General features: G+C 37.4%; 2 protein-coding genes across 4 annotated transcripts; one reads left to right on the forward strand and one right to left on the reverse strand.

The window, feature by feature from the left end:
* Positions 1-29,281: 29,281 nt before the first annotated feature.
* LOC122054511 lies at positions 29,282-50,938 on the forward strand. 2 transcript variants are annotated; one of them, XM_042616078.1, is made up of 3 exons: positions 29,282-29,787; positions 29,863-30,609; positions 48,626-50,938. In XM_042616078.1, exons 1-3 carry the CDS (start codon positions 29,514-29,516, stop codon positions 50,782-50,784), a joined length of 3,180 nt encoding a protein of 1,059 aa, XP_042472012.1. In that variant the 5' UTR covers positions 29,282-29,513; the 3' UTR covers positions 50,785-50,938. The 2 variants fall into 2 exon arrangements, with proteins under 2 accessions (XP_042472012.1, XP_042472013.1); XM_042616079.1 differs by having other exon boundaries at positions 29,636-29,771.
* Positions 50,939-51,698: 760 nt separating this feature from the next.
* LOC122050708 (myb family transcription factor APL-like) lies at positions 51,699-52,995 on the reverse strand. Of its 2 annotated transcripts, none has more exons than XM_042611684.1 (6): positions 52,684-52,995; positions 52,503-52,579; positions 52,369-52,432; positions 52,260-52,299; positions 52,120-52,174; positions 51,699-52,036 (listed from the first exon to the last, which is right to left on the reverse strand). In XM_042611684.1, the coding sequence occupies exons 1-6, from the start codon at positions 52,859-52,861 to the stop codon at positions 51,812-51,814; spliced, it is 639 nt and encodes a 212-aa protein (XP_042467618.1). In that variant the 5' UTR covers positions 52,862-52,995; the 3' UTR covers positions 51,699-51,811. The 2 variants fall into 2 exon arrangements, with proteins under 2 accessions (XP_042467618.1, XP_042467555.1); XM_042611621.1 differs by having other exon boundaries at positions 52,120-52,177.
* Positions 52,996-69,985: the final 16,990 nt, after the last annotated feature.

Below are 69,985 nucleotides of genomic sequence, written 5' to 3' on the forward strand. Positions count from 1 at the left end.
GTCTGTGTGATATGTTTTATTACTGTTATTATTCCAGTCGAATGTGGCTGAGGTATGTGGATATGTAGAAAGTTTCAGATTGTCCGCCGTACAGGAGAGATGCTGCCGAAATTTCTTCGAACAGGGACTCCTCCAGGGCGTGACAATTTATTTGGTATCAGAGCACAGTTTTACGATCTTTGTTTTCGTATTTTGGGATATTTGGGATAACCTGATACCAATTTATATGGTATCAGAAAGTTGGCGATACTTGTTTGATTTCCGTGTGTTGAATTTTTGAGATTTATCTGATACCAATTTATTGGTATCAGAGCGGGTTATGTTACCTGCTTTTAGTGTTCTGGATATTTGGGTTGGCCCAAGTTTGCGAGTCAAACTGGGTAGTTATTTTGGATTGCACGGATTTTCCATTATGTATGTGTTATGGATTTCGGAGGCAGTTGGGAGGACCATCTGCCGTTAGTAGAGTTTGCTTACAACAACAGCTTCCATTCGGCTATCCAGATGGCACCGTTTGAGGCGTTGTATGGTAGATCTTGTCGGACACCCGTCCTCTGGGATGAGGTTGGAGAGGCCCAGTTGTTGGGACCTCATAGAGTTCAGCAGGATGCAGAGTTGGTCCGTACTATCAGACGGAGGATGTCAGAGGCGCAGGACCGCCAGAAGAGTTATGCTGATCGGAGACGCAGACCACTAGAGTTCTCTGTTGGCGACCATGTATTTCTGCGAGTTTCACCCACGAAAGGGGTGAAGAGATTTGGCCTCAGAGGTAAGCTAGGTCCGCGGTACATTGGCCCTTTCGAGATCTTGGAGAGGATCGGAGTGGTAGCTTACCCCTGTCAGGCGTTCACGATGTATTCCACGTATCTATGCTGCGGAGATACGTGCCTGACCCGACACATGTGCTGGCAGATATCCCAGTACCAATTCAGCCTGACATTTCTTATGAGGAGATTCCGGTACGGATTCTCGACCGGAAGGAGCGTCAGTTGCGGAACAAGACTATCCGGCTGGTTAAAGTCGGATGGCAGCATCATTCAGATGAGGAGGCTACTTGGGAGCTCGAGGATACTATCCGAGCTCGATATCCCCATCTTTTCACTTGAGGTATGTGATTTATTTACCGTTCAACATTTATACTCTATATCTGTTGTTAGTACTTGCTGATGGTAGATAACGAAATTTGGGGACCAAATTTTTATTAGTGTGGGAGAATGTAAAATATCGAAAATAGGCAAATATTGATAAGGGAATTTTTCAGAATTTTTAGAAATTTTTCTGGAATTTTTCGGAGCTCGTATGGACGAGTTTACGGGGATAAAAATAGGGTCCGGAAAAGCCTGTTTAGGCTACCCTATTTTAATGAGGAAAAGTTTTAATTTCTTTTCCCTTTTTCCTTTTTCTTTTTCTTGTTTTTCGCCGTTCCTTTTTCCCTAGCCTCTCCGCACAACGCCGAGCCCTGGATTTGATTCGCCAGACCTCCCTTCCCTCTGTGCTGCCGCCACCTTCTCCGACTGCAGACCAGTGTCGAGCTTTATGCTTGATTGATTGTGCCAAGTCGTGCTCTAGCCGGATCTTGGAGGTAAGCAATGTACCGTGTGGGTTGTTGAGATGTTGTGTGATCGATTCATATTTTTCCCTTGTTCACCAGAGGCGTGGATTGTTGAGGTAACCTGGTTATGGAGTATTCTTCCGGCAACAACCACCTATAGTTGAGAATCGAACAGAAGGGAAGAATTCCAAGAGGTGAGGTTACTGGTACTTGGGTATTCGGTTGGTGGACAGCATGTTTGATCAGGGCAGAGAGGTAAATTTCAGTAGTGTTTCTTTGCCGGCAGCACTCCAACCAGTAATCCTATCGGCTGTGAACTTGAGGTATGATGTAGGAATCTTAATACCTTTTGTAATTGATGTGGTCTATAAATTTAGAATGGAACATGTGGTTGATCATGTTTTAGATTCAGGTGTAATTGGATTTAGGTCTTGGATTGCTATCTAATGGTTTGTTTGGGGTTAAGGTAACTAACCCTAATTGACCATGGGATTTAATTAGGGTGTATTGATTTAGATTGTGCGGATTAGGGTTTTCCCTAATTTAGTCTTGTGGATTTTATTTAGCTATTTAAATTCTTATGAATGTTAGCTAAATAAAAATATATATTGATTGACACAGGACCTTGACGCGAGACGATATCTCGACGTCAGATTTGGACCGGATACGATCCTTTCTTTTTGGAGGCGGGTACTTTTGACTTATGTCATTTGATATACATAGTAGTGAATTTAACAAGTTGCATTAATTATGTTCCTTATTTGTTTCGATTAGTCACTACCCAATACCTGTTATATGATTGATTGATTTCTTGTTTTGCATCTCATGTATACTTTACCTGCTTATACATGTTTATAGGGGTAGTGATATACCATACTTTACCATGTTCAGGACCTAGGTTTTATACCTTCTGTGTACCTTTGATTTGATTTGATTTGTTGACCTATGGTGCACTTATATATATATATGGATTCAGTCAGGATATTTTGTGGTTAGTGTCATGCACCATTTGCATGATTGCATGCTGTGTGATAGTCCGCTCCATTATTGTTGAGCACATCGCCAGTTACATGGATCTGCATACACCACCACTCATGGGTTAGTGGTCGATTCAGGCAGAGTGTGTTGCAGCAGGGACTCTTTTAGGCACCGTTGGTCCGCTCATGGGTAGTGTGACACAACGTGTTATCCGGCAGGGATTCCTCCCCGTCATCGTGTACCGGGAGTTGAGAGCATTGCGCTCCCCCATTTATGATTTGGGGTAGGAGAATGAGTGTACTCTGACAGCATCCCGTCCACTCGGTCACTCATCAGGAGTAGTGACGATAGAGTGCACGGTTGTCACAGCCCTACCCACTCGGCCTCACTTTTGTGTGAGATGGTTGACTGGCGTCAAGGGTGACCAGGACGCATCATTGGCATCATATGCATGATGCATTTATTGCTTGTGTTTGTGTTTGCTGCATTTATATACTGCATATTGTTTGGATACCTATGTTTGACATGCATACAGGATTTCCCTATCACTCGGATTGTTTGTCCTTATACTCAGGTCCTGGTTAGTACAGTTCTCTCCTGTCTACTTCAGATGCATTTTTTCCATCTTTCTTATATCAGGAGATTGTACGCATGATTAGTGCTAGGTGTTATTTCCCTACTTTGTATATCAGTTGTACCTGCTGAGTGTTGGACTCACCCCGCCTCCATTGTTGTTATATTTCAGGATGATGCTGTCAGGAGAGAGTTCTAGTTGCTGGTCCCCTGAAGACCCCGAAGACTTATGGATCTTTTGGTTTTGTTTTGCTTCTTATTTGACCATGGTTACACTTGGTTTTGTTTGATACCTGGATATTGTAGGGATTGTACTTGTCGATGAATTTTTATTCGATGTGTTTTATTACATGTCTGCCTGGACGGCAGAAGAGGTGAGTTTGTCGGATTTGAGCTTTACGAGTGTAGTTGAGTTTTGTTGCTTTCGAGTCATGGTATACTGATTTGTTTATTTCTTATTAAACTGCGTGGAATGTCTGTGTGATGTGTTTTATTACTGTTATTATTCCAGCCGAATGTGACTGAGGTATGTGGATATGTAGAAAGTTTCAGATTGTCCGCCGTACAGGGGAGATGCTGCCGAAATTTCTTCGGACAGGGACTCCTCCGGAGCGTGACACCGGGACTTGAACCTTGTACGTCGAGATTTATGTAATGCTATGTTATTTTCTTTTCTCAATCTTGTACATCAAGATTTATGTAATTTTAAAATTTAAAACAAAATTTCTAAATTACTTACCTCACGATCTTTAGAGATATAATAGGGGTCTACAATTATAGTATCTAGAAATTCAAAATTTTAATTAAAGGGGTTCACTTAATTTAATTAATAATTTATGTAATTAAGTTGGCTAACGATTAGAAAATTTAGATTAATCAAATAATAAAATATAAATATATGAAATTTTTATATAAATTATTCATCTAAAAGATAATTGACATATTATAATATAAAATATATAATATAGATTATATAAGAAATGTAGATAAATTAGATATTATTATTATTATTATTATATATATATAATCTCTATAAATAATATATTATATATAATATAAAGAAAACATAATCAATATTATATATATATATATATATTATAAATACTGAGTAAAATAAATTTTATATAGCGGAATGGATAGAATTTATACAAAATTCTAACCTTTCACCTCTTTAAAATTCTACCCTCAAAAGTTCTAGGGGATTTTTTTTTGGAAGTCGGCCCTAAGAAGCTCCACCCTCCCCATCATTCTCCACCGGTCGTAGAGCTCCACGGGAAGACAAAGAAGGGAGAAATGGATGACATGTTCCCCAACTTTGTCTAATGCTCTAGATAGCTCTATAATTTAGTGTAGTTCCGGATTCTATAAGGCTTAGTTTAATCCCAGTTTAGAATCATACATATTAATATTATCCTGCAAGTTTCGGTTGTTATAAGAGGTGGATTCGAGACCTTTGTTCGATTCATACACCTTGTTTAATTTTCAGTTTTTTTAGAGGACCATCATCTTAGAGGACTCGGTCTTTGCACGCTCAAATTTAATGGTAAGATTGGCAAGGTGCGGATATTAAAGAGTGAGATTTAAATTGGTTTCTTTTTGTGCCATGCGTGCATCGTAAGTTAATCATGATATTAAAGAGTGAGGTTTAAATCGTTTATGTGCCATGCATGCAACGTAATTTAATTATGACTTGTTAAGTGTAACTTATAGCTTCCAGCTTTTTATGCCAACATCTATAACTTAAATGTAATTTTCTTTTTATTATTATTTCTATGGGCAAACGTCTTAGTTTTCTTATCACTGTTATCTAACGTCTTAGTTTTCTTATCACTGTTATCTTCCTGGGGTTAGTCACATGGACGTTGCACTATACTTGGTTTCATACTTTTAATTGTTCTTTTTTTTAAAAGGTAGAAGATCATTTTTGGTCGAATCGGATTATAAACCTTGTGAGTTCCAGACTTATTTTTTTTACTTTAATTTAATCACTGTTTATGGCTGGCTTATTCATCATGATACCCCTACAATGACTACATGTTCTTCTATCATTGATCCTTTGGAGTTGGAGAATTTTACATGCTCAAATCTCAAATTTTAGTATAGAGATTCTAAGGTTCAGACTTTTTGAGGAAGTTTATTCACTGATTTTAGAAGTCATTTATCATGACGCTATTTTACAAATTGTTTCATGTCCTTCTCACATCATGTTTATTTTCGTCCCTTAAGTTTGTGCATGCTTCGATGTTGGGACCGATGTGCCCGCTAGAGGAGGGGTTGAATAGCGTTTCGTCGCACTTGCATCGGTTTGCTTTGTCTTGTTGTTGTGCAATGGAATACTCGAAGACAAACACTCACAATGCTACCACCTAAGATTTACTTGATATCCACCTCAAGAAGAGGTGACTAATTCAAGGATCCACACACGACACGCTATCTCCACTAAGAACAACTCCTTCTCGGTCGCAGCCAGAGGAGGAGAAGCCTCGTACAAACTCACACACAACACAAATACAAATACAAGAAGAAACTCAAAGAATACAAGTGAATACACCTTTCTTCTTGCTACTTGTTGTTGCCTCTTGAAACTTGGAGATGCTCCCCAAGTGCCTTCAAGAACTGGCGTGAGTGCTGAAGAAATCGCTGTGAAGATCGTTGTAAGCTCGCAGGAGAAATCGCAAAGATCTGGCGAAGAAAACGCTCCACCCAAGCTATATACAGTGCCTCCAATCGATTGAAAACAACCCCAATCGATTGCCACGTTAGCACCGCTCCATCGTAGTCGTTCATCACCTACATCCTGCGCAACGGTCACTTCCCAATCGATCGACCGATCGATTGGGACTTCCTGAATCGATCGCTTTATCGATTCAGCGCTTTTCTGTGCTCTCGCGTCCGCGTGAGAGCTTCTGCTGCCCAATTGATCGACCGATCGATTGGCAGCTCCCAATCGATCGCTCGATCGATTGGGAAAGTCTCTGTACTCGTGATTTCACATCCCAATTGATCACCCGATCGATTGGATCTTCCCACAATCGCAACACAGTTCAAATCGATCGACCGATCGATTTAGACCTTGTTTAATCGATCGCCCGATCGATTGAACACTCTGAACTTGACTCAAACTCAAGTCCAAAGTCCTAAACCCAACTTCCAATCAACCGTAACCTATTGGGTCTCCATACCTAGCATTTGGCCACACCCGACCAACCTCGAACTAGCCTTCTAGCCTCCTCCATCAGCCTTGCGTCCCTCGGATATCTCCCCATCCTTCACGCCTTGCCTTCAAGAGCTTTCTTCGGCCTCATCCTAGTTGTCGGGTCTTCCTTGCCAAGTCATACCAGGACTTACCTTGCCAAGCCCACATGCTTGGACTTACATCCTTTGCCAAGATTACACTTGGATTTTCCAATTGCCTGGCTCCTCACCAGGGCTTTCTCCTTTGCCAAGATCACACTTGGACTTTCCAACTGCCTGACTCCTCGCCAGGACTTCCCACTTGCCTAGCTCCTTCCTAGGACTTTCCCATTGTCTGGCTCCTCACCAGGACTTTCTCCTACCTAGCTCTTCACTAGGACTTTCCAAATGTCTAACATCCAATTAGGACTTTCCCAGTCAAGTCTCCTGTCAACCTTGACCTACTTGACTTGTATTCTCATCAACCTGGTCAACCCTTTGACCATCTCCATAACCAGACGATTGCTCCAGTAATCTTCTTATATTGTCAAACATCAAAACTCAAATCCTGACTCAAGCTTGACTCAACTCAAGCTTAGTCAAACTGGTCAAACTTGACCTAGGGAAATTGCCCCAACATACCATAGATAAGTCTCAGATTTCATAGGTTCCTATACTCTTATGTTTATGTAGAGGATGATTCCATGGTAGCTCCTAGGACTTGAAATTTTAATGTGCTTACTCTTGCTTCACATCATAATAGTTCAGTAGACTATATATATGTTATGAATTTGCATGCTTACGTTAAGATTTACGATTATGTCCATGTTTAAATAGTGATGAAGTTTATGTTAAGTGTATGATTAAGCTAACGTCCATGTGTATGTAATGATCGCGGTTGAGTGTGACCAGTGTCCTTAGCCCGGGAGCTCACCAATTTTACATGGTTGAGTGTAACCGGTGTCCTTAGCCCGGGAGCTCACCAAATTTACGTGGTCAAGTGTGGTTGGTGTCCTCAGCCCGGGAGCTCGCCAATTTTACGTGGTCGAGTGTGATCGGTGTCCATAGTCCGGGAGCTCGCCAATTTTACGTGGTCGAGTGTGACCGGTGTTCTTAGCCCAGAAGCTCACCAAATCTACGTGGTCAAGTGTGACTGGTGTCCTTAGCCCGGGAGCTCACCAAAATTCTATGTGGTTGAGTGTGTCAGGTGTCCTTAGCTCGAGAACTCACCAAATTATGTAGTTGAGTGTGATCGGTGGCCTTAGCCCGGGAGCTCACTAACCCTATGTGATTATGCTGATTCTCATGCTTAGTTATTTACATGCTTATGCTTAAGTTTGTATTCATCCATAGTATATACGTTTATGTCATGCAAATATGCTTATGCCTATATTTATATACATACTCATGATTATGTCTATTTCATGCTCAATTATTTACATGTTTATGCTTAAGTTTCTGTTCATCCATAGTATATACGTTTATACCATGTAAGTATGTTCATGCCTATGTTTATATACATGCTCATGATTATGTCTATTCATGCTTATGCTTATGTTTCTGTTCATCCATAGTATATACGTTTATGCCATGTAAGTATGCTTATGCCTATGTTTATATACATGCTCATGATTATGTCTATTTCATGTTTATGCTTATGTTTCTGTTCATCCATAGTATATACGTTTATGCCATGTAAGTATGCTTATGTCTATGTTATATACATGCTCATGATTATGTCTATTACATGCTTATGCGTATGTCTGCATGCCTATGTCAACTCATGTGCTCATGCCCATAATATATTAGTAAGTAAGTCCTAAGTTACTTAGCTTAGGTATCCCGTAGTACACTAGATCATGGGCGCTACCTATTGCATAACACGGTTCGGAATATGCTGAGTCTCTCGACTCACAGATTATAACTTTTTTTTTCAGTAAATGAGATGAATGAGGCAGGAGGCAATGACTAGTGAGCCAGCTCGGGACCATGACAGTACAACCCAAAGACCTACTTTAGTTTACCTTTCCGCATAGTTTAGTAGCTGTTTGTTTGCAAATAAATTTAGGAACTCATGTTAAGAATTCAGTATTTCCTTTCATGTCGATGTTGTTGATTTAAGTTTATAGATATATATGATTTGTTTTCCAAAAAAACAAAAACTAGGGACGTCTCAAGAATTGATGTCCATTTTGGGTTCTTGGAAATGCGATTAATATATATCAAAGGGAATCTTGATTTAACACCATTTCTCCGAGGTTGGTGAATTGAGGGACGTCTCTGTAATGTGAACTCTTCAAATTTTTGTGGCTGGATGTTTGATCCGATCATCTTCTTTATTGCTTTGGTTGATGGTTATTTATTCTAAGACGGTTGGACTTTAATACCACTTGTTAGATTGGGTGGACCAATTAGAGAGGGTGAATAGCCTGCAATCAAAATTCAAAGACTTTCTCTTGCTAACTTGCTAGCAAGGATATACTAATTAATTAAATAAAAATAACATGTAAAGCGATAAGAGACTCGAATCTGTACTTGGTTATAACCTAGGTGATTATTAATTTAAGATAATTAAAAGCATTATCAATCTCCTTCAACAAGGGTCGAAGGCAGAGTAGCCTCATAGTAGCTGATTATACAAACAACTAAAATTGAATTTAGAAATGAATTCTTAGTGTGTTGTTTTAACCTAGAGGAAAGGCCTCTATTTATAGCCTAATGGTAGAAATAACTGTTTTACTAATGTGACACTTTGGAGGTGCCTCTAACCAGTTGTTCTTTATCCACTCACAATGACTGGTTTTCTGATCTGGCGGCATTGGAGGCATCTCGGTTCATTGGAGGCATCTCGGTTCATCGGAGGTGCCTCAGTTCATCATACCGCGAGCATCAATTTTTTGATCATGATTTGGGCATGAGAAATGATGTCAGGGGCTAAATATGAATGATATCGTGATAGTGATCACTCTACCATACCATATTTGAGATCCTTGATCTTATCTCTTTCTTAAGATATTAAATTTTTTTGTCTTTTTGAGTTGCTAATGTCCATTAGCCGATTTTTACCAAAATCGACTATTGTACCAAATGATATCGGATTGACATAAGACTAGGACCTATGTGCTCGGGCAGATGTCATGAATCTATACATGCCTTCAAATGTCATTATGCCACACTATATCGAGTGTTGCAATTTTTTGAACATGATTAGGGCATAAGAAATGATTTCGATAGCTTAATAAAAATGATACGACGATGATGATCACTCAAACACATCATATTTGAGATCCTTAATTTCTCCTTTTTATTAGGATATTGAACTTTCAATTTTAGACTTGCTAAGGTTCATCAGCCGATTTTGACCAAAATATACTGATGGACCAAACGACATTTGATTAACATGAGACCAGGTCCTATGCACTTTGGGTTGGTGTCCTGAATATATCCATGCCCTCGAACAACATTGCAATACACCATATCGAGAGCGACAATTTTTTGAATACTATTTTACACAACACAAAAATTTTATACAATACTTTATACAATTCAATACAAAAATAATTTAGAAGAACACAACACAACAATTTACAACAACACAACACAACAATTTTACACAATCTAATAACAATCCATTAGATTGTCTGAATGGTGAATGTTTATCATCCTTTTTTTAAATATTACATTCAAATATTCTAATTGCACATACCAATACACATAATTTATATCTCTTCATAAAAGAACATATGAATATATAAACATAACATAGACAATATTACATTGAGATATTTAAATGTAAATCAACTGTTTTAAAATTAATACTATGTTAATGAAAATACGCATATGAATATATTTAGTAAAATACACTTATATGTTCATTCATCAAAATGATAAACTTGTGTGTTAAATACATACAAAAGTTGAGCATTATCATAAAAGAACAGCAATACAAGAACACACAATACATGTATCAACTTGCTGGATGCATTCTACATAATCTTTTATTATGATTTAATTGTTTACACCTACTACACCTATTTTTAACCTTTCCCATGTGTTTGGAAGGATCCTTGTCTGCTTCCTTATCCTAGATTGCACAAGGCCACTATATGGTAAAATAATATATTCTTGTCCACCTATTGACCAATATTGTTTACTTCTACATCGATAAATACAATCCATGTAAGTACTTTTCCAAGTTTTAAATAAGAAATAATGCTCACAATACTTATACGAGGTCATGTTCCTGTATAAACACACTGCTATAGCGTGTGAGAAAGGAAGCCTTGAAATATGGAACCCACTGCAATCATATTTACAAAACTCCATGTCAACTATGTATGATGATGATGAAGTTTGTACCTCCATTTTTGTTCTGCTATGTGGATGAACTATATAATATCCACTTTTTTGTCTCCTAGTATCAATCTTCTTTATAGCTAATGACATCAATTCTCCTATAGAATTAGACACTTGCTCCCTGATGTTATAAAACTATTAAGCAACCTCTCTCCTTGTGTTGTTTATTAGAACTATAATTCAGAGTTCTAAGTCTTCTTAAACAATGCATTCATGCTTTCAGAATAATTTGTTGTCAACATTGAGTACCTTCTACCAGGGAAATATACATTTACCTATTTTGTAGATTCTATATTTTGAAATCATTTATAAGCATCTACTATATCTTGAAGTCATTTATAGGCATCTACATATGTTTCTGACATAGTCTGCATGATTAGATTAAATTATGGAATTGTATTTGTTCTAACTGCAATCCAAAACAATCATAATACATGTCTATCATGAGTATTTATAATCATATTACAAGACAGGTGATGGTAACATAATCCATGATAAGCAGTAGGATAAACTTTACTCATTGTAGATAATATTCTACGATATTTATCAGATATAATTGTCATATTTGATGGATTAACTGTAAAAAATATATTTATATGATTTAAAAATCACTCCCATATAGAGTCATGCTCAACCTTAGCAATTGCAAAGCTAATTGGAAGAAAATTTCCATTACCATCTATTACTGTGTTCATCAATAATACATCCGGATACTTGCCCCTCAGGTGTGTTGCATCAATTCCAATTAATTTATGAAAATATGCCCGAAAAACTTTTCTATATTCACAAAAAGCCCAAAAATAATGTTGAAATATATCATCATTTCTTTTCAATACAATGTATGTATTTGAGTCTCTATATTTTAGCTCACCAAATAGTATAAGGAGATCACCATAATCCTTATCGAAATCATCTACCACCTTATTTATAGCTCTCACACAATATACCTTTCGATATGATATATTCACTATAAATTGTGATTTCATCTCATTCTAAATGTTTATAGGTCTATAATCTTTTGATGCCACAAAATGACTTTCAATCTGAGAAGCTATAAATGAAGATGTGCATGTGGGATAATCAGTTGTTGCTATACTAAGACTGCACTGATGGTGCTCAAAATATTTTGTAACCATGAACTCAATATCTTCCCTTACAATTATTGTCCATGTGTAATTTTCTTCATCACATATTGCTTTAACTCTATTCTTCTTAGTGTCCTTTATTTTATATGTGAAGTGTTTGTTCATAGCATATTTAGCAAGTGCATCTTTAAAATATTTTTGTATTGCGTAAACCAACAATAAGAATTGATATATGTTTATGTTAGTACAATTGAAATTGAGTTAAGTTAACATTATGGAAATAAAAAAAATTACGTTATTTGACCAATACAAAATTCTTCAATAAAGTTATCTACTTCTTTCATTAGCAATGGAACAAGTCTTGTGTTTATTTTATATACATCTTCAGTTAATGGAAACTGCTCTTCAAGATCGTTATATTCATTAGTGTTGATTGACTCATCTAATAAATAGTATATATAATTTGCTAAGAATTTATCCTCGGAGACATCCATTTCAATTTCTGCTTCCATTCTATTGTCGTTATATTCTTGTTCAGTCCATGTTCCCTAAAAAAGTTCTTCCAATCTTGTACTCGTATGTACTAGGTCATCCTCAAAATTAGGAGCTTATTCATTTAAATTGAAACTGTAATTAATCGTCTCTCTAGTATTAACCACAATGGAGGAAGTTGAAGGTATCATATTGTCGGCACTCATATTTATAGTTGAATTAATAGATTTGTTTTGATTATCTATTTGTGAATCTATAGATTGCATCATAATTGTATGAGTGTGTTTGGTTGGGGGTTATCCTTGATAACTTTGGTTATTCATCCAAGCTTATCAACGAAAACCCTGTTTGATTAATGTAATCGATGATTCCTGAGTAATGTTTAGGGGTGTCAAAAATAAACTCGACCCGATGACCCAACCCGAGTCGACCCGAAAAAAAATCAGGTTCGGGTTGGGCATTTTTGGGTTCGGGTCGGGTTCGGGTTCGGGTTGGAGGGTTGGAGAGCAAAAAAATTTCGGGTTGGGTCGGGTCGGGTTCGGGTTGACCCTGGTTGGCTTAAATATAGGGTTTTGTGGGTTTTTTTGGGGTTAAATCAAATTTTATTTTAAAAATTTAGATGTTTTAATGTATATTAATATCATGTTTGTATGATAATGATGGAGTATTGAGATAAAAGTGAAGAATTATAGGGAAAATAGCTCAAAAAAGTCGTTTTGAATCGGATTTTCGGGTTATATGGGTCGGGTTCGGGTTGATCGGGTTGGTCGGGTTCGGGTTCGGGTTGAGGTGTTTTGGGTTGAACTCGGGTTCGGGTCGGGTTCGGGTTGGGTTAAAAAAAAAAAAAAAACTCAACCCGACCAAACCCGACCCGACCCGACCCACCCGAATTGACACCCCTAGTAATGTTTCATGCCAGACACGTCAGCAAAAGGGCATGCAACCCGGAATTGAAAAACCTCATAAAATTGAGATTTTTCTTGATTCCGGGGTTAACGGATTTTTTTACCCAAAATACCCTCGGATAAGAGAAAAATGTTAAAAAAAATAGAAAACCATAAAGAAAAAAAGGAAAATATAAAAAATAAAATAAAAAAAACTAAAAAAAAAGGAAAAAGACATAAAAATATAATAAACATAAAAAATAATAATAATACGTGTAAAAAAATAAAAAACATAAAAATAGAAAAAATGTAAAAAGAATTTAAAAAAGAATAAAAATGTAAAAAATAAAAATTAATTAAAAATAAATAAAAATAGAATAAACGTAAAAAAAATTTAAAAAATAAAAAAATAATAACAAATGTTTAAAACAAAAAAAATGGGAAAAAAATAAAAAACATTAAAAAATAAAAAATAATAAAAAATGTTTAAAACAAAAAAAATGGGAAAAAAATAAAAAACATTAAAAAATAAAAAACAAAAAAAATAGAAAAATGTAAAAAAATTAAAAAACGTAAAAAATAAAAAAAATGTAAAAAAAATAAAAAACATAAAAAAATAGAAAAATGTAAAAAAATTAAAAAATGTAAAAAAATTAAAAAACGTAAAAAATAAAAAAAAATGTAAAAAAATAAAAAAATATTAAAAAATAAAAAACATAAAAAAATAGAAAAATGTAAAAAAATTAAAAAACGTAAAAAATAAAAAAAAATGTAAAAAAAAATAACAAACGTAAAAAAATAAAAAAAGAAAAATGTAAAAAAAGAAAAAAAATAAAAAACCTAAAAAAGAAAAAATACATAAAAATGAAGAAAATGAGGAAAAAGAAAAAAGTAAAAAAATGTAGAGTTTAAATAATAATAATAATAATAATATTATTATTATTATTATTATGTATGGTTGGTTTTGTAAATGAGGGTAATACAGTAAAATATTAAAGTAGTTTATTCATTAAAACCTTCGAATAAATAAGTTTTTGTTGCATTACCTAGGTTGAACCAAATAACATTTGGTTATGTTTTATTCCCCATAATCTTGATTATATGATTACCTGATAATCACATAATCAAAATTATACACGATAATTTGAACAAAACACACCTTAAGTACTTTATAAGAAATTTGATCGTCTTTACATCGATATAATAAAAAATTAATCATATTGCGAATAAAAATTCTATTAAGATTTAAATATTTAAAAAACACAATAGTAGAGTCGGGAAGTCAATAAATCATTAAATACGTATCTTGTTAAAATTGTACTATAAACTTTTTAGGTTTTATTATTTTAAAAATAATTATCTTTTAGATAAAAATAAAATCTGCGTTTTAATTTAGAGAGTTAAAGACATTAAAATTTGAAAATGTTAATTTTCCTATAAATTGATAATGTTAATATATATAAAGGAAAAAAATAGCTAAAAACTGATAGAAGAAAATTAATTGATTACGGTGAAAAGTTAAGTCCTTATAGGATTTTAGATATTGTCGGTACTTTGGAATTTTTGTGGAATGCTTGCAATTATTGAAATAGTTGTGGGAGTTTTGGAGCTGTCAGAATAGTGATTTACACCAAATCAAACTCCGAGACTTTATTTTTAAGGACGTTTTGTAAAAGATCAGTGGCCGACTTGAAGGGAGGTTGGATAGCTAGGTCACCCCCAATTCCTTTCTTCTCTACAAGACGTTAGTGCGTAGCGGAAATACGAAAACTAAAACAATGAATATAAACAAGAATACAAACGTTAACACGATTCCTTTACGTGGTTCGGAGATTGCTTGCTCCTACTCCATGGCGTGTTCTTGAGGTGGACGAACCCTTGACCCTTCGGTGGATCAATTCTCGGCAATCTTCGGCTAGCTCTTACTCCTTCTCGGTGGAGTACAACCTCTCATAAAGCTCTCTTCCTCTTACAAGATGAAGACTTAGATTAGGAGGAAGAGAATGTCTTGAAAACTTTGGACAATTGCTAAGGAGTTATTCAATAAGCATGAGTTAACCTCCTTCAAGCCCCAAAGCTTCCTATAAATAAGAGGAGAGAGTTGATCATTATATCAACTTATCTCGACACCAGTCGACTGGCAAAACCATCAGTACTCGACTGGTGCTACCGTTGGAGGTAGCCAACGGCTACTTCGTAGCACCAACGGTTGGTCAACGGTCATTTTCTAGTCGACTGATAAAAGTTGCAACCGACTGGACAGCACCTTGTTACACACTCACACTCATCCTCTCCGGAGTCGCCCTTGAAGTCCTCTTCCTCGACCTTCGTCCCTCGGATGCACTCGAGCCCGCGACTCCTCTCCGTGCCATCCTTCATGTTGCCTTGAAGTATGCTTCCCTCGGCTCCACTCCCTTGCTCCTCGTCCGACGGTCCCTCGGATGCCTTCCACACCATCCTTCACCGACTCAAAGATCTGAGCCTTAGGACGAGCTTCCCAAGATTAGCTACACCAAGCTTCTCATGTGTGTTTCACCAAGTCCTGCAAGACCCAAACACACATATCAAACACATATGAAAGCCTAACTTAAACTCTTTGACACACACATCAAAACCATGATCATACCGATCAAGCATAGGTCGATTGCACCAACAATCTCTCCCTTTTTGATGTGTGGCAATATGTTTAAGTTAGGCATAAGTAATAACATTGAAAATTAAAAGCAATATGTAAACATGAAGGATAATACACAAGCTCCCCCTTAACACCTTAACATTTGCTCTTCAACCTTAATTTTCAAGTTTTGCACACAATTAGGCTTCTAACTTAAACCTTCCCATTTCTCCCCCTTTGACACCATCAAAAGTTGTACCAAACATAGACCCATACCAAGGTATCAATGTGGACTCAAAATGACCCCCAAACCAGCTCTTGCCAGTGCTGGAAAAGAGCTACCAGTCGACTGCTACTTGTCGCAGTCGATTGGCACAAACCAATTCAAATTTTCAGCATTCAGAAGCCAACTTCAGAAATGTATAAAAAATTTTAGAAAATTCAAAAAATAAGGAAATTTTGAAGACATATTTATTTTAAGGGGCTCTATCTAGGAAAAATATGTTTCATAAAAATTCATCATATTTTTGAAGTTTTGATAAAAACTTAAATACCTTGAAAATCACTCAAGTTTGTATCAAATTAAATCCTACTTTTGAATTCATATATTTCAAAATAACTATTTGTTAGGACCAAAAGTAGCTAGAGGGGGGGGGGGGGGGTGAATAGCTTGTCACGTTCGCTCGGTGCTCGGCGTTGCTTGTTTCTTCGAAGATGTGCAGCGGAAAATACAGAAACACTCACACAACGCTAACACGGTTGGTTTACTTGGTATCCATCTCACAAGAGGTGACTAATCCAAGGATCCACACCAACGCACACACCCTCCACTATGAATAACACTCCTTTATGGTAACTACCAAGGGTGGAGAAACCCTACAAGACTCAATACAAGAAGAAGAAAGGGTAGTAAAGAAATACAAGCTTACAAGCTTACAATGAGTGCACAAACCCTAACCCTAGGTTCTTCTTCTTGCTTTGATCCGCCTCTTGACTTGGAAGAGCCTCCAAGAACCTTCAAGAACTAGCGATCTCGAGCTTGAGAAGAGCTGTGGAGGAGCTGGTGAAGATCTGGAATGAATCGGTGAAGAGGTGCCGAAGGAATCGTGCGCCTGCGGCCTTTATCGACGCTAACGGTCGGATCCCGATCGATTCGAATGTTCCCAATCGATCGGGGAGGCTTTGGATCGATCCACGGATCGATCCAGAGCGCCTCTGTGCTCTGGAGTAACGCCTGGATCGATCCACGGATCGATCCAGCGCTTATCGCGCGAAGCAGCATCGTCCTGATCGATTCACTGATCGATTGGGACATCTGGATCGATCCACGGATCGATCCAGAGGCTCTCTGTTCGCTAGAAAAGGCCTGGATCGATCCAACACTTGGTTTTTGCCCAAAACCAAATTCTAAGCCTCTCAAACCAACATCCGGTCAACTTTGACCTGTTGGTATATCATGCCTAGCATCTGGTCACTCCTTTGACCTGTTAGGACTTCCCACCAAGTGTCTGGTCAATCCCTTTGACCCACTTGGACTTTGCCAAGTATCTGGTCACTCCCTTGACCTATCTGTATTTCCTCGTGCCAAGTATCCAGTCAATCCTTTGACCTACTTGGACTTCCCAACACCAGATGTCCGATCGTCCTTGATCCATCTGGATTTTCCCTTGCCTGGCTTCACTCACCAGGACTTTCACCTAGCTTCACTCACTAGGGTTTTCCATCTGCCTAGCTTCACTCACTAGGGCTTTCACCTGGCTTCACTCACCAGGACTTTCACCTAGCTTCACTCACTAGGGTTTTCAATCTGCCTAGCTTCACTCACTAGGACTTCCCTTCTGCCTGGCTTCACTCACCAGGACTTCCATTCTACCTAACATCCCAGTTAGGACTTCCCAGTCAAGTATCCGGTCAACCTTGACCTACTTGACTCTTCTTCAATCAATTTCTTATTGTCAAACATCTAAACTCAAACCAAGACTCAGCTTAGTCAACCAGGTCAACCTTGACCTGAGGGATGTTGCACCAACAATCTCCCCCTTTTTGATGTTTGACAATACCACAATAACACTTACAATACCACATGTAAGTTAGGCTAATCCTATAGCCTCAATCTTCATGCCACTAGGAAATGAACACATAAATTAAGCTCTTCATTTTCCCCCTAAGAGGGCACACTCCCTCTAGGTAATGAAAGCCTAAACTTACACTCATTCATAGGTTCTTTCATTCTCCCCCTATTGGCACACATCAACCCATCTTTGGGCACACATCAACCCTTTCCCCAATTTTGGGTACACATCAACAAATCCATTTGTTGACGACTCTCCCCCTGAAGAGTTGCTCCTCGTTGTTCACAACATCACTCGTTGTGATCAACACGATAATGAAGGTCCCATACCCTTCATTTATCCTTAACTTCTCCCTCAATGTAGACAAATACCCAACCTTAAGTATTTTCTAACCACTTGAGTTCCCACTTGAAATAATGAGGATATCCACTCCCCATTTCAAGGTCAAAAGCTCATACATGAGCATTTTCTTTAAAGAAGGTTAACCACCTTCCAAGGTTCATGAAAAATAAATTTTTCATGTCTTTAAAGAGTCCCTCCCCCTAAAGACATGGTGGTAAACTTCTGTCATTGCACCAACAATGACTTGGAATCCCTAAACCTTTAGGAAACCCAGATTTAGAAGTTTTGAGGTTCAAATACTCAAAATTTGAAACAAACCTCAACCTAAACTTTAATAAAGCCTTCTTTAACCAATCCATCCTTGTTTTCTCATGAAAACACCCTTTGTATGTATACAAATGTATTTTGGGTTTTGAATTGGTTACCTAGACTCAAAGAGGTTCAAAGATGCTGAAATCAGGCCTTCCCAGCCAAAATCAGCAATTTGGATCGATTGGAGTTGGGTTCCAATCGATTGAACCTTTTTGAATCGATCCACTGATCGATTCAGACTACCTGGATCGATCGGCTGATCGATCCAGCGAGCTTCTGCTCGCGGGGGGACTTGCCTTCTGAATCGATCCACGGATCGATTCAGGAACTCCAATCGATCCATGGATCGATCGGAGCTCTGATAGTTGCTGAAATTCCATTTCAGTCAACTTCAGAAACCCCTAGAAAATTCTACAAAAATCCAAAAATCATGAAATTTCGTGTAGACATTATTTAGGGCATACTTAATCATGGAAAAATAGTTTTCTACGAAAATACATCATATTTTCAAAGATTGACACAAACTTGAAAACTTGCTAAAACTTTAGCGTTTTCTTCAAGTTTGTGTCTAACTATTCAATGGTGATTACTATCAAAAGGTAGCCTTCACCATAGTTTTCCAAAAGCATCTTTAAAAAAATTTTCAAAACCGATATCCCATCATGTTCCTTGGGCATAATGCACATGACTTGTACATTAGCTTTCCCAATGATGGGAAAACACATAACTATGTGTTTTGATGAACTTAAAAACTCAAAAGAATGCACTAAATCAACATCTTGAGCTTTGTTCATCATCCTAATATCTCACTTGTATCTAATGTGCACTAAAGCACATACAAGTCACCTTATAGTCTTTGTGAGATGTAGATTTTGGTTTTGCCCTAATCTAGGGATCATGCATATCTATCTAGGCATTTTAAGGATATTAGACATCCACCTAAGATGTCACTTGTTAATAAGTGTTGTTAAATGCCATTTGTCCTTAATTACAAGGAATTAAACTAATGCATGATAATGTTATGACATACATCAAAATAAAATAACTTTCAAAAGAAAGATTCCTATAACTACATGATGTATGAATGTCATGACATGGTATTTTTTTTGGATTTTGCATAATAAAACATGAATGCAAAAATAAATATGATGTCATGGCATATGATGGGCAAACAATCATGGCAAGATTTAGCATAAATAAAATATACCTAGATCAACTATCTAAGTATCCTTAAAATCTTAGCTAAACTTACAACTTAAACCTGGATTGCCCTAAAGTGCTTCATGAAAATGCCAAAGCCTAAATTGGCATTTCTAATTCCCTTGATTAATTTGTGCCAGTTGAAATTAAACATATCCTCAAATGTTGGCATATTTCATTTTTCACAAGAGTAGCACTTTTAAAATAAGGCCCGGATTGCCTTAAATTTCCTAAGAACATACCACACTCCCAACTTGGTAGTTCTTATGAATTTCTCAATATGTGCCATTTAAGATTAAAATCAATTCTTCCATCATTAGGCACATTTTACTCTTTCAAGGAGTAAATAATAATTCCATTTCATTTTCAAAAGTTAACAAAACTTTGAAAATGCTCCTTGAGTGTCAATTTCCTCAAAGTTGGGTTAACTACCCTTCTAATCAGAGTTGACACTCTCTAACCCATTTATGGGTAGAGAAAATGCTCCTAGGAACCCAACACCTATTGGTGCTCCTTGGATGCTCTAGGTACTCACTAGGGATAACTTCCCTAGATACCTTCCTAGTGACCTTGTTGGGCTTCTTAGAAGCCTTGGTCACATTTTCTAGGTCAACTCTAGGGATAGCCTCTCTTGTGACCTTGTTAGTGACTTTCTTAGACTTCTTAGAAGTCTTAGTCACTTTGGTTGCAAAGATACTTCTAGGGATATCTTCCCTTGTATCTTTGACTTGACCTCTAGACTTAGGGTTTGTTCCATAGCTATATGGAACCCTATGATAACTAGGCACATCCCTTTTTGCTTTGGGTTTGTATCCCAAACCTCTATGGCCATTGGATGACTTTTGTACCCCTAAACCTAGGTTATGCTCATTTTGCCCTTTTAGGATATTTTCCATCCTTTTTAGGGTCTTTTCCATCTTATCAAGTTTTGATCTCAAGATTTGATTTTCTATCATTAAATCCTTAGATTTTGATTTTTCATTACATCCATGAGCATTTTTGTTTTTGGGCTTGTATCTATTTTCCTTAGTGTTCTTGCCCAAGTGTCCATCTACCTTCCTAACCTTAGGTTGGGTAGTTTTGGCATGTAGGGCCACATGCTTTTCCTTAAAGTCCTCATGCTTCCTATTCTTATGGTAAATCGCATTAAAATGATAAAAATTAGAACTATCATGCTTTTTACCATAATGTAAAGGGGTAGGCTCAATAAAAGATACCTTCTTCTTTACCTTGGAGGCTCCCCCTTGACTAGTGCCTCCTTGAGCCTTGACCACCTTCTTCCCCTTGGGGCATTGACTTCGGTAATGCCCCTTTTGATTGCAAGAGAAGCATATAATATGCTCCTTGCTCTTCTTTGTGTTGGGGATGATCTCCTTGGGCTTCACCTTGCCTTTTGTGCCACTTGGCCCTTCTTCTTGGCCAATTTAGGGCACTTGCTCTTGTAGTGCCCATGTTCCCTACACTCAAAGCATATAATATGATTTTTATTATTAATTGAAATATTTATACCTTTGCTTGTAGGGGTGGCATTTTCTTTGGATCCGGAGGTAGAAGCTTCCTCTTGATCGGACCTTGATTCTCCTCCATTTGATTTTTCTTGACTTGTGGAGGTAGAATCTTCTTCCTCCTCTTTGTCTCTTGACCCGGATGTAGAAGCTTCTCCTTCTTCTTGATCCGGCGTCACCAAGGATTGCTCCCCCTCAATCCTAGAGGTGGAGGCTTCATCATCTTGAATATGAAACAAGGAGTATGCTCCCTCCTTGTTCCCTTCGTTGCATTCCCTTGAGGATGAAGCTTCTTGGATTTCCTCTTCTTCGGAGGTTGAGCATCTCTCAACCTCGGAGTCCTCTTCTTGGTCTTGCTCCAAAGAGTCACCCTCTCTGGATACTTCTTGCTTTTGTACAGTGGAGGGGATCTCTTCATGAAGCTTGGCCAATTTGCTCCATAATTCCTTTGCATCTTCAAATTCTCCAATTTTGCAAAGGATGGTGCTTGGCAATAAATTGACCAAAAGCTTGGTCACTTTGTCATTTGCATCGCACCTTTGGACTTGCTCCGAGCTCCATTTGCTTTTCTTGAGAAGCTTGCCCTTTGAGTTTGTTGGAGCTTCAAATCCTTCCATTAGAGCAAACCATTGCTCTATCTCCATCATAAGAAAGTTTCCGATTCTTGATTTCCAAGAATCGAAGCTCGTGGAAGTGTATGGTGGAGCCACCCTTGTGTCAAATCCAAGTCCATCTTGGAATTGCATCTTGAAGTTGAGCTTCTTGAAATCTTTGACTTTTGATGAATTTGCTTCAACTTCTTCACCCTCTAGCTTTTCTTGTTATGCTTGACCCTTCCGGCGATGATTCCGGTGAAGAGCGGCCTCGCTCTGATACCACTTGTTAGGACCAAAAGTAGCTAGAGGGGGGGGGGGGTGAATAGCTCGTCGCGTTCGCTCGGTGCTCGGCGTTGCTTGTTTCTTCGAAGATGTGCAGCGGAAAATACAGAAACACTCACACAACGCTAACACGGTTGGTTTACTTGGTATCCACCTCACAAAAGGTGACTAATCCAAGGATCCACACCAACGCACACACCCTCCACTATGAATAACACTCCTTTATGGTAACTACCAAGGGTGGAGAAACCCTACAAGACTCAATACAAGAAGAAGAAAGGGTAGTAAAGAAATACAAGCTTACAAGCTTACAATGAGTGCACAAACCCTAACCCTAGGTTCTTCTTCTTGCTTTGATCCGCCTCTTGACTTGGAAGAGCCTCCAAGAACCTTCAAGAACTGGCGATCTCGAGCTTGAGAAGAGCTGTGGAGGAGCTGGTGAAGATCTGGAATGAATCGGTGAAGAGGTGCCGAAGGAATCGTGCGCCTGCGGCCTTTATCGATGTTAACGGTCGGATCCCGATCGATTCGAATGTTCCCAATCGATCGGGGAGGCTTTGGATCGATCCACGGATCGATCCAGAGCGCCTCTGTGCTCTGGATCGATCCACGGATCGATCCAGCGCTTATCGCACGAAGCAGCATCGTCCCGATCGATTCACTGATCGATTGGGACATCTGGATCGATCCACGGATCGATCCAGAGGCTCTCTGTTCGCTAGAAAAGGCCTGGATCGATCCACTGATCGATTCAGCTCCTGGATCGATCCACTGATCGATCCAACACTTGGTTTTTGCCCAAAACCAAATTCCAAGCCTCTCAAACCAACATCCGGTCAACCTTGACCTGTTGGTACATCATGCCTAGCATCTGGTCACTCCTTTGACCTGTTAGGACTTCCCACCAAGTGTCTGGTCAATCCCTTTGACCCACTTGGACTTTGCCAAGTATCTGGTCACTCCCTTGACCTATCTGTATTTCCTCGTGCCAAGTATCCAGTCAATCCTTTGACCTACTTGGACTTCCCAACACCAGATGTCCGATCGTCCTTGATCCATCTGGATTTTCCCTTGCCTGGCTTCACTCACCAGGACTTTCACCTAGCTTCACTCACTAGGGTTTTCCATCTGCCTAGCTTCACTCACTAGGGCTTTCACCTGGCTTCACTCACCAGGACTTTCACCTAGCTTCACTCACTAGGGGTTTCAATCTGCCTAGCTTCACTCACTAGGACTTCCCTTCTGCCTGGCTTCACTCACCAGGACTTCCATTCTACCTAACATCCCAGTTAGGACTTCCCAGTCAAGTATCCGGTCAACCTTGACCTACTTGACTCTTCTTCAATCAATTTCTTATTGTCAAACATCTAAACTCAAACCAAGACTCAGCTTGGTCAACCAGGTCAACCTTGACCTGAGGGATGTTGCACCAACACTATTCACTGTAAATAAAACATAGAATTATTTTCAAAACATTTGAAATGTTCAACTATGATCTATGGGCAAGATATCCATTAATTAAATATTTACTTTCCCCATAGTTGGCCTATGATCACTAATAATTGATACATTTCATAACTCATCGAAATGCCATAAGTATATGTAAATTATTTGTATCATCCTAATATCTCACATTTATGGTTAGAAAATAATGTGAATCATTGTGAGATAAAGGTAACATCTACTTAGCCCTTTTGATCATGAATTTCTATCAAGCCTAAGTGCTCCCCCTTAATGTCTCAAGTCAACCATTTTCAAGGATTTGAATTATGATTTCCATTGTTGACTTGACCTAAAATCCTCTAACCCTTGAGGATTGATTTTGACACCCAATATAAATTCTTTCTAATTGGATTAACCAAATATTTCTTGGGGATCCATTTTCTATCTATGGTCTTGGCTTTTGATTGCCCCCTAGCAAGTAGACAATGGTAGGTCTTTTCATTGTTGGGTTCATTGTATCCTAACCCATTTTTCTTAAAACTTGCCTTTTGGCTCCCAATTATCATGTTTAGGGTTTTGGATCCAATTTTAAATTTTCTAAGGGCATTGGTAAGATATTCTACCTTTTCCCTTAATTTTCTATTTTTCTCTTCTAAACATGAATCATTTGAACTTGTTGAAGAAACATGCATATCATTGTCCTTAGAACACATGGATTCTAATTTTTCATTAAGCATGCAAATGTCATTCTTCAAATTTTTATTTTTCCTTTTTGCCTTGAACAAATCCTCATTTGTACTTTTACTAAGCTTAATTAAAACACGAGGGGAAGATTGCATACCTCACTTACCGAGACATCCGAATCCGATGTTTGACCTCCCCCTTCACTTGAGCTCCCTTCTTCATCTTCACTTGAGCTCCTTCCTTTTTCTTGTTCGGATGAGGTGGAGGCTACATCATCAATTCTCATTAGAGCAAAATGGGACACATGATACTCTTCTTCCTCCGATGATGATGGATCATCCCATGTTGCTTTTAGGTTTTTGACTTTCTTCCCTTTTTCTTTTATCTTTTTCTCCTCCTTCTTCTTTAAGAGAGGGCAATCATCTCTTATGTGTCCTTCTCCTTGGCAATTGTACCAAATGACCCTCCTTGTTCTACTTTTGCTTCTTGAACTTTTCCTAGCATGGGATTTGTTAGTTGAAAACTTTTTAAATGCCCTTTTCATTTTCCTTATCATATATGCCTCTTGATCGCTATCCATTGAGACGCTTGATTCTTCGGAGTCGGAGGATGGTGGAGATGAAGATTTCTTCTTCTTACCCTTTCCCTTGTTTGCCACAAGGGTTACTCCTCTTGATCTATGGTCTTCTCCATCTAGCTCTTCAACTCTAGTTTCATGGAGCTCCATTGTTGAGAAGAATTCATCTAGAGAAGATTTCTCTAAATTCCTCGAGATGTGGAATGAATCTATAATTGAGCTCCAAGTTGTGGTTCTTGGGAAAGCATTGAAGGCTTTCATGATCATGTCACAGTTTGAGAGTGTCTCACTTACACTTGTTAGTCCATTAATAATTTCCTTAATTCTAGAGTGTAACATTGATACATTTTCTCCTTTCTCAAGCTTGATGTTATTGAGTTGAGATCGGAGAAGGTCTCTCTTCACTAATTTTGCTTCCTAAGTCCCTTCATGAAGCTCCACTAGTTTCTCCCACAAGTCCTTGACACTTGTGTAGTTTCCAATCCTAGTCACTTCTTGTTGGGGAAGAACATTTAGTAGGTGATGCATTACTTTGGAGTTTGCTAAATGCTCTTCTTTTTGCCTCTTGGTCCATCTTGTTATGTCGATTGTCTCATTGCGGTCATCCTTGGGCACTTCAAAACCACTTCTCATGATTAACATAATGTCGAAGTCGGTATCGAAGAATATCTCCATTATCTTTTTCCACCAAGAGAAATCTCCTTCGAATTTGGGTGGATGAATGCTTGAATCGGCCATTTTGATGAATTGCTCTTCTCAGCGATTAGTTCGTTGAAGAGCTTCCTTGCTCTGATACCACTTGTAAGGGATCGGTGGCCGGCTTGAAGGGGGGTTGGATAGCTAGGCCACCCCCAATTCCTTTCTTCTCTACAAAACGTTAGTGCGTAGCGGAAATACGAAAACTAAAACAATGAATATAAACAAGAATACAAACGCTAACACGATTCCTTTACGTGGTTCGGAGATTGTTTGCTCCTACTCCACGGCATGTCTTTGAGGTGGACGAACCCTTAACCCTTCGGTGGATACAATCCCCGACAATCTCCGGCTAGCTCTTACTCATTCTCAGTGGAGTACAACCTCTCACAAAACTCTCTTCCTCTTACAAGATGAAGACTTAGATTAGGAGGAAGAGAATGACTTGGAAGCTTTGGACAATTGCTAAGGAGTTATTCAATAAGCATGAGTTAACCTCCTTCAAGCTCCAAAGCTTCCTATAAATAAGAGGAGAGAGTTGATTATCATATCAACTCATTTCAGCACCAGTCGACTGGCAAAACCATCAGTCGACTGGTGCTACCATTGGAGGTAGCCAACAGCTACTTTGTAGCACCAACGGTTGGCCAACAGTCATTTTCCAGTCGACTGCTAAAACATGCAGTTGACTGGTGCAGTTGACTGCTAAAAGTTGCAACCGAATGGACTGCACCTTGTTACACACTCACATTCATCTTCTAAGGAGTCGCCCTTGAAGTCCTCTTCCTCGGCCTTCGTCCCTCCGATGCACTCGAGCCCACGGCTCCTCTCCGTGCCATGCTTCACGTTGCCTTGAAGTCCGTTTCCCTCGGCTCCACTCCGTTGCTCCTTGTCCGGCGATCCCTCGGATGTCTTCCACACCATCCTTCACCGATTCAAGGATCTGAGCCCTAGGATGAGCGTCCCAAGTTTAGCTGCACCAAGCTTCTTATGTGTGTTTCACTAAGTCCTGCAAGACCCAAACATACATATCAAACACATATGAAAGTCTAACTTAAATTCTTTGACACACACATCAAAACCATGATCATATCGATCAGGCATAGGTCGATTGCACCAACATGTTTCACCATACAAGAAGATTTGAGCATTGATTAAAAAAAGAACAGACATAAGTTTCGTCCAACCGTTGCAATCAAAGCTAGCCGGGAGGAAGGTTGTGTTTCACCGATTAGGACTTTAGTGGTGGAGAGGAGAGGATTAGGGTCGTTTGTCTTCATTGAGTTGCTACGTTGTGTTGCAGATCGTCGAAAACAAGTCAGCGTTGGAAATGATGTGATGTTTAGATTTAGATTTTTTTGTTCACCTTTTTGATGAAGAAGCTGCACCATTGTCAACCTTTGGCATTGGTTCGGATGCACGTCATAGAGAAAAATCGAACGTGGTTCAGATTTCTCTTTCAGTTCAGATGAATGTATGCGACAACCATGAGAAAAAAGACAAAGGGTAAAATTGATGTTCTATGCATGATTTAATAATTTTCAAAGTAACGTACATGAATTGAATATTTGACAAACCTAGTTACGTGATTAGGTAAAAACGTATTTTTTTTAATAAAAAAGGCCCTCTTTATTTTCATTATCCTAAAAAATGACACCACGCGTGCAAAAAAATAAAATAGACATTCACATCATCTCAAAAAATATAATTTTAATTAAATTAGAATACTTTTTGATAGATTTAAAATAATATTAATTAATATTATAATAACTTTAATTAATATTAGAGCAATTTGATTATATCAATATTATTTCGAGATACTTTGCTCTATATTATTATAATAGAAATCATGTTGAATTAAAATATTTTAGTATAAAAAAGATATATTTTGTTTAAGATGAAATCTTATTTTTGATAATAATCAAAATAAATAGAAGGCCAACTACTACTTGAAACATTTTGAATTATTTTTTTTTTAAATACAAATATCATATATATTGCGCGACTGAGAGTTGGATGCTTGGAAGTGATTCAGACGCGCTGATTTCGACTCAGTCGAGGTGCCCGAATCACTTCTGGATACCCCTAATTTACTCAGCCACACAACAGAGGGGCGAAAGCGAAACACACAACATGAATTTCATGATGAGCAACTGTGTGAGCGACCATGTATATATATATATTCAAGATTCGATCCCAGCGCATCTATGTGCGCAACTGAAGGGATGCTAGTGTGGTGGGGTCAAACCCCTATTGCCACATAAGCACCCCCTTCTTTGGATGGGTTGAGAGAAGACTCATTAAAAGAAGGGGAGAGAGAGGAAAAAAAGAGAAAGGGATAAAAAAGTAAAGTATTTAAGTTCTCCTTGTTTAAGAGAGGGTAAAAATTAATTAACATAATATGTGTTATCTTATTTGGGAGGAAAAGAAATAAAAATTAAATATATAAAATTGTAAAATTATCCTTGTGAACAAATTATCGTAAATTTGCTTTAAAATAAATTAAATCAAATTAATAATAATATTATTAATGATAATAATAATAAGTTATATATAGATATATATAAAATAATTTGATTACACTTTGCGAAAGTTTATCCAACTATCTCATGTAAGTTAGAAATTGACTGGAATAATTAAATAAAATTTTAATTAAAAACCCAATTTGAATCACCGTGTCCATGCTCTCCTCTCTCCTCACCTATGTGAGGCACTTGTCGTCATTGCTCGTTGCTCCCCTCTTCCCATCGAGCAGTCAAAAAATAGTCGATGATAATATCTCCTTATTGTTAGCGCACCCTCTTCAAGCATGCTAATGTCGTCGTACGCCTCCTCTATTGTTATTGTCCTCCTCTTCTTTATCGAAAAACAGGCTTTGTCAGCGTCTCCTCATTTCAAATTTTCCTATATGTTTATACTAAATGTCAGTATTGAAAGAATATTCTAGTTTTTTTTATCTATATTCTCAAAAGTGATGATAGAACTTGGATAAAGAAAACTTTGAAAAAATACATCTCTAAAATGAAATAATTTTAGACAAAACTATCCCATCAAGAAGAGTTTATCTAGCTTCGATTAGTGTTGTTTTGAGATGAAATCTAAAGGAAGATTTTGGGTATAAAATTGTAAAGGTAGCGTATTTAATAATTTCTAAAAGTGTAAGATTTTTTTTATTATTAAAAATTATTATTTTTATATAAATATGTAAATTTAAACTTGACTACGTGCTAAATAATTAACTTAAAATAATCTTACTATCAGCTTTCAATTAATTGTGAAATTTAAAATTAAATTATATTAATATTTTTTTCACATTAAAAATAATTTTAAAAATTATTAAGAATTTTAATTTTTTATTTTTCTCAAATTACGTCTTCTTACCGTCTTCAATTTTTACTATAATTTTCTTATTCTTATTCTTTTCTATCTTAACATATTAATCTATATATTTTGACTTTTTTATATATCGATATAACTACGTCAATCCACCGATATATCATTAATTCTTTAAAAAAAATAAAAAATACAATCATATCAATTCTTCGGATAATATAAATATTTTCACTAACTTGATTTCTATTTTATTTTCAGATTAAAATATTTATAAAATAAATTATATTAAAATAATATTATTTAATTATTTGACAGTCAATAAGTTCGCCCATTTTAATTAAGAAACGTTATAAGATTTTACAGAACATTTGAGTCCGGAGTTTTCAAAATACTAACTTATCCATGCGTACGCGCTGATAGGTTTAGAAGAGCTTTAATAACCGTTGGATGCCGCCTCGGCTCCCAGAGGACCGTCCGATGATCCTACCTGCTCATGTTAGCGTTTCCGTTCTATTTCCCGGCCGTCTTGTAAATAACAATTGCGATTAATCGCGGCGGCGGGCTCCCAGAGGACCGTCTATTGCAACTCTCCCGCTTGTCGCTCCGCGTTAGGGTTTCTTCTCGCTTTCTCATGGCGCTCGATTTCTGATGCTTTAGAGCTCGATTCAGGGCTTGTTTCTCACTGTTCTACTACGCCTGGAGTCCACCGTTGGGTTAATCATTTAATTCCTAGCACTTTGTTTCTCTCTGTGCTGATATTGCGATGGCCTCCATTGTCAATGTGGTCAAGATCAATAGCGGTCTCGCCAATCGGTACTTCATCGCCGGCAATGCGCGAGAAGGACCAGTGGCCGGCCACGAAGAAACTGCTAATGGACATGGATTTGGCCACCGATTTGGTGAATCTAGGGTTTTCATGGAACTCGATTCGTTGGAGCTCAACGAGGTGGCCGATGGCGTGGTCTTAGAACGTGAAGAAGCAGGCTTATCTGGATCTCCCATGGACGTTCACGGGAGTGAGGTAGTAATAGGTCCAGGTATAAATTCTGAATCTCATACTGTGGGGAGTTTCTCTTCTAGCGTCGATGCCTTAGCTGAATTTTCTGTTGCAGAAAGTAAGGTTTGGGAGTACGATAATCTTTCCGACGCGGCCGGGTCTTCTGATGGGGTTAGGGATCTCCACGGGATAGTTGGAAACTGGAAGAACAGGTTCGAAGTGGGTGACATGGTGTGGGGGAAGGTGAAATCACACCCATGGTGGCCTGGCCAGATATTCAGTGAGGCTTTTGCTTTGTCTTCAGTACGGAGGACAAAAAGAGACGGTCATCTATTGGTCGCCTTCTTTGGGGATAGCAGCTACGGATGGTTTGACCCTTCTGAGCTCATCCCTTTTGATCCCCACTACGAGGAGAAATCTAAGCAGACCACCTTGCGGCCTTTTGTCAATGCGGTGGAAGAGGCAACGGACGAGAGAAGCAGGAGGGAGGCTCTTGCTCTGACTTGCTATTGTAGGAACAAATTCAACTTCAGGCCTGCACGTGTCCTAAGTTACTTTCATGTTGATGTTCCAGGATTTGAACGAGGGGGTATTTACTCATCAAAGCAGATAGAAGAAGCCAGGAACAAGTTTGTACCTGACCAGGTGCTCTCATATGTGAAGCAGATGGCTGCATGCCCTTTGGCAGATGATCTTTCCGCTATAAATTTGGTTAAGAAAATGGAAATGTTGGTTGCTTACCGGCGGGCGGTCTTCGAGGAGTTCGACGAGACATATGCACAAGCATTTGGGGTGAAGCCAGTAGGGTCGTCTTCACTGACTAGGGCTGTGTCAGATCATCCAGAAAAATTTTCTCCCCGAGGTATTAATCATTGCATGCCTTTCTATTGCCATGCTTTTACGTTGTCAGTGGGATATGATCAGTATTTAAATTTGTATAATTGCATCATACTAACACAATCAATCATTTGCAAACCAATTAACCTATATGTACGTTTCCTGCTCTTGGGTTTTATTAGAAGGTTTTGGGATTTCGTAGATGACCATCATGGATGTGCATTTTCATTCATTATCTTGCTCTTACTGTCATTCTTTCTTGTTTATGTTTACTTATAACTACACTCTCTTGACCGGGCATGTCATGGAATACTTGGAAAGAATGTGGTTATAATTGAGGGCAATGACCATATTAAGTCAGAAATAAAATGCTAAATTTTTGGTTCTATAACCTTTCTCAGACAATAATCTAGAAAATGCAATTATTTATTCTTGCAAACTCTTGATAGTGATATCCTAAAATATCTCGTTAAAGAATCATAACCTTAGTCAAATGATTTTCACTCTTCAATATCTTACATTCAGTGTTCTAAATGGTAGTATGCGGTGGTAGGCGGTCAATGACTGCTTACAGCCTCGACTGCTTAGATGGTTGAATTTTTTTATACATAATATTATAAATAGTCATCATTCTTTATGATGTTTTGTATAAACAAGCTTCATACAATACAATACAATTTATATAAGATACAAATAAATATATAAATGCATTTAACATGATAATTAATAAAAATTCATCACCATATTAATGCTAAAAAAGTAGTATCACTACTTATACTAAAAATCTACATTTAAATTTAAAGTTCCAATCCAACATAGCAACAAGTCAACAACGACTAACTAAACGTAACTAATCTTCTAAATCATCTACACACACCATCAACTACATTCATAATCCACTCATCATCGGACTCAAAATTAACATCTTCTTCATTCTTCTCCTTCGATGTATCTAATTCCTTATCAAGTTCTCTAATGGGGTTGTTCCTTACCCTCCTCCTTGGTTGTAGCATTTCATCCGCTCCCAAGGTCTCCACCACCATTCTCCAAGTCCTGAACTCGATTCAACCTCATCTTCATCACCATGATTAACAAGCCAACCTTAAACTTCACTAGCTTGAGAGGATAGAAGTAAATCTCTGTCCATTTCTCTTTTACTCTATTTCTTCATAAGATTGACATTGAATTTGACATATAAAAAATCATTCAATCTTGATGTCGCGAGCCTATTCTTCTTCTTAGTATGTATCTAAACAATTAGAAAATTATTAAAAATAAAAAGAAAAAAATAGATAACATAATTTATGAATTACTAATTACCCTTTCAAATTAATTCCAATTTCTTTTACACCCCCATAAACTACTTGTTAAAGAGAGGAATTGCATTGCCATTATTTATAAGTTTTAAGTGTCACCACCATAACTAGACTATCATCCAACTTAAAAACTTAAAGAAGCAAAAAACAAAACCCAAAAATAGATAAAAAAACATGTAGTGAATAGAAATAAAGGAAAGAGATGTACCTGGATCAAGGTCATGGTACACATTCACCTTCTCATATGTCGTGACCGCCGTTTTTCTTCCAAAGTTTCTGGATTTACTCTTATACTTCAACAATTCATCATTAGTTCTTGTTGGTGGGAAAAATTCTCTCAACACAATTCAAGAACTCATTCATAACATTGGTGTCATTTTATATGCTTGGAAACGAGATCCACAAGTAAGCGACATAATGCAAAGGACTATCAAGTCTACCCTTAAACTTCTCATCAATAATTTTCAAAATAGAGATGACATTTTCTTCTTTTTTAAAGCTTTCTAATCTCGTTCTTAGACTTGTTTTAGTGCACCCAAAAGGCGTAAAACTTTCACTAAAGAGGTGCAAACATTCAAATCCAAAGAAACACCATTCCAAAAAGTGATACTTGTTACTGTCGCCTCCGTTGCTTTCCCCGTCACACTACTCCTTAATTTTGTGTTGCTGCACTCCTCAGATGTAAACATAAATCTCAATTGATCTTTCTTGCATTTGAGACTTTCCAAGGTCAAAAATAGAGTAGCAAATCTAGTCACCCCGGACCTCACAATATCCTCCTTGGTATATTTCCACATAATAGCTAAAGTTTTATGATGTGCATAGATGAATATCGTTAGGGCCTTTGTTTTTTCAAGTATTCTACTAAACTTTTTCCAATTGCTTCAAGCATGAGGTTGATTGTATGAGTCACATAAGAGGTCTAGAAAATTTGAGGTTGTATAACGTTTAATAACTTCACGCCCGCCATATTATTTGTCGCATTGTCCGTCACTACTTGAACAATATGTTGAGAGCCAATTTTATTGATGTATTTTTCCACAAACTCAAAGGTGTAAGTCCTAGTGCGTGTCTCCATGGATTCTTCAATAGAACAAAGAATGAAGTGCCTAATTTGCAATTAACATATAAATTCAGAATGTTTCTCCTCTTGCGATCCGTCCATACATCAGTTATAATTGAACATCCATTTTTTATTCACTCTTCTTCATGCTTTTTTAGAGATAAGGCCATCTCAACTTCTTGTTTCTAAAGTGGCTCTCTTAGAAGATATTGACTTGGAGGTGTGTAGCCTGGACCGAATTTGTCAACTGCCTCTATAAATTGCCTGAAGCTTTGATTGCCAATTGTATGAAAAGGAATCCACGCCTCATAAATCCATCTTGAAGGCACTCGTGCACATCATTTGTAAACTTTAACTTTAATGCATCATTTATGTTTTATTGTTTTGCCTTTGTTGGATCGATTACGAATGCCCACTTATCAATAAGCCCAAGGTGCTTTGACTTCTTGACTTCTTGTTAGAAGAATCTCCCTCCACTTAACAATCTTCATCCTCTATATCTAACGCCTATATTTACTTCCACCCTATATTCTTTTATTTCTTCCACCCTTTCTTGCTTCTTATCTTGCTATTTTCAAGATAAGGTTACTCTTTTTTTTTTTTGTCTTCATTAGCTGTTTTATGACATGCTTCAAGCAATTACGATGCTTCATTCGTTAAACTCCTCCCTTAATAAGTTTCTTACATAATTTGCATGTGATCCAATCTATTTTTTTTGCAATACAATACTCCATAATCCCAAACAATATCACTAGACTTTCGCGTAAATTCAACTTCCCGTTGTTTCTCATATTCCGCCATTAATTTTCAATAATCAAATAAAAGATAAAAAAATTACAAGTTATAAAAAAATTTATTACAAAACATATTAACTAGAATAAAAATTTAATATAAATATATATTTTTTAAAATTATATATATATATATATATTAAATTAATAGGATAATTTTATTAGCTTTAATTAAATATATTTAAATTATCTCAATTATAGCTAGGAGTTGATTAAAATTATTAATTTAAAAGTATTCGAGTAAACCCTAAGTTAAAAAAGCAAAAAGCTTAAGTTTCGACTTCTTGCTTCGGATGCCTCGTGCGACGGACGCTTCTTCGAGTTCGGGTGATGCGTTCGGTCTTATGCGACGAGTCCGGACCCATTAGCGGGCCCACACGATGGGTTAGGACTCGTCGGGCTCAGGTGACGTGTCTGAAGCCCGGCGACTAGTCCGGTCGTGTCGCGGTGCACCGACGCCTTGTGTATGCCACTGGTTCGGGCAAAACGAGATGAGATTTCAATCTGAAATATATAAAATCCTAACCTATTGTTGGCAGTAGGCGATGACGGTAGCGACAGGCGACGAGTGGCGATGGGGGCGACAGCAGCGATGGAGGTAAGTTTTTTGAAATCAAAGCACTGAATGATTTTTTTTAACCTACGTTGCTTTAATCGCCTTAAAAGGCTGCCTTGACAAAAGTGGAGCGAGTGATGTCCGCCTCTTGCCTAGGTGGCCGCCTCAAATTCGGGGCGACAACAACGATGGAGGTAAGTTTTTTGAAATCAAAGCACCGAATGTTTTTTTTTAACCTACGTTGCTTTAACCGCCTTAAAAGGTTGCTTTGACAAAAGTGGAGCGGGTGATGTCCGCCTCCCGTGTAGGTGGCCACCTCAAATTCCATTTAGCACACTAGCTACATATTTGCAATATCAAACAATACAACAATAACAACAATCAAACTTTATCTCGCTAGGTGAGGTCATTTATATGGATTCTTTTTAACCATTGAGCTCTATCCCGTACTATATCATTATGTATATTTAAATAAAAATATATTTGATTTTATCGTTGCTAACCAAGTCTTTTTTGGTCTTCTTTTTTTTCGTTTGATGTGTATATTTGTCATACTTTCACATTACTTAATTATAATATTTATTGGTCGTCTAAGTATATATCTATATCATCTTAGACACGCCTCTCGGAGTTCTTTTAATAAGTGTAATTTTGACTTTCTCTTTATTATTTTTATTTCTTATCTGCCCATCCTTATATGTTCGCACATTCACCTTAACATTTTCATCTATGCAACTCTCATTTGCTTATGTTTTGGAGTTATAGCCCAATATTTAACTCCATATAACATGGTAGACTTAATTGTCATTTTATAAAATTTTCCTTTAAGTTTTAGAGGTATTTTATAATAGCAAAGAACACTTGATATTCTTTTCTATTTCAACGTTAAATAATATTATATATAAAAGAATTTATGACAAAAATGGATTTGGAATGATTATTTCTTTCTTTTTGATGTTGGCTAAAATGCTGGCTAATTACACCATATAATGACAACGGGACCAACGGATGGGATCAATTTTGATCGAGCAGAACACCATATATGGTTTTTCCCATCCGTTGTTTTCCGCTCGATTTTGAGGTGATCAATTTTGGCTTTAAAACCATTCGCTGATGGATTGTGTTTCTCTTTCCTCTTAAAATTTTAATGAAGTAAACGACGGAAGCTTTTTCACTGTGGATTGTCTATCTAGTAAGGATACATCATAAACATACATAGTGAATGACCAACAATCCAATTTGTAAAGATGCATTATATATATATATATATTCATGCGTGAATGACCCGCAATCCACTTAATATGAAAGACATCATGTAAATGCATAAAGGGTGAACGATCTGCAATCAAATTTAGAATTATACGTTGAACAACCCACAATTCACTTAGTGAGAAAGGTATCTCATGGAAAAAAGTTAAAGTGTAAAAACGTGTAAAATAACCAAAGGATTCTTCGTGAGTGTAAAGTAGTTTATAATATAAATAGTTTATTTGGTTTCTTATTGTATAAGTGAAGTATTCATTATTTTATTAATTTAGTAATTCACGTAGTTAGGTTGCTAGCCAGCGTTAAATCGACAAATGCTCAATGCATGAATCGATTAAACTATTGAGCTAATGGTAGGTTGTCCCCTTGAAGGAATGTGTTGCAGGGTTTGACTTAACGTCTCGACAAGGACTGCTACATCTCCAGAACTGAGGTACAGTGCTAAATATGCAAAAGTTCGCGTTGCAGGTCCGATTGTAACATATTGGCAAAAATTGTTATATTTCTATGAGAACTTGGGTGTACCGTTAAATATGTCAGATTTCTCATACCATAGGTTGGATAAGAACAAATATTATATGAAAATTAATAGTTTAAGATTTAGAATATGAAACATAGGAACGCTCTTGTAAATCAATAAAGATAGTAGATGCGATGATTTGGAGAAAAATTAGTATTTTGCGTGTACAAGAGACAAAATGAGTAAGCGAGAAGGCAAAGATAATAGAGAACTCGGGTTTTAAGTTATAGTATACATGAAAAAGTAAAACAAGAAATGGAGTAGGTATTGCTGTAGATAGTTTGTTAAAAGATTAAGCTGCAAGAGTAGTTAGAAAAAGAGAATAAAATTATAACTCTTAAGATAATAGTGGCGAAATAAACTATGAACGTAAGTAGCATATATGCAACACAAGTGGATTAGATAAAGTTACTAAATCAAGATTTTGGGACGACTTAGATGAAGTATAACAAAACATTTCGTCAAATGAAATGATTTTAATAGGAGGTGATTTAAATGAGTATATCAGAGTGAAAAATGAGGAATATAAGAGGGTACATGGGGTTATGAGTTTGAAACGAGAAATGAAGGGAAAATTATATTGAATTTTGCGATAGCATATGACCTTATATTAGCTAATACATTTTTTAAGAAAAGAAAAGAACACTTGTTTACGTTCAAAAGTGAGAATAATAAATTGCAAATTGATTTTCTTATGGTTAGGGAGAGGGATAGAAATATTTGTAAATATTACAAGGTTATCCGAGAAAGCTTAACTACTTAATATAGGTTAGTAGTGTTAGATATATGTCTCAAACATAATATCAATAAAAAGAAAATATATACAACTCCTAGAATTAAATGGTGTAAGTTAAAGGATAAGAAACAAAATATAGTTAAAGAGAAGGTAGGAGTACAAGCATTAGGTGAAATATACGGTGGCTTTAATACGACATGGGATAAGATGATATTAAAGTTGAAAATAGTAGCTAAGAGGGTACTCGGTGAGTAAAAGGATATGCACCACTAAGTAAGAAATCTTGGTAGTGGAATGAGAAAGTCCAAGAAAAGTGAAGGAAAAATGAATAGCTTATAAGGAATTATATATTTGTAAGAACGAAGAAAATTTAAGAAAATATACAATAGCCAAAAAAGAGAGGCTAAGAAAGTAGTGAATGAAAAAAGATTATATAAAAATTAGATAAGAAAGTGACATTTATCGAATAACTAAAGTGAGAGAAAGGAAAACAAGATATTTTATCTAAATAAAATATATTAAAGATGCATGCAATAGAGTACTAGTAAACGATAGAGAAATAAAAGAGCGGTGGAATATGTATTTTTAGTAACTTTTTAATGAAGATTTAGGTGATTAATTTAACTTAGATAATTTAAGTAGGTTAAATGCGTATAAAATTTAAATTTTTATCGCCAAACTTCAGAAGTAGAATAAGTTTTAAATGGGATGCACAATGGAAAAGTTGTTAGACCAGATAAAGGTATGAAAGTGTTTAGGAAAAAAAAGGTATTGAATGACTTGCAAAATTATTTAACGTGATATTGAAAATAAAAAAAATGTCTGATCAACATAGGGTAAGTATATTAGTTCTCTTATATAAGAATAAGGGAGACGTAAAAAATTATGCAAATTATAAGGGTATTAACTAATGAGTTATATCATGAAACTTTAGGAAAGAGTAACAGAAAAAGATTAAAGAAGGAGACCATGGTGACAAAAATCAATTTGGGTTTATATCTGGAAGGTAGACAATAAAAACTATACATCTTTTTGACAACTAATTGAAAAATATTGGGAGTAAAAACAAGATGTACACATGATATTCATGACTTAGAAAAGTTTATGATAGAGTCTTAAGAGAAATTATATAAAGAATTCTAGAAAAGATAGGTGTTAGCATAACATAACTTGAAATGAGGATGTAATGATCAGTGTAAAAACTTCAGGTGGAGTAACTAAAATATTTTCAATAAAGATAGAGTTACATCAAAGATCAGCTCTAAGTCCCTATCTGTTTATACTAATTATGACGAACTCACTGTACACATTCAAGATATGGTATTGCGGTGTATGTTGTTTGTAGATGATATTATTTTGGTAAATGAAACACGTGAAAGAGTAAATGCTAAACCCTAAATCCTAAATGTTAAACTTTAAACCCTAAACACTAGAAAGGAAATATTTTAGGCTCAGTAGAATAAAAACAGAATATATGAAATTTAAATTTAACAATATTAGACGTAATGAGACAATTGTTAAGATAGATAATGATGAGTTGCCGAAAACTAAGAGTTTTAAATATTTAGGATCATTTTTGCAAACAATGAAGAGACTGAGAGAGATGTCTTACATAGAATACAAGTAGGATGAATGAAATGGAGGAGAGCGTCGGATGTTTTATGTGATTATAAAGTATCTTTAAAACTTCAAAGAAAGTTTTACAAAATCGCAGTTAGTTATGTTATATGCAGTTAAATGTTGGAATATGACTCGAGTACATGAGCAGAAGATGAGAGTTGTAGAGATAAAAATGTTTGCTAGATGTGTGAATATGAAGGGGAGCCTTGGCGTAACGGTAAAGTTGTTGCTTTGTGGCCAAAAGGTCACGGGTTCAAATCCTGAAAACAACCTCTTGCAAAAAGCAGAGTAAGGCTGTGTACAATGGATCCTTCCCCGGGACCTCGCATGGCGAGAGCTTCGTGCACCGGGCTATGTTTTTTTTTTAAGATGTGTGGACATACGATAATGAACATAGAATATAAATAGGATGATTGAAATTGCGGAGAGCGTCAGATGTTTGATGTGATCGTAAAGTATTTTAAAATTTATAAGAAAGTTCTACAAAACCACAATTAGCTATGTTATATGGAGTTGAATGCTGGATATGACTCGAGCACATGAGCAGAAGATGAGAGTTGTAGAGATGAAGATGTTAAGGTGGGTGTGTGGACATACGATGATGAACAAAATAAGAAATGAGAGCATTAGAGAGAAAGTCGGAGTTGTATCTTTTGAGGAAAAACTCCGAGAGATACGTTTAAGATATACGAGTATGTACTTAGACGACTAATAATTGCTCAAGTTGAAATTATGACAAACATGCACATCAAACGAGGAAAAGAAAGACCAAAAAAGATTTATTTAATAATAATAAAATAAGATAAAGTTTTTTTAAGTATAGATGATGATATAGTAGAGAATAAAATCCAATGACGTAAAATGATCTATATAGCCGACCCCATCTAATGGGATAAGCCTTAGTTGTTGTTATTGTTGTAGTAATTGACGTAGTTCCTTTGGAGCGCAAATTTGTAGCTTGTGGTATAAGTATTGCATTTATTATTTTGTCAATTTAAGTAATAACATAGCCATTATGAGAGCGCGAAGTTGAAACTCTATTATGTAAGCATAATCGTCAATTTAGGTTGGGTGCGTCGGGTTGTCCCGTCCCGCCAAATAATATAAGTGGATTGGGTTGAAATTTTATCAATCCAACTTAAGGCAAGTCTAGGAGGGCCAACTTGCTTCGGTCGTGGGCCTAAGCGGCTCCGTTCGTAACAGGCTCGGGTTAGCCTATGGGTTGAGATTTTTTTTTTCTTCTAAAATTTAAAACTAAAGTGAAAAACTCAATGTGCTTGTGAGCTTGACTTGCCTAATCCATAACCCAAACTTAAAAATTTCAACTTTTCTATATATATTTTTATTTTAGTTTTTGGCAGGCTTGTGGGCTAGTCCATCTAACCTGCAAACCGCCTTGGGTTTGGGGGGTTGGAGATTTCCTAGCCTGCAAGAACGGCGGGTTGGCTTGCCCGCCTTGCCATATGATGTGTTTTTGGCGGGCTAACCCGTCTTGCCATGAGTTGACTCGTTTAACAAGTAATTGGATAAAAATCAAAAGGACATCCCTTAATATCATTTTCCTTAAAAACACTCTTCCAAAAGAATTCAAAACAACGTCTCATCATATTTTTCATTTCAAAAATATTCTTATTTCAATATTGTTTAGTAGATATGACATAGCTGTTACGTGTTAAATTAGTTATTATAGCATAAAGTAAAATGGCTCCCATTTGGTCCAAATTACTACCCATAGAATACTATTATATTAAAATACTCTTTACCAAATTGGTAGAAATTCTCTACCCAACAACCATCACATACCTGCTTCTATAGTTGCTGCAATAGTATAGTACTTATGTCATAAGTTGTTGCAATATTTTTGAAGTGATTTTTATTTGGATCAATTTTAAGTCATTTTGACCAAGTTATTAAATATTATTTTGTCATAATAATATTCTATATGTAGAAATTTTGATTAAGTTGAAGCGATTTACTTTATAGTAGCTATTGTAGCTATGCCTACACTACCAATGCCATAGTTGCTACAATAGCTACGCCGTAAGTGCTACAACAATGTTGGAATAAAGATTTTTCGACATGAGAAACATGCTAGAGCGTTGTTTTGACTTTTTTTATCCTATGGGTGTCCTTTTGATGAAAATGTTTATGAGGGGCATCTTTTGATTTTTGCCCATTTTAATTCAAAATTCCAAGCGCATTATCCCTTGTAAATCAATTTATCATCAACAAGTGATCAAAATATGCCAAGATATATAGATATCTATACATGTGCACTTATGAAGCAACAAGAGTAAATTAGTTATGAAATAATTCTCTTTAAATAATTCTCTTTTTCTAACAACTATAATTATATCATATACTTTTATAAATTTAATCACGCACACATAAGGTAAATTTAATAAAACAAGCTGGAAACACCCGCTTCAAATAGAAAGAAATATTTGATTTAACCAATTCGGCACATACATAACCTCAGAATGCACCCTTGTATACTATCGTACTCAATCCACATAATACAAATGTAGACTAATGCTCATCTACAACTTCAATCATCAAGATAAAATCATTGTTCGCACTGGCTTGCCCAGTTAGTTAGAGGGTGACATATTTGCTTCAATGGGTAGAGATTAATTTTTGGTAGGCGCGTGCCCTTAGGAAAAAACTCCTCCAATTCCTTAGTCACTTGATAGTCGATTATAAGCTGACTTTGTAATTTACCTCTATTCATATAATCTGGGGGATGAGCATAATCACCTTTGCTACAATCAAGATAAAATCATTGGATACAAAATGCTGGGACTTACCTCAGACACAAATACAACTCCATACAACTGGGGAGAAGCCCCCTGGTTAATTAGATACAATATGCAGGAAATGTAGGTTGCCATGGCGCAACGGTAAAGTTATTGCCATATGATTAAAAAGCAGGGTAAGACTGTGTACAATGGATCCTTCCTTGGGACCCCGCATGACGGGAGCTTCGTGCACCGAGCTGCCTTTTTATGCAGGAAATGTAGGTTACACAAAACTTCCCATTTTTTTTTTCTGTTTCAATTGTAACACTTCCAGATAGCTTAGTCTCAAATATATATTGTTACACTTTTAGCATTGAGGCATTCACATCTTTATTTTTTAAACAGAACCATATAATCCATCATAATCCGAGTCAAAGATGTTCTATTCTGAGTAGAATATTCCAATAACTCTTCCAGCTTTTATGAGGTCCTTGTTTCACATTTGTGACAACTCCGACTATTGATATATGATTATCCGATAACCCTTAACTACTATTTTGCTACGTGCATTGTTGTATATTTTTTCTAAACTGTATACCTTTACATATATGATCATCATCCTCTACAAAATATTCAATATATGAAAAACAGTCAATCTGAATTAAATATTATTTCTGCAAGAACAATTTGAGCATCAACCCGATATTCTGCTTTCATGCCTTTTGCCTTTTGGAATGGTGGCCAATAGGTCACATCTCCTTGATCACCCGTGTCTTCTAAGTGAACAAGGGAGATGAGGGTCTTGAAATTGTAGGTGAGCTTGGAAGTTGGAGAAGAGCTGCTTGTCGTCCACTTCTATTGGCCCTCCACGTCTGAGGGTACAGCAGCACCAAAAAGGAAGAAGGGCCAGGTGGAGGTCTTGGTTTCTACATGAGAGAGAGAGAGAGAGAGAGAGAGAGAGAGAGGGAGGGAGGGGGGCCGGGTTTGGGGGGGTAGGAGGAGGCAGTGGCAGCGCTGCCTATAACGAAGAGTGGAAGGAATAAAAGCACGGGAACGAAAAGCAATAGAATAGGTGTTAATTGACATTTTTCTAAATCAGTTCATTAATTTCGAAAATTACAATTGGGTCCCTGGAGAACAAATACTATAACAGGTTTTATGTCACCCACCAAAGTGTTTTGAAATTATGAGTTTGTGGACAAGCTTGACAAACATTTGAATTTAGGATCATAGAAATTTGTATAGATTGGGATTTGAGGCCTCTGTAACTTTCTGAATAAAATGGTTTGAATAATTTCTTAGCCAGAAATTAATCATCTTTGTATTTAAGTGTCGGTTGCAAAAACCATGAAAAGCCTAACAAAAACATTTGTATCCGAGTGTTTCTCCTTACATCAGGAAGTGTAACATGGGAACGGAGAAAGTTTATAATAGATGTCAGTAAAATAAGATATCTGTTATTTTTTGGATTTTAAGGTATTTTGGAGCTGAAGGCACAGTTATCTTGATGTGACCCAATTTTAACTAGATGGAATTAATCACCTCAATCTATCAAATAATCTTGAATGATTATTAATAACATGTTCAGGTTCTTTAATCCATTAAGGATCTTTAATTTTTAACATGTTCAGGTATCTTTTCAGAGAAGATACTAATCTACTGGCTCTTTTGCACAGCCACCTTTGCTCTATCCTTCACTAGGGGTTCTTCACTAAAGCTTCATATATATAACTATTCAAAGTTATCATTCCTCTTGATAAGTGGATGATTACTGGCAAGCTTTTCAAATTTTAATTAGAAGCATATTTTTATACCTTCCTAAGTGGAGTTGAGAAAGAGTTGATGAGATCTATGAGAGTTTGGCATGCAGGTCACTAGTGAGATCAAAGAAATTGCGGTAGTGATGGGGAAGTCATTGGACTACTAATTGTGGTGAGATGAAAGCTGATAATAGCTAAGGCAGAATTGTTCAGGACAATTGACGATGAGAGAGATGGGAGCCATGCATGAGAGAGAGACAGAGATGAGGGAAGGGTAACCATGTACATTAAAATACATGAGTAGCAAATATTTGACTTAATGATAAATCTTATTCTTAAGATAAATAGCTAGCCGAATCTGACCTGTTTAGGTTGATTACACGAGTGAGTAGTCGTCAAGATAAATAGGTTTGAATTGCCAATTCTACTCTACAACCCATGGCTTATTTTTGTGTTTTATTGTCCTTCAACATTATAACACTTAATGCCAAATTACATTGTCATATCTTAGTCTTTTATAGTGGTCGACCACTATAGTCGACTATATCCTACATTGAATTCTTTTGTACTTTGACTATTTATGCATTTATTTATTTTCATTTTTGGGGGGTTTATGCAGATTGGATAGTGCAAATTTCCTATAGAATAATGACTATTTACTTATTTTCAAATCAGCAATGTCGTGTTGCAGGCTGGTTCCCCTGGCCACTAGTCCAACCCATGGCTTTGGAGGACATTAGGGTAGGCCTTCGCCCCTAATCTGGTGTAAGGCTCCTCCTGTGCAAGACATATGTTGTTTATGGATATTTAACCTCTTTAATTAATGTATCAGTTTCTTATACAATTTTTCCATTGATTTTATATGTGCCACTGTTTAGTTTTAGTAAATATTTTTATTGAGTTTAAACATATGCGTGTCATATTTTTTAAATATATTTTTATATTAAATTATAAATGTTTTAATTTACTCTGTTAGTGTTTATTTTTTTCCAACCATATAATTTTATTTAGTTTAAGTGGTTTCTTTTTATTTAATTTATATTTTCCATGGCAGATACAAATATCTTCATTAGGTCCATTCAATTAGTTTAAATGGATATTTTTATTAATTTTTTACTTTATAATTTTTAGTATCATTTTAAAGTTTAGTTTGGAATTTATGCACTATGCTTGTCATAGAGTGGTTTCCAATAGAGGTAAGCTAAGTTGAGTTAATCTTTAGGGTGTTTAAATTTATTTGATAACTCTAGGATGTTTAAATTTATTTGATAAGGTAGTTAAGTTGAGTCTAAAATGAATTAAGTATTGATTGTTCAAATTTAACTCTATGAGTTTGAACGTGATTTAAGTTTGGTTCGTTTAGATGTTATCAAATTTTAATTTTAATTTATTTAATTGTTTAATTTTTTTGATTGATTATTGAATTTGATAATTTAAATTTGTTTGTTAATTTTAAAATTTTTTATTTGATATTGATAAGAATTTTATTAATAAATATAATTTATAAATATTATTTATGAATATTTTTCACGAATTTTATTCTTGAATTATGAATATTAACGAGTTGAATCTATGGAATTAAATTTATCTAATTTAATGAATTGTTTAATTTTATTTATTAACGAATATAAATAGATTTTTAACATCAAATTTATTCATTCATTTACCAACCTAACTTTTATACATACTGTGCAGCGCATGCCATGGTCATAACAAGGCATTTGTAATAATTTGTACTGCATAATATTTGTTTTTGATAGATACTTTAATTTACAAAAGTCTTTATTTATGAATAGAGATATGGAATAAAAAATAATTTCAAACTATTTTAAGAGTAGAGTATGCTTAGGTTGGCTGGATCAAATTGGCTCTTTGGATAGTTTTGAATAGTTATTGTGGTCTCACAAGATGCCTTGGAATTGACTCTACGGGTCATCTGAGTTGGTAAGTAGTGATTCATTTATCACTTGAGAACATGGGATTGAACCACGGCTATCAGAGCGTAAATCTATGGATTCTGTGCATCTTATCCCATCTACTACTTGCCTATTTGATTATCGTGATTTACCTTCTTTGTGATGACTTGTATGATGGAGATGTTAGGGACGAACGATTTAGTCTTATGCCACAAGATGCCTTGGAATTGCATGCATGCATGTGGAAGCAAATAGTCATGGCTGGTTCATGCATTACACTATGAATAGGGATCTTGCAGAACAACCGATTGGATGCACCGTGTGTTTAGAGTATTCAGTCGTTTCTGTGCATTCCTTAAGGGAGATTTTAAGGAAAATATGCACCTAAAATTTTTGCCTTTTTCACTTCTGGAAAGAAATCTTTCACCTTATTAATAGAAACTTCACTTCTTCTTGCTTGCTTGAATAACTTTCAACTCATCTTGGAATTTCTGCTTGTTTTAGGCCTTTAAAAGTTTACGAGGATTTAAAATTTAAAGTGTTTCGCTTTTGGATAGAAAATCATTGTATTCTAGAGAACTATTGCTAATAAATTGTAAGTATTGAGTAGGGTAATTATATTTCATAGAAAGAAAGAGTCTAGCCCTTATGATTTTGTTTATTTGGGAGGATGAAAATAAAAGTTATGAAAATAAATTACTTTTAATTATTTTTTTACCATTCAAATTAAATGAAAAATAATTTTCTTCCTTCTAACTCTCAATTATATAGTTGAATTTTCTCACTATGTGTCGTCTCATGTAGTCATGCAGTCAGTGTGGTGATCCCGCATGAACCACCTTGTGCATCTGGTGCGGTGGCCCCACACGGTTGTCTCGTGAGGCTACGTGCGATGACCCCACCAAGTCACCTTGCACGATTGCGGCACCTTATGTGGAGTTATATGAAAAAAGATGCATATAGATGCTCAAATGAGTATTTAGATGTTTTATAATAGCATAGTTATTATTAATTATTATTATAAAGAGGTGTTTTGAAAAACTTAAATAGATATAATCTACATTGTCATGTTGGGGGTATTGATTTACCAATGATCCTATAGTTTTATAAATTTTTTTATCGAATCAAATCAAGTAGAAAAGTTTTTGTAATATCTAGATCACGTATTCTAATTTTAAAATTATCAAATCACGTATCCAATTTAATTTTTGTCCCGGTTCACATTTGATTGTTATAATTGTAGCAGTTGAATCGATTTATTTTATATATTTTTTTAAAAATGATTGATTCATGTTTAAAAAATACTGTTCTCAATATGATATGTCAAATTGATGATTGAGGGCATTTATATAATTAGGAGAACTAGACGAATACATACGAATTGATTTTATATCATTCTGAGCTTTCTAGGTCTATCAACATATTTTGAAACTAGATTTTATGTGTTCGTTTAGTTTTTATGATTATATAAATGTTCTTAAACATTAATTTGACCTACTATATTGAGAGCCGTGCTTTTTTAAATACGGATGTGTTGAAAAATCTAATTCGTGTTTAAAAAATCACTACTCTTAACATATTTGGTCAAATTGATATTTGAGGGTATAAATATAATAATTAGACGAACTCACAAGACCTAGTTTCACGTCATTCCAATCTCTTTGATTGTTAGGACCAAAATTCAAATATTTTTATAATGGTACGATATTGCCCACTTTAGATCTAAGTTCTTATGGTTTTGTTTTTGTGTTATACCTAAAATGTCTCATACTAATGGAAATATCTTTCACTTATAAGTTTATGATCCTTTCCATGTGTTTTCATTATGGGATTTTGTTTACAATCGTTGCAATCCAACAATCCCCCCTCAAATGAAGGACCTCCCTCTCAAGCCTATTCACTTGATGACATCTGATTCTTGATCCATCAGGATTTTCCTGCTTTCGATCCAACCGGCCTATTAGCACTTCCTTGCTCATTGGTCTATCCGACCTACTAGGATTTTCTTACTATTCGGTCCAATCGATTTACTAGGTCTTCGTTGCCTAGTTGTAATTAGAACTTCTCTGTCTAGTGTTAGGTGTTCTTGATCTAGACATGGGGCTCTTATTTCTTTTGTTAGAAGTCAATATTCCACCCACATGACTCAATTGGACTATGTCTATTGTGCACAGTCGGCGGTTAGTCCTTTTGGCCGTCCAAGCTTTAATACCAATTGTTAGGATCAAAAGAATTCAGATATTTTCACAATAGTATGATATTGTCCACTTTGGACCTAAGTTCTCGTGATTTTATTTTTGGACTTTTTCGAAAATGCCTCATACTAATGGAGATATTTTTTTCTTATAAGTCCATAATCTTTTCCATGTATTTTCAATGTGGAACTTTGTTTATAATCATTGCAATTCAACAATTGGTTCATCAACCAATTTTTGGCCGAATGAACTTAAAGAATTTCGGTCAAAATCGACTGATAGAACTAGAGAGGTTAGAATGATGTGAAATCAGATTCTATGTGTTCGTTTAGTTCTCTTGATTATATAAATGTTCTCAAATATTAATTCGTGTTCAAAAAATTTAATTCGTGTTCAAAAAATTATTACTCTCAATATATTAGATCAAATTGATGTTTGAGAGCATAGATATAATTATAAGAACTTGACGAACTTAGAGGACCTAGTTTCACGTCATTATGAGCCCTCTAGGTTCATCAACCGATTTTGCCAAATGAACTTAAAGAGTTTCAATCAAAATAAGTAAATAGACATAGAGAGCTTGGATTGATGTGAAATTAAATCCTATGAGTTCATCCCCTCTAGGTTCATCAATTGATTTTGCCTAAATGAACTTAAAGAGTTTCAATCAAAATAAGTAAATAGACATAGAGAGCTTGGAATGATGTGAAACTAGATCCTATGAGTTCATCTAGTGCTTCTGATTATATTCATATTGTCAACATCAATCTGACCTAATATATTTAGAGAAAATTTTTTGAACATGAATTAGTTTTTTGGACATATTCGTGTTCAAAAAAATCATTATTTTTAATATTATGGATCAAATTGATATATGAGGAGAATTAAACGAGCATGTTGGACATGATTTCATGCCATTCTAAGCTCACTATATTTATTAGTCGATTTTGATCGAAATCAATTGATGGATATAGAAAAATCGGAATGATATGAAATCAGTTTATATGTGTTTGTATAATTCTTCTGATTATATAAATGTTTTCAAATATTAATTTGATTAATTATATTGAAAATAATGATTTTTTTTTTATATAAATTAATTATTTTTTTAAACCGTAAAATTAATTGATTCAACCGCTATAATTGTAGTAGTGGAACAGTAACAAGGGTAAAAATAGAATTGAATACTTGATTTATAATTTTAAAACTGGCTACATGATTCGAGTATTTCTAAAACTTTTCAAAGTTCTATTGACCAAATTCATACTAATTAGACATACTTTGTTTAATATAATCAGATATCTTTATTCACCTTATGATTTTAATATCAAGGTCTTATTTCTTTGGGCTCAACAACTCTAGTTAATTATATTTAAAAAATCGTTCATAATAAATACCATGAGGGGGCTTTAATCCTGTTTCATGTATTTGGCTCAACTGCTCTTCCGTAGTTTTCTCTGCAGCAAGATGTTATTTGTTTATTTATTAAATAATCTCTTTAATTTAATTTCACGATTATAATCTCCAAACGTTTATTTCTTTATTTAATGATTCTACGCAACAGCACCTCTTAGCGGTCAACTGGTTATTCCTGAGCACCGCCGCCACCCGAGAAGGTCCTCCCATGCCCTCCTCCCTCACAAGCTCTCGTCCGCCAAGGACAAATACGTGCTTAAGCGGAGGGATCCGCAGCTTCTCTTCTCCGGCGCCACCCTCACTGGCTCGTCCAAGCTTACGCCACTGGACTTCCCCTCTCCTATCCAACCCTTCAGCAGCTTCCACAACATCTTCCCCATCGCCCCACAGCCGCTCCCTCCCCGCCCGACAACTGCAGGGCAGGATGCCTCCGCTTCTGGAGACTACGTGCTTCAGAAGAGACCTCCCGCTGATTTCGCTGACGACAAGCCACCGCGGCAAGTCTCTCCTGCCCCTCTTGCAAAGGTGCAAGTGTCGGAGCAGAAACCTTCGCCGTCGGCGGTGGATGTTCCCGTTGCTACTGCTCCTCGAACGGATCCTCCTGTGCTCGGCGCAGTTGCTGATGCTAAAGATGGGGCTGCGTTAGCTCGGCCATCGGACGCATGGAAGCCGGGGGGCGTCGTCGTTTCCGGGGGAATCCCAACGAAGAAGAAGATCAAAAAGCGCCCGCGTGAAGATGGTGGCGTCTCCATACTTGATGCCGCCGGTGAAATCATGCAAAAGAAGAAGGAGAGCAAAGAACGGAGCAATGATGGGAAGTCGGCCTCCGCTTTTGTTAGCGTCGGGCCCGAGCAGCCGAAGCTAGCTGAGCCCTTTCCGTCTGCCCCTCGTCTTCCGCAGGTCTCTGATCTGGTAGGCGACCTGCGAGAGCTTGCGCTTGATCCGTACTATGGCTCGGACCGAGACGTCCCAGCGGCCGTGCTCCATGCCTTCCTCAAGTTCCGGTCGCTGGTGTATAAAAAAAGCTTTGTCCTTCCGTCGCCCGCCGAGGCAGAAACCGCTAAGGTCCAACCTGCCAAACCTCCACGACTGCTGCCGGAGGCTATTGCTGAATCCTCCAAGATTGCTCCGGCGAAGCCAGCCAAAGTGGGCAAGGTGCCACCTGTCGTCACCAAGCCACCTAAGCCCGGTTTTAGATCCAATGACCCTTCAATCGCCGGACGGAAACGTACCGCGTCCGATCGCCTGGAGGAAATGAACATGAAGAAGCAGAAGAAGATGGACATGGTCAAGACTCTGGTCGGTGAAAAGAAGGCGGTCATCAGCCAGAAAGGACCCGTCGGGCAGAAGGAAGCCGGCACTTCATCAACGGTGGTCGCTGCTTCTTTATCAACAACATCACCCCCTGCTGCGTCGGCGAAGCCTTGCAACGCCAAGGCAGCGGAACCCGTCAAGAATCCAGAACTTCGCCTGTCCTCTCCGACCGCTCTCGTGATGAAGTTTCCCCCACAGACGACGCTGCCGTCCATCGCCACATTGAAGGCAAGATTCGCCCGGTTCGGACCCCTCGAGCTCTCCAGCTTCCGCGTGTACTGGCAATCCTACACCTGCAAAGTGGTCTACAAGTTCAAGCCCGACGCAGAGGCCGCGCTCCAATACGCGCGGGAAAACAAGATGTTTGGCCAGCTGAAGGTTTATTTCCATCTCCGCGACTCCGACACGCAGGCGCCGGAGCCGTTCGCTGAAGCCGGCTGGCAGACACAGGAATCCCGCCCCGCCGAAGGTGCTCAGTTGGGACCGGGAAACAGCGCGAGCAGCAGAATCACCTCCTCGAGGCCGCTAATCAATCCGAACCAGAAGCCAAGTGGGCGGCTCAAATCCATTCTGAAGAAACCCGGCGAAGATGCTGCTCCGAGCAGCGGCAGAGAGGCGGCGCGTGTAAAATTCATGTTAGACAACGTCAACGGAAAGCCAGAGCGGCTGCCATCACCTCCTCCAGAGCTTGTCATCAGTAAGACCACAGAGCCCCCTACTATCCTCCCCCCACCACCGCTTCCCTCTCGCCCGCTCTTTAGAACCATTGACACTGCTTCATTTCCACCACCACCACCATTGGCAGCTCCATTACAGCGACTGGCCACCAACCGGGTGGTTCCACCGCCACCCTTCTCCCATGGTAGTGCGGAGGGAAGAACAATCGTGAACAAGGACCTGGCGAAGCAGATGGTGAGCCTTATGGTTAGGTGCAACGAGATAGTGAACAGTGCGAAGTCACTGCCAGGGTACTCTCCTTACCGCCCGCTGTAGGAGGGAGAAGCGCGTTATCGCGGTGTCATTTTGACAAAGACATTGTCATTTGCTTCTGGATCATTTTGATGCTCAGATTGTGTTGTAACACTATTAGAAATTAGAACTCATGCTGTTTGTTTGATGATTTGCTCCTGGAATTATTAAAAAAAAGTACCAACTTGATTTTCAAAATACCATTTGTTATTAAGTTGCCGATGGAGGAGGAAATGAGGCATCAGACATTTGGCCCGCACCATGCGATTTCAGTCGCAACTGGCGCATCTCACGCAATTTTTTCACGGTTCAAAAGAGAAAAAAGAGAAAAAAGAGAAAAGAGAAAAGAGAAAAGAGAAAGAATCCTTCAACTTGTGTAGCAGATGATATGCTCGTGATGCAGGTGTAAAGCTGAATGTTTGACCTATCAGCTGAATGTTTGGAAACCTCTGGCACGCTTTTCCTATATATCTCTTCGTCAGCCACTGTTTTTGTTTCCACAGAATGATGGAGCTAACTATTCCACGAGGTTTCCTTGTAACTAATGTGCTGTAAATGTAATATTGTTCCTACCTTTGTCATTTCCCTTTAATTTTCTCCTCTTTTTTATGTATTTATTTATTTATTTATTTTATGACCGGCACAGTTTCCAATGCGCATTCTTCTCCTCCTTCGTATGACCGACCAGCCGTTGCTTTTGCCATTTAATATGTGCCATATCGATTGCTCCTTCTCTTCCTCTGTCACAGAGAAGCTTCCTTATGAATTAACCTGCCTCTTTCCTCCTCTGACGCTTTAAATCTTTCCTTTGCCTACAATAAAGCCAAAGGGAACAGGGGAAGTTTTGAACGAGATGCTCCTCTATCTTTAAATGCTGAATTTAGTTCAATTGCTCAAATCTAACTATTGGGATCGAAACAAACAATTATCGAATGACCTGGCTCGCAATAGACAACTCCAATTTAATTACTCTTAATTAAGCATCAGCTTAGTCACATAAAATAAACTAATAAACCTCTCACACATAAGAAAAGTTCTCAACTCGCTGAATCTATAAATGTGTCAAGCTTCCATTGTGACAACGACCTACTGAAATTACAGTCTCAACGTCATTATTGGATCTGTAACCAAACTTCTGATCCAAATGATGGTGATCAAACTGATCAGCAGTAGTGATCATCATGCTTGCTGGGGCGAGGGTTTGACATGCTCTCTGCAACATGCTTTGCATGTACTTCTCATGCGCTTCAATCCTCATTTGAAGTATTTCTTGCACCTATTGCATTAACAATAGAATTGTGAGTTTCAACTATACTGTTTTAATCGACAATATTAACCGACTGGTTGTTTATATCTCGCCTCTAATTGTTCATACAGTCTCCTTTGTACTTCCATCTGCATCGTGTCCATGTTTCTTCTACACACATCGATTAACTTAAATTCAATATTTTTTTTATAAAAAAAGGGAGTAAATTTCAAGGTATAATTAACAAACTTACTCGTTCATGTTACTTCCAGGAAGTTCTAGGGATGGTGAATCTACACAATCAAATCAGAACTTGATCATATATATAAACAAATTAAAAAAGAAGTAAGTAATCAACTCACCACGCTTGAAAAAGTTATGATCATGATTAAGATCCTTGTGAGGTTGCTTTCCGAGTCTAAATTTCTACAACAAAACATCACAAAATTGATAAATTAAGGATATGCATGGCACAAAGATGAACTAATTGTAGTACTTGGAGATGGCTCTTAAGGTGATAGAGAGTGAGGCCCTTGACACCCATAACTCTCATGATCGTCTTCGGCGTCGCCTCTACAAACAAATCAATTATGTTTGTAATGGTGTTTACTGATGTATATAGCAGACGATCAATCAAGAGACTAAACAAAGAAGAGATAAAAGTGCAGTTAGCCTACTATCCGGTCCTCCGAGTTGCCTAACCGCATCGACAAACCGGTCATGGAGCTCGGTGGTCCATCGCAGGCGGGGCTTGTAATCAGTGGTGAGGACGAGTTCCGAATCGCCTTGGACAGATAAAGGAGGAGGTCTCTCATGGGAGGAAGAAGAACTCAAAGTTGTTGTTGCCTTGAACATTCTTTTCTTTTCTTCCAATCTTTTGATCAGTTAATCTTAATCTACAAATCTCTGCAGTAGCAATGAGACTAAACAGCTGCTGCTTCTGCTCCTCTCCCTCCACATCTCTCATGGCGATGAGTACTTATTCCTCCTCCTGCAGCAAATAACTTAAAGCCACCGACATGAAACCTATTGCTTTGCTAAAATGGTGATAAAAGACGAATATACTCACCCCAACGCCCCCGTCAACTTGTCCCAGGATCAACACAGAGGAACTAAATCATAGACGGCTACTAACTTTTAGAATAATAACTAATAACACATAAGGGAGACATTTATTTCGATTTTATCAAAAGATTGTGTGCAAGTGAGAGAGAGAAGGGAGAGGGAGGGAATAAATAATGTTATTAGGGTGTTAATTACTGTTTTAAAAAATAAAATTAATAAAAGATTAATTGCCTTAAGATTTATATCAATAAGATCCTAAAAGTAGCCGCATCTTGCAGTCCTATTACCCTCTTGTTTACTGGTTTATTATGTGTAAGTGCAGCAACATGAATGATGCTCAATCTAATGGGGCTCTCTTTTGTTATCTTAATTATGCCTTGTTTATATTTTAATAAATTAAACTGGACACTAATAGCTAGCAAGGCCACTAACTGCATTGCTCTTGATCAATTTAATTTATCAATTCATTCTTTTGTGACTTCAGTTTTCCACCATTAGACGACCTTATTTGATTCAATTTTCGAAACACACGCGATGATTGATGATGATCACAGGGAACACATCTTAGTGAAAAAACATTGAAAACTTCTCTTTATATATATTGATCCGGTCTAAAATCGGGAAAAATGGACAGTTGACTAGGTGATTTCAATGTTGACCGTGAAAAGACTTTGGGCTGAAGGAAGATGACATCGAGCAGTTCTAAATGTCAAAAAAGAATATAGAGGGAAGAAAACGTTAGCAACTAGGCCATTGAGGGATATCCGGTACAGACACTCAGACGTTCAAATCAGGCAAGTGGTCGAGATAAAAATAGAATACGATAAACAGTAAAAATGGGCAATGAGATTCGAGTTTCTAATCTTGTGTACCTACGCCTTTAGGAGTAGATTTCTTATATACCGCTAGTTTTCCTCTGTGAATGAATATCGATGCATTTCTAAAGAAGGATCAATTATTTTGGCATTCTAATAACTTTTCTAAAATAGACCCACCATTTCGGTATTTTGCAGGGTAAAAACTTCCTTCGTACGTGATCCTATCTGAAAGTGGTGGAGATGACACGCTGGGCAAATGACTATGTTGTTGACTGAGAGAAGACTCTGGGATGGAGAAGAGACGACACCTGACACTCCTTCCTATACACATTGTAAAGAGGTCAAAAGGGAGCGTTAGAGCAAGAACCAGGGAGAGGGTCCCTGACACAGATACTCTGACACTCATGTCAATACCATATAAGAGCGAAAAGTGGAGAAGATGAATAGTAGATGCGTGCGTCTTCTAACGTTGTAAAGCGTACCTAGAAAATAGAGAGGATCCCTTTTTTATATTGACCCTTAGAACTCCCATAATCATGAGATGTTAGAGAATGTCTAGTGTCATAATATGTTGAGTAATAGAATGTGTACAATACCTTTCAAGGAAGGTTCCATTTTATCCATATGAACTGTCTTTTGTAACCCTCATATTAATGAGGCGGTTCAGAATGTCAGATGTTAAAATATGCTAAGTAACGTCAAACAATGGAAGCTGTACAAACACCCTCCAAGGAAGGTTCCGTTTCCTATATATGCCTTGGTAGCAAAATATTTTTTGTCAATTAACTATTATTCTGTAACAAGTTATGATTTCCTGATAGTGTTGTCTCCTAGAGGTAGTCTGACCAGCCGCATAATGAGAGTTGTGTTGTAAAAGTGGGGAGCTGGATTCACTAGACCTGAGTCTTGTTCCCACTTGATTTTTTGATCGGTTAGTTTGACCAACTGGCCCTGCATCTGATCATCCACTAATGCTACAATCAACTTTATCTTCTTGGAAAAATGCATGTCAGACCCTTGATATGCTAAGTAATGTGCCGTTGATATGCGGGAGGGTCTCTTTATTGAAATGATTTGGTTGTCTTGTCCATCATAACTGTTGTTTCCTATGTACTCATCACGTGTCCCACGAACTCCTCGTTCTCTGCTATAATAGTTGATGCACACCTTTTTATACCGATCGATTAATTTCCTGCTCTATGATTTGACGGCTACCTTAAATTAGGGCGTTGTGATTGAACGATTGAGCTTAAAGAATCTCTTACGGCCTATGTTTAAATATCCAAGAAAACCCATCCATGCTTCATCTTCTTCCATCTTCCCCTTCGGAAACTTCTGTCAACCACGCTCTCTCTTTCGCGATCCATGCTAGTAAGTGTCTTCTCCAATCTTCCTTTATTTCTCTCTTACCCATCCACGGCCGAAGAAATATTCACTCCTTGATATACTTTCACTCGATCAGACTTCGACAACTATGAGAGATTTCGCATTCGTATCCCAACTCAGGATCATCTTCATCGTCCTTCGCCTAGCTATGTCACCTTCTTCAATGATTAACTTTTCGCAGGTATACGCTTTCCAATCCCCCACTTTTTGTATGAAATAAGCCACTACTTTGATATTCTACTCCAACAACTCACACCCAATTCCTTCCACTCCATGTGCGGAATGACCATTCTGTTCCACCTATATAGCATCCCTCTGACCCCGTATAATTTTCATTACTTTTCTTATCCTAAAAAAAAAATCAGAATCCAGTGTCTTCTTATTCCAATCTCATCCTAAGGCAGCCTTCTTCAAGAAGTTGCCTTCCTCTATTAAGGGATAGAAATCTCATTTCTTTTCCATTTAGATACTTGATCCTGTGTCTTAGCCAACCAAATGACAGTCGGATCTTCCTCCTATTCCTTATTTAGGTGACTACAAACATAATCCCACCTTTGTTTTTTGTTTCAGAGAGGCTGGTTGGCTTACAATTCAACGTTCCCCACTTGCTGTAGGAGGACCTCCTCTACCTGTTCGAACTAAACTCCATCCGAGCGAAGCTTTCCTGTTCCTTTGGTAAGGATTGATAACTTAGCCTTCCTGTTATTGCTAATTAAGGTATTTTTTTTTATTTTATGCAGTCGACACCCTTTTCCTGGCGTTAGCTTTTGAGTCCCTACAATTGAAGGAAATCGAGTTAGATTGACAAGAGCAGCTTCTTTTAGCCGAATGGGAAAACCAACGGGATGATCCTTCTGGAGAAGCATCCAGTAGCTAAGTAGGCGATACAGTGAAGTACTAGCTATAGAAGGGCTATCTTCCGATCTTCCAATAATACTAGAAGAAATTCTTCCCATTGAAGCAGAAGCACCAGTGAAACCTAGACACAAGATGCACCGACTCGCCCCTACTACACAATTATCCCCTGAGCGAACGTCTTCTCCTGCTGTGACTTCCCCCCAATCGACGCCAACTAGGGATAACACTCCAACCCCGCCTTTCGAGTGGATGCCTTCAACCCTAGCTTTCGACAGCTTGGTTCAAGGAGGAGCAATCTTCATGCTGAGAGGGTGTTCTATCGTGACTACTCCTCAATTATCATCCCTTCTTCCAATTTCTTCGCTGGTCGAGGCTTCCTCCAGCAAGCCGAAGGATTGTTACAAATTTTTAGCTATCTACGACGTACCCTCTAATCAAGTGGTAGCCTCTCCCTCGGATCCACTGGCAGTTTGTGTTGAATATTACAAAAGGGCCAGTTAATAGAGGTCTGGGAGTTGTCCATGACCTGGTCAGAAGATTACATAATAACAGAGATGACTGATGGGTTTACCCAAGACTTAACCATGGTAAGTTTAAGCTAGCCTACCTTCTCTTATCCTAAACACTTTTGATGATGACTTTTCTATAGATTTGGGGAGTCAGGATGAGTATAACCTAAACCTTAGTAGACTTGGCCTGACAGAACATGGCATTGAAAAGGTGAGTATTAGAATTGGAGTCATTGCCAGCTACCAGCCCGACCAGTTAACTGCGTGAACTAGAAAGGAAAATCTAGGAGGCTCAGGAGCTGGGGAGGAATGAAGCGGTGAAGACCCAGGAATTGGAGACCACCCTGAAGACAAGCTTTGGTCCGAAATGGCCAGGTGGACCCAAGTGGTAGCTAACTTGGATGAACAAATTGATGAAACTCAGAGTCTTACCGCCAAGTTAGAGGAGCTGAGGACCACCCATGCCTTGGAATTGGATGCCAAGGAAGCCGAGTTGATGACCAAAGCCCTGCTGATGTCTAAGCAGCAGAAGAGCATGAACGACCAAAGAACAGAGCTAGAGTCCTTGCGGGCAGAGTTGGAGACTGCGCGGTTTGAATTGACTGCCTCCAAATCTAAGTTGACAGGAACCATATTTGAGTTAGTTGCCTCTCGGGCAGAGCTTAAAGACTACTGGGTGGGGGAGGATGAGCGCTTTGAGACCAAGAAGCTGACCTACCTTCAATACCGCGATTTCAACTTTTAGCTTGACACTTCCATCAACAAGATTTTTCTTTATGGAGCAGATGGAGCTTGTAAACAACTCTGGGAGGCCAACTATTTGGCGTCTAAACCCCTGCTCGCTTCTTGAATCATCAAAGGCTTCTAACTGAGCTCACTCAGGTGCCATACCAAATTTTAAATGATGCAGCCTATATTTGAAATCTTCCTACAATGAGAAAAAACTTCACGCATATAACTTAACTTTATTCAAACTTTACTTGTCCTATGACTTCAAGCTACTATTTTATTAAGTGTGTATAAGTACTTTGCATGTCTAAGTGATGGGATGACCTAGTCTTTATCTCGTTGTATAATGAGCAACTCATAAAACTAAGCACACTTGTAGGGGTTGCAGAACCTTAGAGCTCTGACTAGTTTCGAGGTCGATTGGGCGTCCACCCACAAAAGACAAAGTTCCAAAGGTCCGACCCGCCTTAAGACCGATCGGCCTTAGATGCTCACCAAACTCCATAAATGAGAGAAGAAGGATCCTTATCAATATACATGTTGGTGCATCGGATAATGATTTGCCTGCCACATCCTTCATAAAGGCTATCTCTCTATTGTCGCCACGTGTCTATCCACCTCCTTTCCACTGATGTGATAGCTAGGTCATAATTTTTTGTATGAAAAACCACGCCTCTCTCTCCTTATTCGATAGCTATAAAATCCATCCTGCCTTTTCACCTTCTCCATCCAACGGCCCCTCTTGAAGAGACATGCGGGGTTTCACTTTATAAAGCCCTAGCGACTTCCTCATGTCGGCCCGCATAGGGTCAACTAGAGGGGGATGAATAGTCTTGAAAATAGAGTTATAAAATCTCTTGCTTTTCAAACTAGCAAGGATAAACAATTAAACAACTATAAATAAATTAATCAATAACATAAAAAAGAGGCAGGATTTATTTGGTTACAATGTAAGTGGTTGTTAATCCAAGACAAATAAAAGCTCTTTAAGAATATACTTTGTTGAAGGCAGAGAAGTTTCTTACAATCATTGACAACTCTGTAAGGAGTATAAAAATTGATTACAAGTTGTTGTGCTTAACTCCTAGCCCTAGGATGCTATTTATAGCATTCTAGATAGCTGTTGCCGTTGGTTTCCATGGGTTGGAGGCACCTCCAATGACATCCAGGGCACCTTCAGTGGATAATAATGGTTTCCACAAAAAGGTGTGAGGGCACCTCCAACATTATTGGAGGCACCTTCCACTGGGCTGCTCGACTAGTTAACCTTCAAAACTGGTTAACTCTTTGTCGCTCTTCTTTGGGTGATGCTCATGCCTTCCGGAGTTGAGCTCACCTAAACCCAACTCTGACTTTCTTTTCGAGCAGTCTTCCTCCATGACTTCTCATCCCTTGAATGTCGCACATATCCTTCTCGTCCATCGGTGTATTCTTTCGCAGCACTTCGTCCCTTAGATACACCGAGCATGTCGACTCGCTTCCTATTGTTAGAGTGTATACTAAAAGCCTAGCTTTTGTAAACATTTATTTTTGAAATAAAAGAATCACATTAGTCAAATATCTACATTTTATTTGTTAAGTGTAGTGTTCAATTAATTTATATTGTAGATAACATGATGTGTGGTGTCACTCACAGAAGATCATGTTATCAGTTCTTTATAAATTATAAATAGTTGCTCACAACTGAGATAGAAAGGAACAAACCATTGGTATAGTCGTAGTGTAATTATGTATTAGTTTATCTTGAGTAATAAATTACACTAGTACACTCTAAGTGTATTGAGAAGGACCATTTTAGGTAAGTTCTTTTTATACTGACTTAATAAAAGAACTGGACCTTAGTTATTATGAAAGTGTGTGCTCTTAATCCTAATATAATAACAAGCACATATATTTAGTATTTATTTCTTTAACTTATCAAAGGGTGAGATTTAGTTCGATAAATCAATAGGCCTGATAAGTTGGGAAATGATATTACTTATAGTGTGTGTTGTTGATTATAGAAGGAATCTATGTCCTAGTTATCTAGGTTGAGAATGTCCCCCAAGAGGAGCTCATAAAGATTGTCATGTTAAACCCTGCAGGTGGACTTAGTTCAACATGACAATGAAGTTGAGTGGTACTACTTTTGGAGCTAGATATTAATTAAGTGAAGTTGTCAGTGGCTTACTTAATTAGTGGACATTCGTTATCTTAAACACGGGGAGACTAACACACTCATATATGAAGGAACCCATAATATAATTTGGGATTGGTGCGATAGTGCAATAATAACTCTATAGTGGAATGAGTTATTATTGATGAACTTGAGTTGTGTGTTCGGGGCGAACACGGGATACTCAAGCTCATCGGAAGGCCAAAGCCAATTTCTCCTCTAGGTCCCTGTCGTAGCCTCATTAAAGCCTCAAGTCTATCCAAATAAAAGCCCTTCTTGGTGTCCAAGAAGGAGGCCGGCCCAAGGCTTGGTGACTAAGCAAGGGCCGACCACCATCTCCTCTTAAGGGGCCGACCCTTTGCTTGGTGTCCAAGAAATGAAGGGCCGACCACAATTTGTCAAATAAGGAGGGGTGTTTTGAATTTTTAAAATCGTCTCTTTGTAGAAAACTATAAGTTTTAAAAGAGAAATTTTAAAATATAAAACTTTCCTTGTTTGAATTAGGCCACATGGTTTAATAGAGAGTTTTAAAAGTTTTAAAACTTTCCTTTTTTAACCATCCTCATGGTTTTAAAAAAAAGGAAGAGAAGTTTTAAAATTAAAATTTTCTATTTTTGTAACCATGTTAAAAAAGGAAATTTTTAGAAGAGAAGTTTTAAATTTTAAAACATGTTTTTAATTTTTAAAACTTTCCTTTTTTAACATCCACTTTAGGAAAAAGAGCTTGTAAAATTTTATAAGAGGATTTCTTCTTTTATAAAATTTTATAAAAATTTTTCTTCCCCTTGATGATGTGGCCGACCACCCTTGCTTGGTGCCCAAGCAAGGGGCCGACCAAATTAAATCTCAAATCAATCCATGATTGGTGATTGATTGAATCAAGAGGAAAGAAAAGGAAAAATAAAAGGGGAAAAGGAAAAACAAGAGGAAGATTTTAATTTTTGTAAAAAGTCTTTCCTTATTTGCCTTGGGCAAGTATTATAAAAGAAGGGGAGGAGAGGCCACATGACATAACAATTCTTATTCTCTTGCTTGGTGATCCTTGTTGGTTAGTCCTAGGAAAACGTACCAGTTCCACTGTACAAAATTTTTTTGTACAAGTGTCGAACCTTTCCTTAAATAACCTATTGTGTTCTTTAGAAGTTAAATTAGGAATCACAGACGGAACTTAACATCATTGATTCCAAATTTAACTTATCTGTTCTTAATGGTTTAGATTTGAATCGCAAGCAGAACTTAACACTATTGATTCAAATCTACCTAAGTTATTAATTTCATAAATATTAATTTCCAAAATCGGCTTCCAGGACTGCATGGCGAGGCACATGACCTTCTTGGATATGAGAGCAACCACCACCACCTAGGCAAAGCCTTTTAAGGAAAGCTAATATTTATTTCCTTAAATAACTCTAGGTTAACCAAAAAGAACAATCGAATCATAAATTCGAAAAATAAAACAAAAGAAATACAAAATTGAAACAAATCCGAAAACTCTAGAATCATATGCCTCTTATGTTTGGTATTTCCAAAAATAACTATACAAAGAAAACTAGTATGATGCAGAAAATAATTACTAGTTATATCTTTCTTTGTAAGCAAATAACCTTTTGATCTTCTACCGTATTCCTCTTCTAACCTCGGACGTTGTGTGGGAAACGATCTTCCGAGATGAGAACCACCAAGCACCTTCTTCTTCCTTCTAGGTTTCGGCCACCACAATTCTCCAAGAGAAGTAGAGGTCTGGCCACCACCACCAAGCTCCAAGGGATGCATGAAACAAAACCTCCTTTCTCTCCTTCTTCTCCTAGCTAGAACCGGCCACCATCAAGAGCTCCAAGAGGGGTTGCCGTCGGCCACAAGAAGAAGAGAAGAGGGAGAAGCTAGGGCCGGCCACCAAGGAGGAAAAGAGAGGAAGAATAGAATAGAGTTGTTAGCCATGAAGGCACCTCTACCCCCTCTTTTATATTCCTTGGTCTTGGCAAATAAGGAAATTTTAAATAAAAACTTCCTTAATTTCTTTGCCATGAAAAAGAAAAATTATTTTAATTAAAAACAATTTTCTTCTCTTAATAATAATGGCCGGCCACCACAAGTTTTATGGTTAGTAAAAAGCTTCCTAATTTGTCTCTAGAAATTTATAAAAATTTCTCCAATAATTTCAATCCCTTTATGGTTAGTAAAAAGAAAATTTTATAAATTAAAATCTTTCTTTTAAACATGTGGATAATTTCTAAAAAGAAAAGTTATCTCTAAAAATTAAAATATCTTTTCAATCTACAAATAAGGAAAGATATCAAATCTTTTCTTAATCTTTTGTAGAAACTAATAAAAGAGAATATTTAATTTTTAAACTCTCTTTTAAAACATGAACATGGTTAAAAAAGGAAAGTTTTCTCAAAATTAAAATCTCCTTTCAATCTACAAATAAGGAAAGATTTCAAATCTTTTCTTAATCTTTTGTAGAAAGCTATAAAAGGAAAGATTTAAATTTTAAACTCTCTTTTAAAACCATGATATCCACATAAGAAATAATTTTAATAAAAATTCCTTTTAATTTTCTAGTGGTCGGCCACCTAAGCTTGGGACCCAAGCTTTGGCCGGCCACCAACTTGGCTCAACCTTTGGGTCTTGGCCGGCCCTATCTTGGGTTCCAAGCTAGCTTGGCCGGCCACCAAAAGTGGGTAAGAAGGTGGGTATAAATCTCTATATACAAGAGGCTACAATAGGGACCGAGAGGAGGAATTGGTTTTGGTCTCCCGATGAAATTAAGCTTCCCGTGTTCGCTCCGAACACACAACTTAACTTCATCAATAATAATTCATACCACTAAAGAATTATTATTGAACTACCGCACCAATCCCAAATTATATTTTTGGGCTCCTTCTTATTATGAGTGTGTTAGTCTCCCTGTGTTTAAGATGTCGAATGTCCACTAATTAAGTGAGTTACTGACAGCTCATTTAATTAATATCTTAGTCCAAGAGTAGTACCACTCAACCTTATCGTCATGTCGGACTAAGTCCACCTGCAGGGTTTAACATGACAATTTTTATGAGCTCCTCTTGGGGACATTATTAACCTAGATTACTAGGACACAGTTTCCTTCTATAATCAACAAGTCACATTATAAGTAACATCATTTCCCAACTTATTGGGCTTATTGATTTATCGAACTAAATCTCACCCATTGATAAATTAAAGAAATGAATATCAAATATATGTGCTTGTTATTATATTAGGATTAAGAGCACACACTTCCATAATAACTGAGGTCTTTGTTCCTTTATAAAGTCAGTATAAAAGGAAACGACATCTAATGGTCCTACTCAATACACTCTAAGTGTACTAGTGTAATTATATAGTTAAGATAAACTAATACCCAATTACACTACGACCTTCCAATGATTTGTTCCTTTCCATCTTGGTCGTGAGCTACTGTTTATAATTTATAAGGTACTGATAACATGATCCTCTGTGTGTGACTTCACACACCATGTTATCTACAATATAAATTAATTGAACAACTACATTTATCATAAATGTAGACATTTGACCAATGTGATTCTTATTTCTAGATAAATGTTTATACCAAAAGCTAGGCTTTTAGTATACATCCTAACAATCCTCTTGTGGTCGACCCTCTCTCCCTCTCTTTTCCCCTTGCTTTCTTTGGCTCCTTGGTGGTGGTGGTGGCCGAATTCTAGAGGAGGAGGAAGAAAGCTTTGGGTGGTGTTCATCTTGGAGGATCGTCGCCCACACGACGTCCAAGGTGAGGCGAGGAATACGACAGAAGATCTCGAGGTCATTAGTATACAAAGAGAAGGTATAATTAGCAATTATTTTTCGCATCATGCTAGTTATTTTTCTTTGTAAGAATTTCAAACACAAGAGACATTAGATTCTAATTTTTCGGATTTGTTTTGAAATTGTGTTTTCTTTGTTTTGTTTTTTGAATTTGTGATTCGATTGTTCCTTTTGGTTAAACCTAGAATTATATAAGGAAATTAAATATTAGCTTTCCTTAAAAGGCTTTGCCTAGGCTGTGGTGGATGCTCCCATACCTTAGAAGGCCATGTGCCTCGTCATGTAGTCCTGGAAGCCAATTTTGGAAATTAATATTTAATGGAATTTATAACATAGGTGGATTTGGATCAATAGTATTAAGTTCCGCTTGCGATCCAAATCTAAACCATTAAGAACATATAAATTAAATTTGGAATCAATGATGTTAAGTTCTGTCTGCGATTCCTAATTTAACTTCTAAAGAACACAATAAGTTATTTAGGAAAGGTTCGACACTTGTACAAAATTTTTGTACAATGGAACCAGTACGATCTTCTTAGGACTAACCAACACCTATGCCATCCTTCTCTCTAGTCGCATCTTTTGCTTAACTTCCTATCTTCCTAAGCTCCTGCACACTTAGACACAAGACATCAAACACAACATGACCTAACTTGACTTAGTTGACCACATCAAAACTAACTTGGGGTGCTTATACCTCAGACCGTTTATCTTCCACTTTCAACGCCAACAACCTGTTGGTCCCTTTGGAGGCTGGCTAGAAGGGGGGGTTGAATAGCCTGAAAATAAAAACGCAACCCTTCTCGAACTCTTAAACTAACACTTGCATAAATAAAGTAAACAATAAAATATAAAAGGAAGTAAAAGGCAGACAGAGATTTACTTGGTTACAATCGGAGAGGTTGTTAATCCAAGGAAGATGAAGCACTAGTATCTCCTTCAGGCGGAGAAGCTTTTTACAATGTTTAAGCACAGAAACAGAAGCTCAACTCTAAACTAAAGCACACAAGCGTTGGAATTATAATTCTTGAGTTCGTTGAAAAGCTTCTGGACCAAAGCTATATTTATAGCTTTGGTCGGGGCGCCCCGAAGGGTTCCGGGCGCCCTGGGAGGGATAAAACTTTATCCCTAATGTTTAGATTGAGTTAAATCTCGATCTGGTCAAATATCGACTTCCGGGCGCCTCGGTACGGTCTGGGCGCCCCGGTCTATTCCGGGCGCCTCGGGCGGGAAAGTCAACCTCGTTGACTTTTTTCAGCCTGGGTCTTCTGCTCCGGCTCCGTTCGCCTCAAACCAAGTCTTACGCTCGCTTGGGTGATCTTTGCCATCCGGAATAGGGCTCACCCGAACCTAAATTCCGGTCTTCTCGAGCAGGCTTCTGCTCCGGATTCTCGTCCCTCGGAATCGCCACGTGGTTCCTTCTCGTCCGCCAGCGTACTCATCCGCAGTCTTTGTCCCTCAGTCGCACCCCGTGCCGACCTTCTCACTAGCTGCGTCTCTTGCTCCTCGAGTAGTCTTCCGCTCCGGCTTCTCGTCCCTCGGAACCACCGCACGCTTCCTTCTCATCCGTCGGTGTACTCTTCCGTAGCGCCTCGTCCCTCGGACGTACTGCGTGTCGTCCTTCTCGCTAGCTGCGTCTTCCGCTCGACTACCTATGCTCCTAAGCTCCTGCACACTTAAACACAAGGTTAGAAACACACAGGACCTAACTTAACTTATTGATCATACTAAAACAACCGTGGGGTTCCAATAATCTCTCCATTTTTGATGTGATCAACCCAAGTTAAGATAGGGTTAAAATAGACATACAAATAAACAATTTATATTGTAATAACGTGCAACAAGATAGAAAAATTAAATTTCAAAAAAATTTTAATTTCTACCTCCCCCTAGACTTATACTTTTTCTTCTCCCCCTTTGATCACATAAAAAATTTGGGTTGCAAGAAAAATCTAAGGGTTGACACTTAGAAAAATTATAAAAATCTATTTCAATGATTTTCTTGAAAATATTTTTAAGTCAAGGAAAATTTCTATGTCAAAAATAACTTTTGAAAAAAATTCTTAAGTTTTCGTCATCAAGAATTAAGAACTTTCTAAGCTGAAAACTTTATGTAAGAAAATTTTAAAAAAAATTTTGAGAAAAAAAATTTCTATGTATTTATTTTTATTTTTATTTTTATTTTTTTAATTCTAATGCTTTTATCAGAAAGTTTTAAATTTTCATTTTAATTTATCATAACTTTTTAAATCACACTTTTTCAGATTTAAAGCAACTAATATTAAACATGCAAAAAATTGTATCATGTTAATTTCTATTATTAGTTTATCGAGATTCTTTAATCGACAAACTATTTCTTTTGACTTAATATTTTTTGTTATATTTTGAATTTCTAATTCACAAAAATATTTCGATAATATAAATTCTAACTTGATAATGTTTTTCGACAGTATTTCTAATTTACAAAATTCGTTCGACAAAATATTTTGTAATTTGCAAAATTTATTCGACAGAAGATTTTCTAATCTGAAAAACTTTTTCGATGATTCAATTTCTAATTCAAAGAATTCTTTCGGCGACTTTTCGATTGATTTAACTAATTGTTCAGAAGGTGGAGAACATACCTGACTTACCTTGTCAGCAGTTGATGATGGATCGAAAGCGCTAAAGGGGGGGGGGGTGAATAGCGCTCGTGGCTATTTTAACGATTTTAAAACACAGAGTAGAAATGCAGCGGAAAGTAAAAGCAAACACAACAGACACAGATGTTTTACTTCGTTCGGAGCCTATGACGACTCCTACTCGAAGGCCCGCGGTCCTTGACCGCTTTCGGTGGGCAACAACTACAATATCGAAAATATTACAATTTGAATTACAATTAATGCAATAAGTAAACTAATACCGACAACAAAAGATCGAAGAGTCTGAGCTTCGGGTCATCGACGTCGAGTAGTAGCACTTCAAGGTCGTCTCGTTGGCAGCACTTCACAAAAGAAAGCTTAGAATTCGTTGTATCTTTGGCTGCTCCCTCGACCCTCTTTTTATATGACATTCCGGGTGCCTGGATCCCTTCCGGGCGCCTGGAGTGTGACGTGGCCAACCAACCAGGATGCTCCACGTGGCGAAGTCACGGCAGGGATAAAACTTGGTCCCGGGCGCCCGGACCTATTCCGGGCGCCTGGACCTCCGGGCGCCCGGATCCATCCCGGGCGCCCGTACTACCTTTTTCCAGCAGGTTCCTCTCCTGCAAAACAAGGTTAGTCCGAGCAAATACCCTGCAAGACAGTGTTAGAATCTGATAAAACATAGTAAAGAAGAAGTGACAGTCTTTGGACTGTCCGAGTCTGACTTCGGATTCCCAACCGGAAACCCTAGGTCGACCCGACGCCTACTGTTCCCTCTACGGGGAACGCATCCTGACCTACTCCCCTCAGGAGAGATTACCTGATGCCAGTCCGGTCCTCCATACCGACTGGACTTTCCGCCTAGGGTTACCACCCCCTAGGACCTAGGGTTACCGCCCCCTAGGGTTTTTCTCCACCTAGGGTTGCCACCCCCTAGGACCTAAGGTTGCCGCCCCTTAGGGTTTTCCCTCACCTAGGATTACTGCCCCCTAGGACCTAAGGTTGCCGCCCCTTAGGGTTTTCCCTCACCTAGGGTTACCGCCCCCTAGGACCTAAGGTTACCACCCCTTAGGATTTTCCTTTTGCCTAACCGTAGCTAGGACTTTCCTGAAACACTAATTCATCATGTTAGATCACCACAAACCTTAACTTTGAATCCTTTGCCATTATCAAAACTCAGGTTCGATAGTCGGATGCTTCCCGCACCAACAGTTGATTCTCCCCCTGTCGAGTTGCTTTCTTCTGAAGTCTCTCTCCCTTCATCGATGCTCATCTAGGATGAGCTTTTTGTAGCTTTGGGATGGAGTTCGGCTGTCTCGGCAGTTTCCTCATTCTCAGACTGTTTTGATGGTGACTTGGTGTCCATCGAGGAGTTGGATTCAACTTTAGCTTGTACTTCGTAGATCTTCAAGAATTTTTCCCAAAGTTCTTTTGCGTTTTTGTATTTTTCGACTGTGTCGAGATCTTCATTTGGTATTACGCTTAGCAGGTGAAATTCTGCCCGAGCGTTTGCCATACTCTCCTCACGTTGCTTCTCGGTCGAGAGATATTTCTTGATTTCTTCTCCATTCGTTGTCTTTGGTGCTTCATAACCAAATTTCATTATTAAAGAAATATCAAAATCTGTATTTAGATATACCTCCATTTGTTGCTTCCAAAAAGCAAACTCCCCCTCGAATGCTGGTGGGTAGACGCTAGCTCCGGCCATCATTTTGTTATTTCGATCGGCGGTTAGTCCTCTTGAAGCGCCTTGGCTCTGATACCACTTGTTGGTCCCTTTGGAGGCCGGCTAGAAGAGGGGTTGAATAGCCTGAAAATAAAAACGCAACCCTTCTCGAAATCTTAAACTAACACTTGCATAAATAAAGTAAACAATAAAACATAAAGGAAGTAAAAGACAGACAGAGATTTACTTGGTTACAACCGGGGAGGTTGTTAATCCAATGAAGATGAAACACTAGTATCTCCTTCAGGCGGAGAAGCCTTTTACAACGTTTAAGCATAGAAACAGAAGCTCAACTCTAAACTAAAGCACACAAATGTGTGCTCTTAATCTTAATATAATAACAAGCATATATATTTAGTATTTATTTTTTAACTTATCAAAAGGTGAGATTTAGCTTGATAAATCAATAGGTCCGATAAGTTGGGAAATGATATTACTTATAGTGTGTGTTGTTGATTATAGAAGGAAACCGTGTCCTAGTAATCTAGGTTGAGAATGCCCCCAAGAGGAGCTCATAAGGATTGTCATGTTAAATCCTGCAGGTGGACTTAGTCCGATATGACAATGAGGTTGAGTGGTACTACTCTTGGAGCTAGATATAAATTAAGTGAGTTGTCAGTAACTTACTTAATTAGTGGACATTTGTTATCTTAAACTAGGGAGACTAATACACTCATGATAAGAAGGAGCCCATAATGTAATTTGGGATTGGTGCGGTAGTGCAATAATAACTCTCTAGTGGAATGAGCTATTATTGATGAACTTGAGTTGTGTGTTCAGGGCGAACACGGGATACTCAAGCTCATCGAAAGGCCAAAATCAATTTCTCCTCTAGGTCCCTGTCGTAGCCTCATTAAAGCCTCAAATCCATCCAAATAAAAACCCTTCTTGGTGTCCAAGAAAGGGCCGGCCCAAGGCTTGGTGACCAAGCCAAGGGTCGGCCACCATCTTCTCTTAAGGGGCCGGTCCCTTGCTTGGTGCCCAAGCAAGAAGGGGCCGACCACAATAATTCAAAGATGAGGGGGTGTTTTAAATTTTTAAAATCTTCTCTTTGTAGATATCTACAAGTTTTAAAAAAGATATTTTAAATTTAAAAACTTTCCTTATTTGAATTAGGCCACATGGTTTAAAAGAAAGTTTAAAATTTTTTAAAACTTTCCTTTTTTAATCATTCTCATGGTTTTAAGGAAAAACGAAGAGAAGTTTTAAATTTGAAAATTTTCTATTTTTGTAACCATGTTAAAAAAGGAAATTTTTAGAAGAGAAGTTTTAAATTTTAAAACATGGTTTTAATTTTTAAAACTTTCCTTTTTTAACATTCACTTTAGGAAATTAAAAGAGAGTTTGTAAAATTTTATAAGAGTTTTTTCTTTACTTATAAAATTTTTACAAGGATTATTTCTTTCCTTTTAATTGTGGCCGACCACCCTTGCTTGGTGCCCAAGCAAGGGGGCGGCCAATCATCCTTTAAAAGATTCAATCAATTAAACTAATCAATGATTAGTGATTGAATCAATCAAGAGGAAAGAAAAGGAAAAATAAAATGGGAAAAGGAAAAATAAGAGGAAGATTTTAATTTTTGTAAAAAGTCTTTCCTTATTTGCCTTGGGCAAGTAATATAAAAGAAGGGGAGATGAGACCTCATGGGATAACAATTCTTATTCTCAAGTTGGTGCTTCCTCTTGTGGTCGACCCTCTCCCTCTTCTTATCCCCTTGCTCTCTTTTGTTCCCTTGAGGTGGTGGTGGCCGAAACATAGAGAAGGAGAAGAAGGCTTTTGGGTGGTGTTCATCTTGGAGGATCGTCGCCCACACGACGTCCAAGGTGAGGCGAGGAATACGGCAGAAGATCTCGAGGTCATTAGCATACAAAGAGAAGGTATAACTAGTAATTTTCTTCCGCATCATGCTAGTTATTTTTCTTTGTATGAATTCCAAACACAAGAGACAATAGCTTCTAGTTTTTCGGATTTGTTATTCGAGTTTGTGTTTTTGTTTTTTGAATTTGTGATTCGATTGTTCCTTTTGGTTAAACCTAGAGTTATATAAGGAAATTAAATATTAGCTTTCCTTAAAAGGCTTTGTCTAGGAAGTGGTGGTTGCTCCCATATCCAAGAAGGCCTAGTGTCTCGCCATGTTTACCCTGGAAGCCAATTTTGGAAATTAATATTTAATTGAATTTATAACATAGATGGATTTGGATCAATAGTATTAAGTTCCGCTTGCGATCCAAGTCTAAACCATTAAGAACAGATAAGTTAAATTTGGAATCAATAATGTTAAGTTCCATTTGCGATTCCTAATTTA

The sequence above is a fragment of the Zingiber officinale genome, chromosome 1B, assembly GCF_018446385.1.
Source record: "Zingiber officinale cultivar Zhangliang chromosome 1B, Zo_v1.1, whole genome shotgun sequence".
NCBI lineage: Eukaryota > Viridiplantae > Streptophyta > Magnoliopsida > Zingiberales > Zingiberaceae > Zingiber > Zingiber officinale.

Coding starts and splice junctions, on each gene's coding strand:
- LOC122054511 (XM_042616078.1), top strand. CDS start 29,514: ATGGCCTCCATTGTCAATGTGGTCAAGATCAATAGCGGTCTCGCCAAT. Junction 29,788..29,862: donor TGAGGTAGTAATAGGTCCAG/GTATAAATTCTG, acceptor TTTCTGTTGCAG/AAAGTAAGGTTTGGGAGTAC. Junction 30,610..48,625: donor AGAAAAATTTTCTCCCCGAG/GTATTAATCATT, acceptor TCTACGCAACAG/CACCTCTTAGCGGTCAACTG.
- LOC122050708 (XM_042611621.1), bottom strand. CDS start 52,861: ATGTTCAAGGCAACAACAACTTTGAGTTCTTCTTCCTCCCATGAGAGA. Junction 52,580..52,683: donor GCAACTCGGAGGACCGGATA/GTAGGCTAACTG, acceptor ATTTGTTTGTAG/AGGCGACGCCGAAGACGATC. Junction 52,300..52,368: donor TCATAACTTTTTCAAGCGTG/GTGAGTTGATTA, acceptor TTGATTGTGTAG/ATTCACCATCCCTAGAACTT.